The following is a 72089-nucleotide window of genomic DNA, read 5'->3' as shown; positions in this document are numbered from 1 at the left end:
GGGGCTCTGGTGCTCCCTTTTCGCAGCCGCCGCCGACCCGACCTCGTCCCGCGGCCCCACGCAACCGGCTCGACGCTTTCGGCAGGGTGACCCATCGGGGTCCGAGCCCGACCACGCCGCGATCCGCCTCCGGCCTACCTCCTGCACCCGGCCCGAGACGCCCCGAGGACGGCCCCCGGCGAACATCACTTCCGGTCCTGGAAGACCCTCTCTATATCAAGAACTTTTGTTGTCTGGCGTCTCGCGCCAGCGTCTCGCGCCAAAGGAGCGCACCTAAGGGGCTGGCCCCTTAGTGCGCCCCTTTGTGCTCTCCTTTGTGCTCGCAGTGACTTACAACCGTTATATTCATGACTTTGTCTCTCTAATGTTCACATTATTGTCTGCATAGCCTCTCCCTGTGTCCCAATACCGTCTCCCACGTAACACCTGTGCACTCTCTCAGTGTTTGACATTACCTCGAAGCATCCTTCTGTACCCCCCCCCCCCCCCCCCTATCATGGAATCCTACCCCATCCCGCGCATCCATACCTCCCCTAGACCATATGTCCCATCTACACGCATCACCCCGCCCCAGCGCAAATCCCTTATCCCCATTCTGACCTCTCCCCTGACCCAATTCCTAGGCCTGACCACTCTCTCTCTAGTCCTATTCAACTCACAATCCCTCTCAAAGAAGATTCCCATACTCAATGACCTTCTAACTGACTGCAAACCAGATATCTGTGCCATCACAGAGACCTGGTTCAAAGACACAGATATTGTCGATATTAACCAACTCCCCATTTTATCTTATGATATATTCTCAATTCCCAGAAAGAAAAAAAGGGGTGGTGGCCTCCTGTTTGCAGCGAACAAAAATCTCAACCTCAAACAGATCCACATCACTCCCCCAAACAAGTTGGAAATTGGTCTGTTCAGATCACCTGCTCTTCAAATCTGCCTTGTATATGCCCCTCCCACCCTGCTTGAAACTAACCCCTCACCCATCATTGAATTTATCGCCGACTGCATTAATGTCGACACCCCAGCCTTCATCCTAGGAGACTTCAATCTCCATGTTGACTCTGCAGCCTTATCCTCCTCATGTGATACCTTCCTCCATGCACTCAATGCTATTGGATACCAGCAAATTATTACCTCTCCCACCCACAAAGCTGGCCACTCTTTGGACCTGATTTTCATTAACTCCAGTGTCCAGTCCTCTTTCTCCCCATCTTGCACCCCAGTCCCCTGGTCTGACCACTACCTTATTGAAAGCCACTTTACTATCAACGCATCCTCAGTGAAGAAGAACCCCCGGTGCACCACTATAATAGCTAGAAAATCCTGCCCTAGTGATGAACTTGCCTCCGCCCTTTCAGACGCCCTGTCCAACTTAGACTGCTCTGATCCTGCCTCCGCACTTTCGTCCTGGTGCAACATCACTGAAGAGATAGCTAACAAGCTCTGTCCTATCTCTAAACGTGTTATAAACACCGCCTCAAAACACTCCAACCCATGGTATACCACTGAACTAAAAACATTAAAAAACAAACTCAGAAGCAAAGAGAGAATTTGGCGTAAGGAGCCTACCCCTCAGCTTGCAGACAGCTATAAAACGGCCCTGCACCATTACAGGATCTCCACCCTAAAGCATAAACGAGATTTTTATGCTGCCAAGATTCATGACTACAGGTATAATCCCAAAGCTCTCTTTACATTTGTCTCCAACCTCGTTAAGCCCTCCTCACCCAACATCCCCGACTCTGAAGCTGATGCCAAGTGCAACGATCTTGCACATTTCTTTCAGAATAAAATTACGAATCTCCTCTCTAGATTCCCCGACTCTACCTCCCCCCCCCCCTCCTGAGCTCTCCTCCCCCCTCTGCCATCCTCTCTGTCTTTGACTATACTTCCTCTAAGGAAATAGAATCCATACTCAGAAAACTCAAACCTGCCTCACACCCGAGCGACACCATTCCCCCTAAAATGCTCCTCGCCATCCCTAACACTATTTCCAGAGCAATAGCTGACATCATCAACTGTTCGCTATCTACTGGCTCTGTCCCCGACACACTTAAACATGCAGTGGTTAAACCCCTCCTTAAGAAACCCTCCCTAGACCCAAAAGACCCTGCAAATTTCCGCCCCATATCTAACCTTCCTCTCATCGCCAAGATAATGGAAAGAGTAGTCAACTCACAGCTTATGGACTACTTAGAAAACCACAATATCCTTCATGCCGCACAATTCGGTTTCCGTAAGCACCTTAACACCGAATCCCTCCTGCTCACCCTCACTGACCACCTCCTTATAGGAATGGATAAGGGCAACAGCTACCTCCTTGCCCTCCTGGACATATCTGCAGCCTTCGATACCATATGCCACAATCACCTCCTTTCATGCTTAGAAGGCATTGGTATCTCCGGACTGGCCATAGCATGGCTCAAGTCCTATCTATCTAATAGAAAATTCTCAGTCAAAATCGGCAATGCAACCTCCACCTCTCACCCCTTGCAACAAGGTGTCCCACAAGGCTCCTCCCTCTCTTCCACCCTCTTTAACATATACCTCACTCCTTTATGCCACCTCCTAACCGAGCTCAAACTTAAATTCTATCTGTATGCAGACGACATTCAGATCATTATCCCCATCCATAATTCCTTTTCTGATGCTCTGAAGCACTGGGAAACCTGTCTCACCCCTATAAACGCTCTCCTAACGAACCTCCACCTCGCCTTGAACACTAACAAGACTGAACTCCTGCTTGTCTCTCCTCATCCTTTCCCCAAACACCTGTCTTCATCCAACCCTCCTTCCAACCCTTCTTCCAATCCTACTACTAATCAACCCTGTGTAAGAGACCTTGGAATCTACCTAGACAATCATCTAAACATGAAAAAATATGTGAGCTCCATTCTGAAAGACGGTTTTTACAAACTCAACGTGCTAAAAAAACTTAAACCCCTGTTACACCCCCAAGATTTCCGCACTGTTGTACAATCTTCCCTCTTATCTAAACTCGATTATTGCAATTCTCTATTCCTAGGACTCCCTTACGTGACAATCAAACCCCTCCAAATGTTGCAAAATGCAACAGCCAGAATCATTACCAACACCCGGAAAACTGACCACATCACTCCTATCCTGAAAGACCTACATTGGCTCCCCATCCCCTCTCGAATCCTCTATAAAACACTAACCACCATACATAAATCTTTGTTCTCTCACAATTCCCACTGGTTGGACATACCATTCAGCGCTGTCTCACTGAATCGTCCTACGAGAACAGCTCACAAAGGAACCCTGCATGTCCCGTCCTTAAAAACAGCACATCTTACATCAACCAGGGAACGAGCTATCTCTATTGCAGGCCCCACACACTGGAACTCCATGCCCACGATGCTTCGTCTAGAATCCTGCCCAATTAAATTTAAAAAGAAACTAAAAACATGGCTGTTCCAGCAAGCCTTCCCAGACTAAGCCCCTCTCCCCTCCCTACCTCTGCCCCAAATGCTCGCCCCCAGATCGTCCCGGATCCTTTGTAAATACTCCACTGGTGCTGCTTCCCATTCAGTACATCTCTAATTTATAACCTGTTGAATTGTATTACCTAGCTTCTGTTAACCAGTTGCTCAGACCTATATCTTCTTGCCTTCTCTGTTGTTGTTATATTCCCCACCCACCGCCCTGTTATAATGTATTTTCCATTCTTTTGTTGTCATGTGAACCGGCATGATGTCTCCTACTAATGCCGGTATAGAAAAGTTATTAAATAAATAAATAAATAAATAAATAACCTCTTCAAAAACCTGAAGCAGATTTGGGAGGCAAGACTTCCCTTGGGTAAATCCATGCTGATTGTGTTCCATTAAACCATGTCTTTTTATGTGGTCGAGTTGCTGCTGGGGCTATTGCATAAACTTGTTCAAGAGGCCATTCAATTAGGTTTTTTGCTCCTGCATTTCGGTGACTTAGGGCAGCAGTGGCCCGAGACAGAGACACGTTTACCGACCTCATGGCCTTAGCAACCAGTTGCAAACATGAGTGTGAGCCCCTCTTTCCGTGGTGCGACTGACGCAACGTCAGGGGCAGGGCCATAAGTTTTACGCTGATGGCGGTCAAACAAGTCTTTGCGTGGGCCAGACTAGGAGAAAGTCCAGCAATCTGCAATTATGGACAAAGTCAGCTTGGAGCAAGGCTGACACGGAAGACTGTGGCAGCAGCTCAGGTTGGAGGCAAAAGACTATGGCAGAGGCTGAGGGTGAAGGCGAGGATGCGGCCGGAGTTAACTTGGACAACGTTTGCTGAGGCAAAGAACATTGGAGAAGCCTCTTTATAGGGCGAAGAGTTGAGACGTCATCCATGGCTGCCGCGGCCTGTTCCTCCTTTGAGTCCTTTAATTGAACGAATTTTAGCCACACACGTGCATCGAAGGGAAGTCCAGAGACCCCCGAACCTGGCGGCATCGCACTGCAGCAAGGCCCCACCAGTCCTGGGGTGAGTGCAGCCACTTGAAGGGCCATCCTGCAAAGCAGCAAAATGCAATACATTCATCTAGATTGTGCAGACTGTTTAGCATATGCATCCATGTATGCAACATATACTGAGCCCCTCACCCATCTACACTGCACGTTGGGTCCTAGAGGTCTATCCTCCCTCCCTTTTATAGAATCTACCCCAGGGTTGAAAAAAATCTTTCTAGGGACTTAGCCTCGGTCCTGAAAGTGACCCTCCTCCTTCTCAGCTAAGACCCAGAAGAGGTGCTACATATATACAATACCTTGTCTCTTGCACAGAGAGATGCCGCACTCCCATATTAACAGTAAAGTCCAAACACCAGAAGCTCTGTTAAAAGGGTTTATTGACACAGAAGCCACTATTCCAAAAAAATCCCAAAGTGGATAACTTATCGGGCTAAAGTTAACCAGATAAGTTATCAGGGATACTCAGCGGGATAAATGTGGTTCTGCTGAATATCCTCGAAATAAAGTTATCTGGGCACACCTAGCCAGATAATTTTGAAACATGATTATGTTTGAATATATCCGGAAACAACTTTCACCTTAACCAGTTAGATTCAAGTATAGCAAGTTAAGTGGCAACCCGAAATAAAAAAAAAAATATATATTGCGTGCATCTTATTGCGTCAGCTTGTCAGTGGGACTGGAAAAAAAAATGTTATGCATAGTGCCCAATCCTGCCCCAAAATATACCATGAACACAGCAGGCCTAGAGGTCTAAAAAGCCTCCCCTCCCCCTGAGTTTGCAAAATACAATTTGAAAGTATGCCCCCTCCTAAAGCTCTCCAAATCCCTTCCCCCTAGCAGGTTGGTATAATGTGTCCTGTTCCGTTCAGCACGGCCCAGCCTGGGGCCAGCTTCCCAAGTCTGTTTCCCATTCTTGTTTTGGTTCTTGATTCTTGTTTAGGGATGTGAATCGTTTATCTGACGATTGAAATGGACGACTGGCGCCATCTTTAAAAATGGCGCGGGCCATCCATTGCTCCTACCATGTGACAGGGGCCATCCAATGGCACGGATATCCTGTCACATACTAAGGGCAAAGGGCCATCGGCGCCATTTTCTTTGGCAGCCGACGGCCCGAGAGCGGGAGAACTCTCCTGGGACCCCCACTGGATCACCAGGTACTTAAGTTTTTTTTTTGGGGGGGGGGGTTTGGAGGGGTCCGGAGGGTGTGGGGGGATACTAAAGAACTAATTTTAAAGGGTCAGGCTGTGTTTTTGGGTTATCGGCTCGGCACAGCCGATTTAAAAAAAAACCCCAACAAAAAACGATTGGACCGCGTGAAAAATAATTTCCCAATAGTCCACGAATCCGGAACCGATTCCGGTTCCGATTCAAATCACTATTCTTGTTCCTTATTCTCGATTCTGAACCGTGTTCCTGTCTTGCCATGAGTTCTTGTTCATAGATATCTTGCCTTGTGTTTTCGTTCATGACTTGATTGTCCTGTATTGCCTTGCTTTTTGCTATAAGGGATCATTAGGGTCAGTAAACACTGCTTATCCAGCCTTAAGTCTCTGTTTTGCGGGCCTGCCCTCCAGCACCCCCAGGGATCCCTAGTCTGACCATCCACGCCAACTAATTCAGCTTTGCAATCCCTACCAGTCACTGGGAGATGCCCTGGGCTTTTCCCATGCTTTCTTGAATTCAGATAACTGTCTTTGTCTGCACCACCTCCTACGGGGAAGCTGCTCCACGCATCCACCAGCCTTTCTGTAAAGAATTATTTCCTCATTGCTGAGTCTCCCCCTCCCCCTGCTTTCACCCTCATCCCATGACCCCTGGTTGCAGAGTCCCATCTCATTCATGCAGCAGTTTTAATGCCGCTAGCTTGCCTTACTCATCCAGTCCCACTGACAAGCTGATGCAATAAGATGCACACAAAAATACGGGCACCCAGCATGTACGACCGTTTTCCCTAACACGAAGCACAGCCTCGTCCCCTGTGCACCCAATGCAGTTTTTCAAATGAGAATAAAATCAAAGCAGCATCGGAAAGGGCCTCGCAGACAGAGAATGAGCATTCCCGGCACCCAAGAGTTTATTGCATCAGGCAGGTGCATCTAAATTGTTAGTTGGTTACAGAAGTGCACTTTTTTTTTTTTTCAGGTTAAATTCTTGAAAATGCATTTGTGAAAACCATGCAGGTTATATAAAGGCTGCAGGGAGAGCCTTAGCTTACCTCTTCTCTGGTTTCCCTGATCAAGTAAATAATATATCATTTTCTCTCCCTTGAAGATGTAGATTTAGAGTGGTAACAAGGCAAACAAAAAAAAACTTTGGTTGTTGGTTAAATATTTTGCGTTTGAAGATTACCAATTAAATCCCTGACCTTTTCCTCATGCTGTGCATTTCCTTCAGACACATTTTTAAAACTGCACTTATTAAATTAGTTACATGAAATTAAGGGGGAGAAAAAAATATATATATGCTGTAAAATCTATGCAAGACTTAAGAAGGGAAACCAGAGAAGTGGTAAATATAATACTAAGGAGAAAGACATGTTTATCACAACATAGAGGAACAACATTTTGTTTTATGAGCTCCCGACTGTGGGTTAACTTTACCTCCAGCGCTGGAGTTAATTTCCCCACGATGGACACCCAACCTTTGGGTACACTTTTCTGTATGGGACGGTAATAGCCAATGGCTGACAGCCAACGCTTAATTTTAGCAGCGTCGGTTGTCAAACCCGCTGACAGCCACGGGTTTGGAAAACCGACGCCGCCAAAGTTGAGCGTCCGTTTTCCAACCCGCAGGCAGATTTTTTTTTTTTTTTTTTTTAATTCTTGGGGCCTCCGACATAATATTGCTATTAAGACAGAGGGTGTACAGAACAGCGGTTTTTTTCTGCTTTTCTGTACACTTGCCCGGTGCTGTCTAAAATTAACTCCTGCCTTTGGCAGGGGCTTTCTGTATTGCGGGTGACTACCTAATAGGCTCATCAACATGTATTTGCATATGATGAGCGCTATTAGTGTCGGGGGGGGGGGGGGGGCACGTTTTCCACTCGCTATTACCCCTTACTGTCAGGCCAATACAGTAAAACTCGCGGGAGAGCCGGTGTTCCGAGGCGAGCACCTGCTCTCCCGACGCGCGCATAGGCCACTCTCCTGTGTGCGCAATTTAGTATGCAAATGAGGGCCCGCGGTAAAAAGGAGGCACTAGGGACACTAGTGCTTCCCTAGCGCCTCTTTTTGGACAGGAGCGGCAGCTGTCAGCGGGTTTGACGGCTGATGCTCAATTTTGCCGGCATCGGTTCTCAAACCTGCTGACAGCCATGGTTTCGGAAAACAGACGCCGGCATAATTGAGCGTTCGTCTTCCGACCTACGGGCCGATTTTAATTTTTTTTTAATTTTGGGGCCTCCGACTTAATATCGCTATGATATTAAGTCGGAGGGTGTATAGAAAAGCAGTTTTTTCTGCTTTTCTGTACACTTCCCTGGCGCGGGCAGGCGTTCATTTTTGAAAGCAAAATGTGCGGTGTAGAATATCCTGAAGGAAAAAATACCAGAGGCCTCAAAATGAATTAAGGCTCTGAAGAAAGAAGAAGAAGCTATGGTGAACTATGGCCTAGTTCTGCAAAGCAACATATGAACTATGGCCTAGTTTTGCAAAGCAAAACACACATTAGCAGAATCCAGGTGAAACGTCAACAAGTGAAGTCACAGGATGAGCATAAGATAAGAAGATGACAGGTCTGAGAAAGGGTATCTGTGAAGATAACAGATCTGAAAAAGGGTATCTGTGAAGAAAGTTTGTACATATGAAGTAAGATAAGATCAAACAGGAACAAAGAACAGCTGTATTTGCAGCGAGGTTAACTGAAATCTTGTGGTTTGGAGTAAATAGTAGTTATCAATTAGCTTATTGAAAATGTATATAAAAAGAGTTTGCAAAAAGGAAAAATTAAGCAAATGTTCCAGACCATAGATGTGCTATGTACATTGTTGTAAGTATACCTTTGCTTCCTGCGTATACCATTGCTTATACTCAGTATAATAAATATATTATTGTGTGATTTAAGACTTAGTCAGAGTTGTTATTACAAACAATTGGTGGAGAATGCGGGCATTTGTCACATGTTTGCGGAAGCAACTTTGATTATTTCTTGGGAAGAGTAGAAGATTTACGTTCTCCTGGTGTGATCCCCTAGGGCCCAGCTTGATCAACTGGTCCAGGAGTGATCGGTAATTAAAGCCAGGAGTCCTGTGTAAATCGTGGTGATAGTTTTGAGAAAAGGCGCCTGAGGTTTTAACGCTGCAGCAATTGTTGTTTTTCTTGTATTTACTGTGTGGGTTGATATTAGCGTGTATATATTTCGTGTTCTTATTTTGTTTTGGTTACTATATACAGTTATATGTGCGTAGACTAAGTAAACGACAGTTTAAAATGATTAACACACACCCAACCCCTAAAAGGGTCCCAGAAGGACAATTAGGAAAGCCTAACACGGTACGTACATTATATGTTAACAGTGATGATACATGTACGGCTGTCCAGCATGTAATTAATTTATTTCCATTTGAGAAAGACCTTATTAAGAAAACAAATGACAAATGGGGTAAATACTCTGCTAAAGATTCCTTTTCCTGGCCCATGGAAGGATCTTTGAAACTTAGTCATTTATTGCCATTGTTAACATTCCTACAAGATAATAAAAAGAAAAATAGTCTAAAGAAACACCTGCATGTCTGGAATTTATTTTCAGTGACAGGTGACTTATATACAGCTGATAAAGAAATAAAAAAGAAAAATAAGGTTATAGGTGAGATAGGATCAAAATCCCTAAATCCGCCCCCATATGTGACTACATGTCCCCTGCTGGAAGACAGTGATCACGAAATTTTAATGCCTATACCAGCAGGCTATGGTCCGTTGAAAGGTCCTGTACAAAAGCCTAAACCCTTATATCCGGACTTAGAACAAGCAGCTAAATTTGAACGGGAAGCTGCTGAGCTTTTCCCTGGAACAGATAACTTTAAAATTAAGGGATTAGTGCACCTGACACCTGCCGATGGCAAGGACTGTCAGCAATTACGGGTTAATGTGTTATCAGAAACCCCACAGAGTCGGTCAACAGAAACGGCTCAAGGGTCATCCTTGACACCAGAGATGATTAAAGAAAGGATTAAAACGAATGAGGAAGGTTCATATGGGGCTCCATGGTGGACCACTGTTAAGACAGAATTAGGCAATGCAAATATAAACACTCCTTGCCACCCGGAAGGGCCAGTAACTGAAGCACAGCTTTCAGAAATAAGGGAATTAGTCAACAAATATTGCAAGGAGTCAGAAGATTTGGAATTTATCCATAAAGGTCTAGACATATGGTTAAAATGTATACAAGATTTAAACTCGCCACCTTCTAAGGGAGTAAGAAACAAGAAAGATAATGTGGAATTGAAAGAATTTCCTATCTTCTTAAGAGATAATGGGCAACAGCCACCCATTGCAGCTTATAAACCATATACACCAGTAGATATTAGTACGATTATACAAAAATTGCCTAGTATACATAAAGGAGCAAGGCTCTGGCTCGAGGCAATAGATACTAATACGGCCGGAACACATTTAGCCATAGGGGATTTTAAGGCGCTATGTGCAGCTTCCGGCATTAGTTTACCACAACTCTCAGCAGTAAGCGCACGTCCAAGGCTTCTCACCCATATTGCCGACGGAATTCCTTTCCAAGGCCAAGATAGGATAGATTTGGTAAATGCTTTAAATGTCCTGTATCCTACAAGTATAGATTTTACGGCCATCACTGCAACCAAATGGGATGGCTTAACTGATTTTGCAATGCACTTGACAAAATGTATGGACATGTATAAGGCACAAACTGGGCAGGATGCTGATATACAGCCAAACATCCCTGTATTTTTACATTTATTCTATGCTACTTTGCCTGCAAATATGCAGACTAATTTGAATAATGTTGTGGCACTTTCAACAAAAACATGGCCAGAGGTGAGAAACACTTTAATGCATTTCGCCTCAGTGCATTGCAAAATGATAAGAACTTCTAATAAAGAGCAACAGAAAATGGCTAGCAAATTAATGACATTACAGATAGCGGACTTAGAAGAGAAAAAGAATATGAAAACACAAAGAAATCAGGATACAGTAAACCTACAAGGCAGTGATATACAGGATTGTTATGTGATACAGGGTCCTCCGCGTACCCCGTATGAAGGAATATATCAGGGAGCATATCCCTCCTATATCCCCCGAGGTCGAGGGATGAGAAGGGGAAGGGGAGGAAGAGGTTTTGCACAGGGGATAATGAATAGACCGTCCCCTGATAGAAGAGCTCATGTGCAGTGCTGGAATTGCCAGTCATTTGGACACTATGCAACTGAATGCAGGCGATCAGGAGTCCCTGATCACACACAACAAACATTACAGACACCGCCGCCGCTTAACCAAACATTGCAGACACCGCCGTTATCTGCACCAGATCAGTTACAGGCTGGCCAACAGCCCTCACAATTCCCTGTGTGGGACCAAGGTAATTATTGACAGACTGCAGGGAATAGAGGAATGATCCAGGGAGATACTGTATTCTTACATAATTCAGAGCCATTTATTCAATTATTAGTAGGTCCTCAGCAGGTTCCAATGCAATTTTTGATTGATACAGGCGCTACATCATCTGTTATTTGTGTTAAACCAAGCGCTGTAAAAAGATCCATTGAAACAAACACCACTATTGGCTTTGATGGCAAGCCCAGTAAAAAACATTTAACTGAATTAACCCCAGTAGTAATTAACACTACACAAGGTAAAAGAGAAGCTTCAGTTAAATTCTTAATTGCTGAGCATTGCCCTGTAAATTTACTAGGACGAGACTTACTTACTCAATTTGGATTAACTCTCACCTTTAAAATCCCAACAAACTGCTATAGTATGGACGCCAGCACATACTGGACATATGAGCTTTGAGGCACAAGGAAATGACCTAGCAGATAAAGCTGCTACAGAAGTGCTTACCGTGAAACTAATGACTATGCAAACACGGTTTAGCTCAGAATTAATGCATACTCCATATCCCATGCCACTTGACATACTCCATGAACAACCTAGTGGTGAGGAATTACAGAAATGGGTGACAATTGGATGTTATAAAAAAGGGAAAGAATGGCTCCACCCTAATGGAAAAAAATGTTTGACAACATCAGAAGTGTTGCGATACTTCTTGGCATGGCATGCAACCATGCATCTGTCTGCCACTGCACTATTAGCAGGCATACAAAGTAACCATTGGAACCAGAATCTTTATGCTCTAGCTGTACAGATAATTCATAACTGTTTAGTCTGTTCTACTCATATAGCTCGTCGAGGCCCAGCTGTGAGTCCTGGGAACTTGCCTATCCCCCAGGGACCAGGTTTGGAATGGCACATTGATTACACTGATATGATTGAAGCAGTTAAAGGAAAACGGTATGTATTGGTATGGGTGGATAGCTTTTCACATTGGATAGAAGCTTTCCCATGTACAAAAGAAACAGCTCATGTAGTTATTGATACCTTTTTACATAGAATTTTACCAGCCCATGGATGTCCAATCAAAATTGTATCTGATAATGGGACACACTTTAATAATCAAATTATGAATGAATTACAAGAGATCTGTAATATTATCCATCGACGTGTGTCAGTCTATAAGCCAACCTCGAATGGTTTGGTAGAACGATATAACGGAATATTGAAAACCAAATTGAGGGTATTGCTAGCAGCATTAAATAAAAACAAAACAAACAAATTATATACCTGGTTGGATGTATTACCATTGGCCTTAATGAATATACGGAATACGCCAGGTACAATCCATGAGATTACTCCATTTCAATTACAGACAGGACGGATTATGAATCCGGTGAGAATAAGACAAACTGATACTCAAGTAGAGTATTGGAAAAAAGTTCAGCCCCTAGTAGCCATGGCAGCAGATCTAATACAGACTGAATCGAAAAAGGTTCCTAAACAATCTTTTTGCGCTTCCTTTTCAGTAGGTGATCAAGTACTACGAAAGAATTACACCCACAAGACTTGGAAGGATCCGATATACGTTGGACCTTTCACTATCACAGACCTCAGCCATACTGCTGCTAAACTATCTGAACATTCCACTTGGGTACATTTGTCGGATATACGGACATTTAATCCGATACTATAATTGGACTGTTGCATTATCTTTTCTCTCTGAAATAGACTGACGACTGAAGGAAATGAAAATGTTATGTTTACTAACCTGTTTATATGTACTAACGTATACATGGCCACTTGTTACTTCTTTCCCTCTCCAACAGGCCCCTGTCTCAGGTTTAACAAATTTGTGGGTACAGACAATACAAGAATTAGTAAAGACTCTTCCAGCAGATGTTACTGATTGTATCGTCTGTACTCCACATCAAAAAGCCCATTCACATGTCCCAGCCATTTCCTTTCCAGTTCCATTACACCATATTTTAGGATTTAAAGATAATGGACCACACAATATGACCATAGATCCATTAGCAGGACAAACATGGACACAATATTTGGGTAATGCCAAACCTCCCCCACTTACAGCTGATTTACCAAAAAATGGTTTTCTTTGCCTTAGTAATGTTACTTCCCCGAACCCTATTCCTTGCAACTATACTTACTCCACATACAATACAACATGGATTATTCGTAAGGGAACCATCTTACCCAGCACCCCTTTCACTGACATTGTAATAAGCTGTAATTGCACATTTTCACATATTACTGCATCTCCTCCACCAGGTTGCCTCCCATGTATAGCAAATCTGTCCAAGATTGTACATGTAGCCACCGACACCCAATACATACGCACTTTCAATTCTACATACACTGTCTGTCCACGTCTGTGTGACCTCTTCAACATAGCAGACAATAACTGTTCATCTGAAAATGACTTATCTTTGGTTCCTTGTAGTGTATTAGGAAAATATAAATCTCCTTTTGTTTATGGCCCTTATGACAATAGCAATGATACCGTAATACAAAACTTTGCAAATCTTTATGTTGGACATTATTGGTTGTGTGATGGAATAGTCTTCCTCAAACTCCCTACATACTATGAATTTTGTGTGTTAGTTACATTTAACTATTTTTCTCGAATTATTCCATTAAATCACCCTATGCATACCCGCTCCCGAAGGAGTGTTCCCTCAGCTGTCCCTGAAGATCAAGCAATCCAACTCTCATTGGATTATATTAATTCCACCTACCCTTTAACTAAAACTAGATTAGATGCATTAAGCTATACCTCATGGTTACCATTTGCCCAACCTGCAGTTGCAGCTGAATTGGGAATGGCCATTCGGCGACTACAATCTGTCCTCCATGTAGTCACGCATGAATTAGAAATCGCCCTTAAAGCTCTTCAAGACACGGTAGATGAATTAACTACTGTTTCTACATATAATCGACATGGTCTGGACTATATATTGGCTGCCCAAGGAGGATTGTGTACGGTACTTAATAGCTCTGAATGTTGTACAGTAGTGGTTAATCGCTCTCATATAGTTTACAACGCAATGCAAAAGATACAAGAACTGGCTAGACTTCAAGCTAGCGATTTTGAGGGAGGAATCTCAGTAACTTGGTGGGATTCCATAACCTCCTGGTTTTCTAACTTATCTAGTCATTTGAAGGGGATAGTAGGAGTTTTTCTTGGATTACTAGTTTTAGGTATAATGTTATGTTTTTGTATTCCATGTATTTGTTCAGTATTACAATATTGTCGACCAAAGATGCCAACACCAAAACCAGTAACCAATATGATAGCGTATAGCAATATAAACTTGAGAACTACTAGAATGGTCCAAACCACAATCAGTACAGATGATAGCTGGGAAACGGAAAGTGAGAGCAGTTAAAAAAGGGAGGTCCTAGGGAGGTGTCCACAGATACAAAGAAGAAAACCCTAGTCTCTATGCTGTTCCCCTGTGTGAAGAATGAAGACACCTAATGTGAGCCAGAGTCAATCTGGCTCAAGGGAGGATTGTAGAATATCCTGAAGGAAAAAATACCAGAGGCCTCAAAATGAATTAAGGCTCTGAAGAAAGAAGAAGAAGCTATGGTGAACTATGGCCTAGTTCTGCAAAGCAACATATGAACTATGGCCTAGTTTTGCAAAGCAAAACACACATTAGCAGAATCCAGGTGAAACGTCAACAAGTGAAGTCACAGGATGAGCATAAGATAAGAAGATGACAGGTCTGAGAAAGGGTATCTGTGAAGATAACAGATCTGAAAAAGGGTATCTGTGAAGAAAGTTTGTACATATGAAGTAAGATAAGATCAAACAGGAACAAAGAACAGCTGTATTTGCAGCGAGGTTAACTGAAATCTTGTGGTTTGGAGTAAATAGTAGTTATCAATTAGCTTATTGAAAATGTATATAAAAAGAGTTTGCAAAAAGGAAAAATTAAGCAAATGTTCCAGACCATAGATGTGCTATGTACATTGTTGTAAGTATACCTTTGCTTCCTGCGTATACCATTGCTTATACTCAGTATAATAAATATATTATTGTGTGATTTAAGACTTAGTCAGAGTTGTTATTACAAACAGCGGCTTTGCTGCACATTTTGCTTTCTGGATCGCACGGGAATAACTAATAGGACCATCAACGTGCATTTACATGTTGCGGGCGCTATTAGGTTCGGGGGGGTTGGCCGCGCGTTTTCGATGCGCTGTTACCCCCCCTACTGTGTAAGGGATAAAGCTAGCGCGTCGAAAATGCACGGCCAAACCCGGGCTAACAGTGCGCTCCATAGTATAAGGGGTAAAAATAGCGACCGAAAATGCACGGCCAAACAGGGGCTAAGGGTGCGCCTGTATGTTGAGGGAGGGCTAATGTCTGATGCATTTCGTGTCCTCACTGGCTTTGAACCATTGGCTCCGAGCAGCCGCCATGTGAGTGGATGAGGTGCTGCTGTTCTGTGTGTCAGCAGCAGCCCAGCCCCGGCCCGCACGAGAGGGCACTGGCCTCAGCAGCAGTAAAGATGGAAGCGCCTACCGGCCCTGACACAAGTGCGCATCTTTTATTGTAGTAAAATGAAAAGGGGCAGATCTACCACAGGGGTTCCCCGTTGTCCTGTCTAAGGTCGTAACCTATATTAAGAGCGAGAAAGGCGGGCGAGCCCGGCGCGAGCCCGCAGGGAAGGTGACTTTAGGGAGCGACGGCACGGGCCCGGCTGCTTTGCACTGCCTCTTTAAGATATTGCCCCACCCCCGGCTCCTCAGTGACGCCAGCACACGCGCTAACCCCGCCCCTTCCCGTGCCGGCTCCGATTGGGCTGGCGCGCCGTCAGTCAGCGTCGGAGGGGGGCGTGGCTGGTGCGGGCACGTCGGCGCGGCAGTGAGCGGGGCACGGGGCGAGGCCGGGGATGCTGCTCCGGTGGCGCTGGACGGCGATGTAAGTACGGGCCGGGGGAGGGGCTGGGAATGTGTGTGGTGAGAGCGCTGTGCGCCTGCAGTCGTGCTGTGCTCTGTGAATGGGTGAGGCTCCTTGCATGCCTGCTTATGTTCTCTGCGTGTGCGGGGTGTGTATGTGTAGCTTGGGTGCTGCTGTGTAGCTCGGGCTGTGTGTGCCTGTTGTGTTCCCTGTGTGCGCCTGTTGTGTAGCTCGGGCTGTGTGTGCCTGTTGTGTTCCCCTTGTGTGCGGCTGTGGAGCTCGGGCTGTGTGTGCCTGTTGTGTTCTCTCTGTGTGCCTGTTGTGTAGCTCGGGCTGTGTGTGCCTGTTGTGTTCCCTCTGTGTGCCTCTTGTGTTCCCCTTGTGTGCTGCTGTGTAGCTCGGGCTGTGTGTGCCTGTTGTGTTCTCTCTGTGTGCCTGTTGTGTAGCTCGGGCTGTGTGTGCCTCTTGTGTTCCCCTTGTGTGCTGTTGTGTAGCGCGGGCTGTGTGTGCCTGTTGTGTTCCCTCTGTGTGCCTCTTGTGTTCCCCTTGTGTGCTGCTGTGTAGCTCGGGCTGTGTGTGCCTGTTGTGTTCTCTCTGTGTGCCTGTTGTGTAGCTCGGGCTGTGTGTGCCTGTTGTGTTCCCTCTGTGTGCCTCTTGTGTTCCCCTTGTGTGCTGTTGTGTAGCTCGGGCTGTGTGTGCCTGTTGTGTTCCCTCTGTGTGCCTGTTGTGTTCCCCGTGTGTGCTGCTGTGTAGCTCGGGCGGTCTGTGCCTGTTGTGTTCCCCGTGTGTGCTGCTGTGTAGCTCGGGCTGTCTGTGCCTGTTGTATTCCCTGTGTGTGCCTGTTGTGTTCCTCTTGTGTGATGTGTATGTAGGTCGTGCAGTGTGTGAAGCTTGTGCCCTGTGTGCTTCTCTGTTTCCTTCATGTCCAGTGTTTGTATGTTTGAAGTTTGTGCTGTGTGTGTGTTTTGTTCCTCGTGTGCCTTGTGGGCATGTCACATTTCTCTCGCATGTAAATCTCGTGCAGGGTGTATCTGTTCTGGGCCCCTCGTGCTGTGTGAAGCTTATGCCTTGTGTGCTTGTTGTGCTCTTCTCATGCTGTGTATGTGTAACTCCTGCCATATGTGCATGACCATGTTTCCCTTGTGTACTGTGTACATGTCTTGTTACCCTGGTGTGCGTGAAGCTCATGCCATGTGTGCATCTAGTGTTCCACGTTTGTATGTGCAACTTGTGCTGTGTGTGTGAAGCTTGTTCCATGTGTGCATGTCATGTTCCCCTTGTGTGCGAAGCTCGTACCTTGTGTGCGCATGTCGTGTTCCCCCTTGTGTGCTGTGTGTGAAGCTCTTCCCATGAATGTATGTTGTGTTCCCCTTGTGTGAAGCTCGTGCATCTCGTGTTCCCCATGTGTGCAGAGTTTGTATGTTTGAAGCTCGTGCTGTCTTCTTTTCTTTTGTTCCCCTCATTTTACTGTGTGTGTGAAGCTTGTATCGTATGTGCATGTCGTGTTCCCCTTGTGTGCAGTGTTTGTATGTTTTAAGCTCATGCTGTGTTTTTCTTTTGTTCCTCTCATGTACTCTTTGCGTGTGTGTGAAGCTTTTGCTATGTATGCATGTCACATTTCCCTCGTGTGCCGTGATGTGTGTGAAGTTCATGCCATATATATCTTGTCTTGGTCACTTCATATGCTGTGTGCGTGAAGCTCATTCCTTGTGTGCATGTCGTGTTCCCGTTGTGCGTGAAGCTCATTCCTTGTGTGCCTGTCGCGTTCCCCTTGTGTGTTTGTGTGAAGCTCGTGCCATGTATACATATGTTCCCCTTATGTGCAGTGTTTGTATGTTTGATGCTCGAGCTGTGTGCTTCTTTGGTTCCCAAAAGGTAAAATGATTTGGGTGAAATTGCACCTGACTCTCAAACAACAAATGCAATGAAAGAGAGTCAAAAAAATTCTCATTATTCACGATCACATTCATTTATTAATATTACCCTACAATTAAAACCTAACAACCATTCGCTCCACATTCACACAATAAAATAATCATCTGACTCAACAGATCAATTTCAATGATACCTATTAAAAAATTTGGAACTATTTTGTAAATGACAATAATGTTCTGTGAATAATACAAACACGTCTATCACAGCCTAAATACCACATGAGAGACAGGTACCTATATACACACGATTATCAATCAACACAATCTCTTATTTGTATGTACATAGCTTCTTATACATAATATGAACGTATAAATGATTATGTGCTAAATGACGTTAGATACACCGGTAACTTGTTTTCATCTATATTTCACACATTTTAAATACATGCGCATACTCATGATGAAACAATATAAAACAAGATGTAATGTGATGTTTTTCTATTGACGGCACATATTTTCCCAAATTTAGGCCTTCGTGGCACATTCTTATGTGCCTCTTTCCTTAATGTCCTCGTTCACATGTGAGATCACTTTCTCCTTAATTATGTATTTAAATACTGCTTTTCTTAGTGGTAATCACGGGCTCGATTCACCATTCCCTCTACAAGGGACCCTTGTTTCGCCTACAAAAGGCTTCATCAGGAACACCAGTAATTTCTACAAGGAAAAAAATACTTTAAGCTGCCATGCTATCCACAACCAGGCCTCGCAATTTAAGAACCTTTTGTCTTTCAGGTAACTATCACTAACCCGATTCAGCCGTGAAAACAGTCTTCTAATCACCTCCCTTCACATCTGACTCCTTCCGGTGTCGCACATAAAACTCCCGTAAACTGAAAGGAACATATACAACCCCTAACCGTTTACCACCCTTTACATTCCAACAAAACCATCATCCCAGAGAATTTAGAAGCAAACGTACCCCACATCGTGATAATCTTGCATAGGTACCTGTCTCATGTGGTATTTAGGCTGTGATAGACGTGTTTGTATTATTCACAGAACATTATTGGTCTTTAAAAAAATTTGTTGGAACTATTTTGTAATAGGTATCAGTGTAATTGATCTGTTGAGTCAGATTGATGATTTTATTGTGTGAATGTGGAGCGAATGGTTGTTAGGTTTTAATTATATGGTAATAATAAATAAATGTGATTGTGCATAGTGAGAATTTTTTATTTCTTTTGTTCCCCTCGTGTGCGTGTGATGCTTTTGCTATGTATGCATGTCACGCTTCCCTCGTGTGCCGTGTATGTGTGTGAAGCTCTTGCCGTATGTATTTCGTGGTCACTTCATAAGCTGTGTGTGTGAAACTTGTGCCATGTGTACACGTGTTCCCCTTGTGCTGTGTGAAGCTCGTGTCGTGTTCCTCTTGTGTGCATATGTAGCTCATGTCATGTGCGCATGTATTGTTCGCTCGGTGCTGTGTGTTTGTATGAAGCTCATACTATGTGTGCCTGTCGTGTTCACGTTGTGCACTGTGTGTATGTTGTGCTCCCCCTTGTGTGCTGCGAAGCTCGTGCTGCGTGTATGTCATGTTTTTCTCGCGCGCCGTGTGCGCGCATGTCTTGCTCCCGTCGTGTGCCGCACGTGGGTGAGGTTTGTGCTGTGCGTGAAGCTCATCCTGCCTGTTTGTCCACGCAGTCATGTTGTGACTGTAAGGCGCTGTATGATTTTTGTGTGTGTCTGTACATGAGCAGTGCTTCCTGTACGCTGGCAGCATAAGAGACACATCTGCCCTCTCTATGGCCCTTTTCTCCCTAGGCTCTCTGGTTTTTTTTTTTCTTTTCATTAATGAACCCCAGGAGCAGATGGTATCTTGGAACAGTGTTTGGGGGTGCGGGCAGCCCTCTTTGTTGGAAAGCACTCGGGTTGTGCCCTGATGGAGCGGTGGCAGCCACGCGTGTTGTTGGTAGGAAGGCCTTGCCTTGCCGCTTGGCTGGCTTTGCTTCTGCAGGCCTTGGTGGGAGTGTAGCAGCTTTTTGTTGTGGTTGGATTAGAGGAGCAGCTGCTGGGCTGTGTGTGTGGCTGGCACAGACGGGCTTCTTCGTAGCTGGGCCCTGCTTTATTTTTACACGTGTGCAATTGTATTCCCGGGGCTGGGAGCAGGGCTGAAGGTGGGAAGAGTAAGCAAGAAGGGTAGAGGGAGGTTCATGTGAATGGTGCATGTATTTCTGTCCGTGGTTCCTAGATTAGAGGTTGGCATGTTTACTACAGACTTCATCTGATAGCAGTATTTATGAAATGAAATACAAATACATTTGGAAAACTTAAGTGGCACTTGGAACTGCATAGGAACCAGGGATGTTGTTTTACTTCATTTTTCCCCCTTTTTTGCTCTGTTTTTTTTTTGTTCTCGCTATTTTAGTTTGTTTGGAACATTTTCTTATTTTGTTCTTTTTAAAGCTTTTTTTTTTTCTTTTCCTATAGTTTTTTCTTTTCTTCTTCTGAATTTTAGGCGCCAGGGTGACCTGGCTTCGGGGATTTTTCCAGTCCTGAATGTGGCCCCTTTACAATTGCAGAATTTGTGTACAAGTAAGGGTCAACGCACAAAAGCTGTAAGAGATTCTTTATTGGACTAACTCTCTATGCGTTTGTGGCGAGCTTTCAATCGGTGTGTGAGAGCCCGGAGTCCTGGGGTACTTCAGAGTTTCAGCTTAACCCTATTCGCTTGGCATTTCATTTGACCTACATCTTTATTTTTCTCTAAGCAGTTTATTTAATTAATTTTTTTAGTAAAACATGACCACTTTTTATTTTATGTTAGAATTATCAGGATATTTTTATATATCTAGCTTTCTGCTTTGTTTCTCAGTCACTTATATTATCCATCGTCATACCTTGGGTTCAGTTTACTGCTTTCCCCCCCCCCCCCCAATCATATAATGGGAAAAAAAGCTTTGGTAAATCAGATCCTTTATTATTATTAGATAGGCAGAATTATGTGCAAGGGGCTAGAGATACTGAGGCATGGTGGATAGTAGTTGTTTTCTGAAAACCAGGGAGCTGATCTCTTTTGTTACCTTAAATGCTTGGCTAAATAAAATTGATCTTGGAAAATGTTAGACCAAATTCTTCCTGGGAACTATGTAGACAAGTGAAAGGTGTTTGACTTGAGGATAATACTGTTTAATTCCTGTAAATTAAAAATAAGCACTCTTTTTATAAAGCTAAACCCATTTAAAAAAAACAAAACTTTGTCTAATGATAAGTTTAATTATCAAGCATGGATTGTAGCAGAGAGACTGAAAGCAGACAGAATAAGTAAAAGTAGTTTGCTTTCTATTTCTATTTAGCATTTTGTCTACCCTGTTGTAGATTTGACCTTATAAACGCATCCACATTAAGCAATGATTATATCTGCAGGGTACGAAGCTTTGAAAGCTTTGCCAGGCATTTAAAAAGCAGGTATCCCTGATGTGGGTGCTCATAGGCCTCAACATCCCTTTTCAGAATAAAAAAAAACAACCTTAGTTGGATTGAAAGTTAGTTTGCAGTTATCTTACAATAGAGTTTGGGTTTTTACAGTTTTTTAAACATTATCCTAGGAGCAAACCATCCTAGGAGCACAGTCCAGATGTATTCCACACGTTAAGAAAGGTGGAAGGAAGGCAAAATGATTACCGGCATGGTTAAAGGGTGAAGTAAAAGAGGCTATTTTAGCCAAAAGATCTTCATTTAAAACATTGGAAGAAGGATCCAAAAGAAAAAAATAGGATAAAGCATAAGTGTTGGCAAGTGAAATGTAAGACATTGATAAGACAGGCTAAGAGAGAATATGAAAAGAAGTTGGCCGTAGAGGCAAAAACTCTCAGTAAAAACTTTTAAAAATATATCCGAAGCAGAAAGCCTGTGAGGGAGTCAGTTGGACTGTTAGATGATCGAGGGGTTAAAGGGGCACTTGGAGAAGATTAGGCCATCGTGGAAAGATTAAATGATTTCTTTGCTTCGGTGTTTACTGAAGAGGATGTTGGGGAGATGCCCGTTCTGGAGAAGGTTTTCATGGGTAACGATTCAAATGGATTCAACCAAATCACTGTGAACCTAGAAGATGTGGTAGGCTTGATTGACAAACTGAAGAATAGTAAATCACCTGGACTGGATGGTATACACCCCAGGGTTCTGAAGGAACTAAAAAATAAAATTTCAAATCTTTTAGTTAAAATTTGTAACCCGTCATTAAAATCATCCATTGTACCTGAAGACTGGAGGGTGGCCAATGTAACCCCAATATTTAAAAAGGGCTCCAGGGGCGATCCGGGAAACTACAGACCGGTTATCCTGACTTCAGTGCCAGGAAAAATAGTGGAAAATGTTCTAAATAACAAAATCACAGAATATATAGAAAGACATGGTTTAATGGAACAGTCAGCATGGCTGTACCCAAGGCAAGTCTTGCCTCACAAATCTGCTTCACTTTGAAGGGGTTACTAAATATGTAGATAAAGGTGAACCAGTAGATGTAGTGTATTTGGATTTTCAGAAGGCATTTGACAAAGTTCCTCATGAGAGGCTTCTAGGAAAAGTACAAAGTCTTGGGATAGGTACAATGTCCTTTTGTGGATTACAAACTGGTTAAAAGACTGGAAACAGAGTAGGATTAAATGGACAGTTTTCTCAGTGGAGGGGAGTGGGCAGTGGAGTGCCTCGAGGATCTGTACTGGGACCCATGCTTTTCAATATATTTATAAATGATCTGGAAAGGAATATGACGAGTGAGGTAATCAGATTTGCAGATTAGTTGAATTACAAGCAGAGTGTGATAAATTGCAGGAAGACCTTGTGAGACTGGAAAATTGAGCATGCAAATGGCAGATGAAATTTAATGTGGATAAGTGCAAGGTGATGCATATAGGGAAAAATAACCCATGCTATAGTTACACGATGTTAGATTCCATATTAGGAGCTACCTCCCAGGAAAGAGATGTAGGCGTCATAGTGGATAATATATTGAAATCGTCGGTTCAGTGTGTTGCAGAAAAAAAGCAAACCAAATGTTGGGAATTATTAGAAAAGGAATGGTGAATAAAATGTAAAATGTTATAATGCCTCTATATCGCTCCATGGTGGGACCGCACCTTGAATACTGTGTACAATTCTGGTCATTGCATCTCAAAAAAGATATAGTTGCGATGGAGAAGGTACAGAGAAGGGCATCCAAAATGATAAAAGGGATGGAACAGCTCCCCTATGAGGATAGACTAAAGAAGTTAGGACTGTTCAGCTTGGAGAAGAGACGGCTGAGGGGGGTGGATATGATAGAGGTGTTTAAAATCTTGAGACGTCTAGAATGGGTAAAAATGAATCGCTTATTTACCCTTTTGGATAATAGAAGGACTAGGGTGCAGTCCATGAAGTTAGCTTGTAGCACATTTAAAACTCATCAGAGAAAAGTTCTTTTTCACTCAACGTACAATTAAACTCTGTAATTTGTTGCCAGGGGATGTGGTTAGTGCAATTAGTGTAGCTGGATTTAAAAAAGGTTTGGATAAGTTCTTGAAGGAGAAGTCCATTACCTGCTATTAATTAAGTTGACTTAGAAAATAGCCACTGCTATTACTAGCATCGGTAGCATGGGATTGACTTAGTTTTTGGGTACTTGCCAGGTTCTTATGGCCTAGATTGGCCACTTTTGGAAACAGGATGCTGGGCTTGATGGACCCTTGGTCTGACCCAGTATGGCAATTTGTTATGTTCTTATACCATTAATAGATCGAGCAATTCAGAAGTACATCGCAGAAGAAACAGATCTCATCTTCATAGCTCCAGCTTGGCTCAGGCAATAGTGGTATGCCTATTTCAATTTTCTGTTCATCCAATCTCTCTGGGCAACGGTACATGCATTCCTTCCTATATATGACCACTTGGAGATTGAGAGGGTGGTATTAAGCACTTGGTGTGTGGGGCATGCTTTGGATCCATTCACATGTCCCCTTCCAAACTGTTGGACCACATGTGGCACCTTTCCGAATCTGGGCTTCAAACAAGCTCAGTCAGAGTCCATCTTAGCACTGAGATGGGTGTGCCATCGGGGTGTCGCTGGCACACCCATCTTGGTGCAGCCTTTAGTAGGTTGCTTTATGAGGAGTCTGCTCCAGCTGAATCCCTCTCTTCGGCCTCCTGTTGCGTCCTGGGACCTCAACATTGTACTGGTGCAGCTCATGCGTTCTCCCTTTGAGCCATTGTGCTCGTGCGACCTGAATTTCCTCACCTGGAAAGTTATGGTCCTAGTGGCGATTACTTCGGCTCGCAGAGTCAGTGAGCTTCAGACCTTGGTTACATACCTGCCCTACACAAGGTTTCTCATGATCGTGTAGTCTTGCACATGCACCCCAAGTTCCTGCCTAAGGTTGTGACTATTTTACCTGCCTTCTTTCCCAGGCCTCATTCCCACTCAGGGGAATGGGCTCTTCATACTTTGGACTGCAAGAGGGCCCTGGCTCTCTGTTTAGAACGCACAGCCGGTCATAGGCAGTCCACCCAGCTCTTTGTGTCCTTCGATACCAATAGGCTGGTGGTAGTGGTGGGTAAACAGACTCTTTCCAACTGGCTAACGGATTGCATTGCCTTTTGCTATGCGCAAGCGGGCCTTCAGCTGACAGACCGAGTCAAAGCTCACTCTGTGTGGGCTATGGCAATGTTGATGGCTCATCTGCGAGCGGTTCCATTTGTCGAAATTTGTCGCACAGCAGTGTGGAGTTCTCTTCACACATTTGCGGCCCCATTACTGCTTGGACAAAGATGGTTGACAGGACAGTGCTTTCGGCCAGTCTGTTCTTCGCAATCTCTTCCAAGCCTGAACCCAACTCTTTCAGCCTAACACCCCTGCTTGGAACCAGGCAGTCCCCAGTCGACCACCGGCACTTTGTTGATCTCATCTGCTGCTGAGGGACAGCCTGGAGTTTGGTATTCACCCACATGTGAGGACCACCATCCTGCATGTCCTAGGAGAGTTGCTTACCTGTAACAGATGTTCTCCTTGGACAGCAGAGTTGGGTTCTCCCTCCAGTTTGTTCTATTTTTTCACTCGTCTTTTCATCTGTTACGAAATTGAAGGGGGACCTCGCGTGGACGCGTGGGTAGCGGCATGCTCGGCGTGCTCAATGTCCTGGTCAGAGCTTCTAGAAACTTTGACAGAAAAGTTTTCCGTGCCGGGCTTCATCAAATGATGTCACCCACATGTGAGGACTAATATCCTGCTGTCCTGTTACAGGTAAGCAACTGCTCTTTATTTTGATGAAGGTACTTGGTTAGCCCTAAAGGACATTTTTTTGCAAAATACATTCTGTGTCGTATGGCTTTGGAGTTGAAGTCATGAAGTGTCTGTATTTGGGGCAAAGTTTCAATACGACTTTGGGGATATATTTGTTCTTTTTACTCGCTTTAGTTCTAGAGGGAGTTTTGAATATGAATAAATGCTTTCATATGCAATAAAAAAAAATCAATATTTTTTGAGAGAGATGATAAAACCACTTAGGTGTTTGGATGTTGCCAGTATCCCCAGTTATGTATTTATTTAAAACATTTTATATACCACGTCTCAAAGTTTTCCTAAGTGGTTTATAATAAAAGATTCATAATAAAGAGATTTCTGATGGCCCCTCTTTCTCTTGCTATGGTTGATACGCAGGGATATTACTGTTGATTTGAGTTTTGACCTAGTGTGATGTCGAAAGGTAAAAAAAAAAAAGGTGGGGGAGACCTATACACCTGCCTATAGAATAAGTAAGTGAAGCCATGTGACAGAAGAATAGCAATTGCCAAAAATCATTTTGGCCTGTTTTATGAGAGCTCTGTAGACTTTATTTTGAAGTGCAAGCTGCTTACTGCCGGAAACTCTTTGCCTCCTATGGCTCACACTTAGGAAATGTCGCACGTTTTTTCATAACTGGTTTTAATTAAAGGTTGTAACACTTGTGCCTGACAGACACAGTATCTCCCACCTTTCTGTACTTTGCTTGTGTTTTGTGTCATTAAATACGTCTTAGGCAGGGAATGGTATCTGATTTATTTTATTTATTTATTTATGGATTTTATATACCGACATTCATCACAGGGATATCACATCGGTTTACAGAAAACGTAACTTATGCAAAGGATGCAAGGCTTTTTTTTTTTTTCTGCTTGAAAGACGTTGGGTTTTTTTTTTAATATTTGGTTTTTCAAGTAGAGAAGTAGAGGAACACGACTCTAATTTAAAGTTTTGTTACAAGACAAGTGTGCGCTGAAAATGTGTAATAATTCATATCATAGATAATGACAATTGTCCATTAGTTTGGCTCAAATACTACTTCGGATTTTGCTGTCAGTACGTTCTCTATAAAGCTAAAAATGCAGGATTTGCTACGTATTGAAGGGTAATTAGTGACGGGTCACATGCTGGCTTTGTCTTTTGCTGTTGGTGGAGTGTATAAAGCATCTATCGAGTCGATCTACTTGCGTAAACAAACGGGGAGGTTCTGCATTCAGTCACGCATGCCCGCGCACTCTTCAGCCTGATTTTGAAGAGAAGAGCAAATTTTAAAACGGGCAGAAAAAAAAATAATGTAAGTGGAGGAAAACTTGCTCCTCCTACTCATTTCTTAACAAGGGAAAAGGATGATGGAAAAAAATGAGTAATTCTTTCTTTCAGAAAGTAAAGGCAGACGGAGGAGCAAAAAAACGTTTTGTAATGGAAAGTACATGTCTACCTTAAACACAGAAAGCCCTTTTGGTATAAACGCATGACTCTCGCTCGCATTACTTTTCCATGGATGCTGTTTGATCTGTACGCTAGCAATGGACACACCCGTTAATATTTTCTTTTTCTTTTTGCTGATTTCCACCTGTAAAATATCTGAAACTGACTAGCAAAGGCTGTTTGGTACCACAGGAAGAGAAAGATGCTATGGCATTTACAGCATGAATTTGGATATTCCTCCTATGAAAGGAACGTTTCTTGATATAAGTACTGAGTGTCCAGAAGAATATTAGTTGATGATGGATAGTCTGGTTGGGAAATGGTTATGTGGCTAACCTTTCTGGTGTATTGTGGTTTGACATTGCATCCATTTGTCTACGCTTGAAGGTCCAACATATTATGGTGGTTGGATCGCTAGGTGACAAGTGCCAAAGTGGTGATGAAATATAAAAAAAAGTTTGTGATTTTTCTCACCTTAGAAAATTAGGACGTGCTCTTGTATATCACAGAGCCTTGGCAGTAAGACATGGGAGGAGGGGCCTGGATGTAGGTTGAAAAATGGGACTGTAAGAACCAGGATTTGTCCCCTGGCCGAGAGAGGATTCTGGGCCTGATGGACCTGTGGTCAGCTCCAGTGTAGCATTCGTAACATCCTTATAACAAGGCGTGGAGGTGTAACAGAATTTAAATACGCTTGGAACAGGGATGAGAGGGGAGAGAGGAACTGGCATTTGTTTAAATATGGGAATTTTTACATGCTCATTTAAGCAAAAGTGGTAAATTGTATTACTCTGCTGCCAGCTTGGATCCATGTTAATCAGTTTAATGAAGGAATAGCATTAGCAGGTTCCTGTGTTTCAGCTGACGACTATATCAAACAGTGTGGTGTAGACTTCTGGTGCTGTAGCAGCATCTTGAAGGTTAATAGATAGACAAAAAATATATCTGTGCATTCGAGACAGAAGGGCCTGCTCAGTGTTATGCAGTAGAACATTCTGTAAAATGGGGCGTCTTCCACTCTAGAGCATCATCTCATTTACGCGTATCTCCTTTCGATATATTTCATTTTTTGTCTTGCTTTAGTTGCAGGTCGCAGTGTGTGTGCCCTGCTGAGCTGGAGTACTTCTTGGTCTGTGAACTGCCGCTTCTCTGATAGGCAGGGTGCACAGTGCAGTGAACATGTTCAGAGCAGTCGTCGGAGTGTACTTTGCTGTCAGGTCTGCTTTGATTCAAAGAGGATTAGGCAATTGTATTTTAATGAAAAATTTATTTTCCTATCACATAGACAGATGGGTTCAGGACTAGTGGGTTATGCACCTCTACCAGAAGATGGAGACAGATCAAACGGACATCACAGTATTTATACTCTTGCAGTGACATCAGCCTACCAATATTCTCAGTCTCCAGGAGATGGTGGACGTGCATTTCCTACTGGGGATTGCTTTAGGTTTTGGAAGATGAAATAGAAGAAATATTTTTCGCCCCACTCTCCTGCTGTGATACCAAATGGTCCCTCCCCCAGGTGAGAATTCCTGAGGTGATTTCTGTGGTTCCTCAGATGAGTGCCTTGGTCCGGTAACTAGTTTTTCAGCTGGCATGGCCTTAGCTGCTTGGACAGCTGAAAGGCAGCAGGGTGCAGGACGCCAAGTTCAGCGATGACAGCATATGCCCTCTCCCTCTGCAGCCGGAAACAGTCTCTGTACTCAGCCGGGAAAGGTTGAGCTCAAGTAAAATAAATAAAATTAATAACATTAATAAAGTAAGATAGATCTCTCTCTCTCTATCTATATATTTTTTATTTATTTAATATAAATACAGGACCCATAAGGAGGATTTTTGTGTAGGGCTTCCTCCTTACTCTGGTTCCATGCTCGGTGCGCTGTTACGATGTTCATCCTGATCCGAGGGAGGTTTGAGGGACTTGGGCAGCCTTTATCGGCTAAGCCCTACTCTGAGGCTTTTCTTCTGTGCACTGCCAGGTAGGCTGCGGCGGTTTGCCTGTGCATTTGGTTGCCCTCTTTAGGAGCGTCTGTTCAGGCAGAATGTCTGTTTCCAGGTTGTGCCTCCAGTTTTTGGATGCTTAGGTAGGCGTCGGTGTGGACATCCAGGTCGAGTGGCGTCCACGCTAGACGTGTGCTTAAGCCGTGCGCTGAGCTTGGGCGTGTTGCCTGGGCGCTTATCTTTCGGATGCCTAGGTTTTGGACACCTAAATTTTTAAATGCTTAATTTTTGGACACAAAAAAAAAAAAAAGTGGTGCCTATAGCTAAGAAATCTAAGCGCCTTTCCCTATGCACTGCTTGTCATATTTGGGCATCTCAGCCTGGCGTGCCCTCTAACTTGTGCCAGCGCTGTTTGGAGGCTCAGGGAGATTTATCTTACTTTGATTTTACTAAACCTAATTCTTCCCAGCCTGATGAGGGCCAGGGTAAAGACATGTTAGGAGGAACGCCTGATCTTGGAACTCCCTTAACTGGTTCGTCGGCAGGGGGAGATAAGCTCAGTGGGCACAGCACAGGTGCCTCCTGCCTTTCCTTGGGTATTTCTTGGGTTGCAGTTCCTTTCTTCAGGCCCAGTCCTCAGCCCAGCTCAATCTTGCCAGAGCAGAGCCGCAGCCTGTTACTGCTGTTAAGCGCCAGAATACACCTAGATCAGCAGTAGGACATCCAGATGCCACGGAGGACGAGGCTGATCCTGACTCCCTGGAGGATGGGGAAATTCCTCCGGGACTGGAACCGTATAGGAGTATGTTGCGGTTCTTTCATAGAGATGAGCTGCCGGTTCTGATTTCCCAGACTTTGAAAATGCTGGGAGTGCCTGTGACGGATTCCAATTCTGAGCCAAAGAAAAATCCCAATTTGGTCTCCTTGTGTAAAGCCTCTTGTTTTTTCCCTGTCATGGAGGCCATGCAAGAATTGATTGATCGTGAGTGAAACGCCCCGGAGGCTAATTTCAAAGGGGGCCGGGTTTTGGAAGGCCTACACCTCTTGGATCCAGTGGTGAGAGAGCGTTTACGTTTTCCGAAGGTGGATGCACTTGTTTTGTGCAGTCTCCAAATGAACGAGTTTTGCGACCGTCTGTCTTTGACGGCTTCGCCCCGCCTATCTCTCACTACTTGCGGCTCCTCCCGCTCACCTAGGACTACTGGCTGCTGCGTCTGTTTATCGTCCTCTCCGGCGTCCCCAGACTGGCTCTGGTGCTGCCTCCTGCCATGCTCCTCCAAGGTACCTTAGGGCGTGCGCATGCACGGCGCCCTCATCTTTATTTCCTCATTGGCGCGAACCTCAGGGGCATCCCCCTGATATGAGGTCACACTGCCTGGATATTTAAGCCTACAGTATTTGCTAGCTCATCGAGTTAGCAACGGTAACTCTACGGATGGGATTCGCTCTCGTACCGAAGCTGCTCTGCCACTCCAGCGCTATCTGGAACTCTTACTACCCTTCGGGGTTGTTAACGGGGTACCCGCTCCTCGGGGGCCTCTTCTACTTCTTTCAGGTGCTATCAGGAAACCGGTACTCGCTCCTCGAGGGCCCATGTTCCCTGAGTCGCTGCCTGCATCTTCAAACCCTTCTACTTGGAAGACTTCACTAACAGTTTCCATCTGTGAGTACAACTACCATCTATTCCACAGTACTGCTTCCCTGGAACTAGGTACTCGCTCCTCGAGGGCCTGCCCTCTGTTCCGGTGCCAGACCTCTCGTCTAGTGGAATATCTGTTACTGCTACATGAGTACAATACAACTGAGTCTCTCTGCTCTAGGGATCAGGTACTCGCTCCTCGAGGACCTACTCTCCCTGTCTCGGAGCTTCTCCTACTTCTACCTGGGACTCTGAATGCTTCTTATCGAGTACTCATAACTCTGTCTCTTTCCACTACAGCACAGCCTAGCAGAGGATTCGCTGTTCCAGCATTCTGTGGGAGACCTGCCCAGCCAGGCTCAACATCTGCTACTCACTACTGCCACCTCTGGTGGTTTCCAAAACTGTTTAATAAAAGATTCAAATCTGTGTTTGTCTGTCCGGAGTTTAGCCTGACTCTGTGGTCCCTCATGGGACTGCCCCCCGTGGGAGTGGTCAGCTGCCACAGTGTCCAAGGATCCACCCAAACATCAATAACCATAACAACGAGGGAGAAGCAGCCTTGAAGGATGTTCATGATAGGACTGAGATCATTCTTAAACAGGCATTTGAAGCAGTGGCAATGACATTGCAGATAGCTTCTTCTTGTTCCCTGCTGGCTCACTCTTATTTACTTTTCTTTCAGGAGGTTGATGACTCTGGAGTGAATTCCAGGGCAGTTATGGAGCCAGCAGCGGCCTGCAATTTGGTCCACACTTTGGCCAGATGGATGGCTTTGATAATAGCAGCCCAGTGTCAGTTATGGCTGAGAAATTGGTCGGCCAATGCGACCTCGACTAACCTTATGAAATTGCACTTTGAAGGCTCGCTTTTATTTGGAAGCGAGTTGGAGAAAATGTCCAGTAAGTGGGGTGGTTCCCCAATTGCCGGAGGATAAGAAGCAGACGCCACTCTCCTTTACCATGAGAAGTCATACTTGGGGATCCAGGTGTTCTCTACCCTACAGAGAAGTGATCTTCCAGAGGTCTCATCCTTTGGTAGGTCTTGGTCCTTTCATCCCAGACAGCCCAGATGGGGCATGGGCTTAGGTGGTGGAACCTCCCAAGCCTCCCTATGGTTTGCCAACCCACCCCTGGGAACAGGAGATAGGGGACGCCTTTCTCTCTTTTTTCAGAGATGCGTCGAGATCACATTGGATCAGCAGGTCCTGGAGGTGATATGAGAATATGTGCTGAAGTTTTGCATTGTTCCTCTGGACATATTCATGATGTCTTCCTGCAAAAGAAGCAGATAATGGAGTCTACTTTAAGGCTTCTCAGGGCTGTGGTTCCAGAACCCATGGTTCAAGAAAATAGGGGGCAATATTCCATTTCGATGTGCCCAAGAAGGAGGACTCCTTTCATTCCATCCTGGATCTCAAAGGGGTCAGCTGTCATTTGTGGGTGACTCATTTTTGCATGGAAACTTTGTGCTCAGTGATGGCCATGCAGTTGGGGGAATTTCTGACCTCCTTAGATCTGTCCAAGGCGTATCTCCATATTCCCATTTGATTGAAGCACCAACATTTTCTGCATTTTTACGGTATTGGGAGCCATTATCAGTTTCAGGCATTGCCTTTTGATTTGACCACCACATCCAGAACTTTTTCCAAGGTTGTGGTGATGGAGACGACAAAGTTGAGAGAAGATGAGATTCTGGTTCATCTGTATTTGGACAATTGGCTGAGTGGGGCCAAGTCTATGGAAGAGAGCCTAACTGGTGACCCTCAAGTTCATCTCCCTGTTGAAGAGCTCAGTTGGGTGGTGAACCTAGCCAAGAGCAGTCTTAAGCCATCTTAATCATTGTAATATCTGGGTGTTCACTTCAACATGATGCAGGACAAAGTTATCTTTCCAGAAGCTCTTATTCAAAAGTTGATGCAGGTACATCTGTTGATGAATACTATATGCCCAACAGTGTGGGCCTATCTACAGGTACTCTGGCAGAAACCCTAGAATTGGTGCCGTGGGTGAGGGCACACATACTTCCTCTTCAGCGTGCTCTGCTGTCTTGTTGGAACCCGCAGTTTTAGGACTATTTGGTTTGGATCCACCTGCCGATGGCAGTCTGCTGTCACCTCCAGTGGTGGTTGCAAGCAGATCATCTGAGAAAGGGAGTTTCCCTGACATCCCTGGACTGGTTGGTACTCTCAACAGATGCGAGCCTCCAGGGTTGGGGAGCCCACTGTCAGGAACTATCGGCTCAAGTGCGCTGGAATTCAGAAGAGTCTCTGTGAAACATCAATCGGCTGGAAGTCCGGGTGGTCCGGTTGGCGTGTCTGAAGTTCAGCAGCAGGCTGCAGAGAGATCTCGCTTATTGAAGTGTGGATATTCTACTGCAGTGATTGCCACCCTGCTACAAGCATGAAAATTTTCCACTTGCTGTGGCATATGTACGGGTTTGACGAGTGTTGGGAGTTTGGTGTGTGGATCGAGGAGTTTTCTCGTTCAGTTAGGATCCTGCTCATTTTTGGAATTTTTGCAGGATGGGTTGAATAAAGGGTTGGCCCTTAATTCCTTGAAAGTACAGGTAGCATTCTTGCCTGTTTCCGAGGTAAGGTGAATGGTGAATCCTTATTGTCTTATCCTGATGTGGCCCGTTTCATGAGGCGTGTGAAACATCGTCCTCCTCTCTTGTGGTTATCGGTAGCCTTATGGAGTCTTAATCTAATTTTGGACTTTTTGGCGGGTCCTACGTTTCGACCGATGTGCTCCCTTTCCTTGTGCTTACTGACCTTGAAAACAGTGGTTTTGGTGGCGATATGTTCTGCGAGTTGAATTTCTGAGCTGCAGGCCTTGTCTTGTTGGGAGCTGTTCCTTCGGGTCCCCAGTGTCTGTTCCAGGAGTAAGTCAACTGCACACTGTGCCTTCTTTCTTGCTGAAAGTGGTCTCAGATTTTTACTTGAATCAGTCCATTTACTTGCCGTCTCAGGATAAGGAAAGAAATGCAGAGGAATATCATTTATTGCATCTCTTAGAAGTCAAGAGACATGTCTTGAGGTATCTGGAGGTTTCTAAGCCTTTCCAAAAGATGGATCACCTGTTTGTCCTTCATGGTGGAGGTAAACGGACTGAGCCGGCTTCGTGGACTATAATAGCTCGCTGGATTAAGGAGGTAGTCACGGCCGCATATGTGGCCGCTGAAAAGCCGTTGCCTACTCAGCTTGGGGCTCAGGCAGTGTCATGGGTGGAGGTTAGATTGTTTTCTGCCATCGACATTTGCCGAGCTATGACATGATCCTCCTTCCACACCTTTTACAGATATTATCGTCTGGATGTGCAGGCCCGGGAGGACGCAGCCTTTACATGGGCGGTTTTGACTGGACCGCGGGCAGCCTCCCACCCTATTCAGGAGTAGCTTTGGTACATCCCACTGGTCCTGAACTCATCTGTCTATGTGCTAGGAAATGAGTAATTACTACTTACCTGATAATTTCCTTTTTCTTAATATAGACAGATGGGTTCATCTTCCCGCCCTTGGTTGCCATATGTTTGTGTTATAGTCTTCCTGGGTGATTGTGTTTCAGGGGTTACTGGTAAGTGTAATGCCAGCGCCTTAGACTATTAATGTATTTCTTGTCTGAGCTCAGTGTTTCATGTTGGCTGAGTATTGAAATACTTCTGTTTTTAATCAAGTTTTTGCCAGTCTGTCCACACTTGGTTATGAAGAGAATACTGGCAGGCTGATGTTGCTGCGGGAGTATATATATACTGTGATGTTACTTTGCGCCGTCTCTGTGTATTGGTAGAGGTGCATAACCCACTGGTCCTGAACCCATCCGTTACATTAAGGAAAAGGAAATTACCAGGTAAGTAGTTCTCATTTGAGAAACCTTTGTGTGGGTACTTTTCAGTTGCAGGCTTTCATAAATTTATACGTCATACATGCACACGCCTCTGGAGTAAACTCTCAAATGATCATAGCACCAAGACTTTGCACAACAGGACACCCCATAAAGCAGAAAGAGAAAAAACAGTCTTAGTAATTTCAGGTGAGACTAAGTCAAGGTTGCATGGCTAGTCAGCAGAGTTGTAATTTGGATCCGGGTGTACTTATTGATTTGGGGTAAAAATTAAAAACTACAGTGCTTAATTGCTGAAGGTTTTCTGTTCTCGGCCTTCCATGCTGCACTTGGGCGTGTAGTAATCTTTGAAGATAGGGTAATACTGGTATAGACATGCAGAGTAGGTGAAGTACTAGTACCTTTCCTCCTTGTTTATATCTGCTATTCTGGCAGCTGACTTGCTAAACTGCACATTGCGATATCTAGAAGCCAGTCTATATATATGTTTGTAGGCATGTGTTTCCTGTATTAAGGGACAGTATGCAGCGGAGAGACCAAATTGGATCTTTCCCAGTTCATATTTCCTCTGTCTGGAGCTGCACCGGTGCAGCCGGCAGGGCTGGCTTTTGGGTTTTGCAATCTGTGCAGCCAGACAGGGTGGTATGCTGTTAAACACCTCCCCCCCCCCCCCCCCCCCCAATGCTTCCATAAGATGTCTGTGGGCAGAAGACTCAAACACTGTGTAGGAAGGAGGAGGGTTCTATGTGTTGTAGTAGGTGAAGAGTCAGCCTGGAAGGGGGGGGGGGGGGGGAGGGATGCCGAGGAGAGGGGGGGGGGAAATGCTTGGGGGTGGGCACAGGGGAAGAGAGGGAATGCTGTGCACTGTGGGCAGGGGGAAATGGAGCAGGACAGAATGGATACAGATATTGGCCAGAGAGTTTGTGTGTGGGGGGGGGGGGGGGGGGAGGGAGAGGGTGGGGTCGGATGCGCTATATTGCACTAGAATCACTGCTGCTTTCAAAGGAAGGAGAGATGCTGCCAAAGGGGGGCACCAATTTCACACAGGGTGCCAGTCAAGCCTAGAGCCAGCCCCGGTAGCTAGGGTGTTAATTGAACTCCAGAATCTAAAGTTATAACTCCTGCTCTGGTGTCGTATTAGTATTTAATATATTTCATTAGCAGAGAGATGTTTTTTTAACTTTTTATTGAGGCACAGCCCAGATTTCCATTGCACTTGGTGAGAGATTTTGCTTTGAGTAATTTAACAGAGGTCTCCAGGTCGTCCCTTCAAACCCTTTGTTTGGTGTCTTACTGACAAACTGATGCAATGCAGTAAGGAGTTTTACATGCACAAAATATGCGGGTAAAACTGTACAGTCTGGGTAGCATCCTCGCATGGAAATCCCATGCAGATGAGATCATTAAGCAGTACTCCCTGATGCAGAGCGGTGTGCTGGCCTAATGTGTTGTGTTGGTCTGGCATATAATGCCAGATCAACACAACTACATCTAAAGCTACACCACTTTTATCAGAAAAGCACTTCCCAATGGAAACGTTTACTTCTGACTTTGGAATGAAATCCCACTCAGAGTGCGCTGGAGTAGAAATTTCACAAATGTCTTAGAGCAGCATCATTCTCTGAGGACAAGCAGGGTTGAAGTCCTCACACTTGGGTGACATCGGATGGAGCCTGGCATGGAAAACTTATGTAAAGTTTCTAGAACTTTGAGCTTCATTGACCATGCTCTCGATGCAATGTACCACACAGGGGTCCCCTCAGTCTCTTCTTTTCCACATCTTGCAGTTGGGTGAACCTCAACGTTTTTACAAGGATTTGCACAAATTTTAAAGTACTTTTACAGCAATTCCTTTTTCACATTCCTCACACGGTCGATTCAGGGTCCCCCAGGTTCTTCTGTTAGTGTCCTAGATAGGTTTCTCAACGTTTTGGTAAGTTTATTTTCATTATTAATCCAGCAGTGTGCTCAGTGCCTGCTTGCCATCAACAACTGCCGCCGTCGACTTTGATCTCGCATCCCTTTAAATTAGTGGCAACATATCCACTTCTGGTTTTAAGCGATGCCCCTAGGTGTACAAGGACCATGTCTGTCATGGATCCCCATGATAGATGTGTCCTCTGCCTTGGGGCATTGCACGACGACTGGATTTGCAGAAGGTGTGCCAAGATGGCACTGAAGAGATGTAAAATATGGCTTGACAAGATAGGAATGCCTCATCGGGCTGGAGGAGACTGATCTATCGACATTGGAGGCATCGGCATTGAATCCTTGTATGCGCTTATCAGCGTGTTGGTGACCCGGTCCCCGATGTCTGTTCCTGGGGCAGCTTAGATGCCCTGCGGGGCACCAGCACAAACCAATCCAGTTGTCATCCTCACTTTCTCAAAGGAGGAAGCCCCCCATTAATGCAGGCAGCACTGGGATACAGGCCAAAACGGCCAGTCAAACTGGTGCTTTCACCACTGGCTCGGGGCCAAGCCTAGACACCAGTTGATGACAGCAGAGACAAGTGCACCTATGTCCCTGGGGGAATGACTCCCCCCCCCCCCCCCCCCCCCCCCAAGACTTCCAATGATGCTTCGGATGGTCTCCCCTCAGAACCATCTCTTCCAGACGATTGAAGTAAGGGTCCGCCAGAAGACCTCTCCTTCGCAGGCTTTGATCGAGTGGTGGCGTAGGCCATCCTTTTCAGTTTATGACTGAAGAGGATTCCAGGCACAAAATGCTAGATATTCTCCAGTATGTGGAGCCTTCCAAGGAGAATCGTGGCAGTCCCAGTGAATGAGATCCTGTGGAGTTGCAAATGAGGATGTGGGAACACCCCATAAGAACAAAAGATGTGCCATACTGGGTCAGAGCAAGGGTCCATCAAGCCCAGCATTCTGTTTCCAGTAGTGGCCAATCCAAGTCACAAGTACCTAGTAAGTACCCAAACATGAACTAGATCTCAAGCTGCTATTGCTTATTAATAGCAGTTTATGGATTTATCCTCTAGGAACTTATCCAAACCTTTTTTAAACCCAGTTACATTAATTGCCATAACCACATCCTCTGGCAGTGAATTCTAGAGCTTTATTATATGCTGAGTGAAAAAGAAGTTTCTTCAATTTGTTTTAAATGAGCTACTTGCTAACTTCATGGATTGCCTCCTAGTCCTTCTATTATCTGACAGGCCAATACAGTACAGTGTGCGCCAGAGCGCACTGTTAACCCGTGATTGGACGTGCGTTGTCGACGCGCTAGCTTTACCCCTTATTCAGTAAGGGGTAATAACGCGTCAAAAATGCGCGTCCAACCCCCCCGAACCTAATAGCGCCCGCAACATGCAAATGTAGGTTGATGGCCCTATTAGGTATTCCTGTGCGATTCAGTAAGTAAAATGTGCAGCCAAGCCGCACATTTTACTTTAAGAAATTAGCGCCTACCCAAAGGTAGGCGTTAATTTCTACCGGTGCTGGGGAATATCATGGTGATATTAAGTCGGAGGTCCCGAAAGTAAAAAAAAAAAAAAAAAAGTAAAAAAAATTGAAATTGGCCCGCGGCTCATGGTTTGAAAACCGGACGCTCAATTTTGCCGACGTCCGGTTTCCGAACCTGTGGCTGTCAGCGTCGGCTGTCAAACCCGCTGACAGCCGCCACTCCTGTCTGAAAAGAGGCGCTAGGGATGCACTAGTGTCCCTAGCGCCTCTTTTTACCACCAGCCCTAATTTAAATAAATTAAATTACTGTATCGCGCGCACAGGAGAGCGAGCACTTGCCTGCTCTCCCGTGATTTTTACTGTATCGGCCCGTGAGAGAGTAAATAACCGATTTACATTAACCTGTTCAAGTCCTTGCATGATTTTGTCATCTCTTCTACAAACTGAACAGCCGTAACTTCTTTAGCCTTTCCTCATAGGGGAGCCATTTCCATGCCTCTTATCATTTTGGTCGCCCTTCTCTGTACCTTCTCCATCGCAATTATATCTTTTTTTGAGATGCGGCGACCAGAATTGTACACAGTATTCAAGGTGCGGTCTCACCATGGAGCGATAAAGCGGTGGATGTCATAATGCCTCAATTTGCCATGCCCTTCCTAATATTCCTAACATTGTTTTTTTGACTGCCACAGCACACTGAGCTGACTATTTCAATGTATTATCCACTATGACGCCTAGATCTCTTTCCTGGTGGTAATTCGTTAGATAGAACCTAACATTGTGTAACTACGCAAGGGTTATTTTTCCCTATATGCATCACCTTGCTCTTGTCTATGTTAAACTTTATCTGCCATTTGGAAGCCCAATCTTCCAGTCTCATAAGGTCCTCCTGCAATTTATCATAATCCACTTGATATTTAACTATTCTGCATAATTTTGTGTCATCCACAAATTTGATCACCTTAGTCGATGTACCCCTTTCCAGATCATTTATAAATATATTAAAAAGTGCCGATTCAAGTACAGATCCCTGAGGCACTTCACTGTTGACTTTTTTCCACTGTGAAAACAGAGACCATTTTATCCTACTCTGTTTCTTGTCTTTTAAACATTTGCAATCCACAAAAAGACATCGCCTCCTATCCCATGACTTTTTAGTTTTCTTAGAAGCCTCTCATGCGGGACTTTGTAGAACACCTTCTGAAAATCCAAATATACCACATCTATTGGTTCACCTTTATCCACATGTTTATTCACCCCTTCAAAAAAAAAAATGTAGGAGATTTGTGAGACAAGAATTCCCTTGGGTAAATCCATCCTGGCTGTGTCCCATTAAACCGTCTATCCAAATGTTTTGTGATTTTATTGTTTATAACAGTTTTCACGATTTTTCCCATCACCGAAGTCAGGCTCACTGGTCTACAGTTTCCCAGATCATCCCCGGAGCCCTTTTTAAGTATTGGGGTTACATTGGCCACCTTCCAGTCTTCAGGTACAACAGATGATTTTAATGATAGGTTACAAATTAATTGAAATGGCTGAAACTTCATTTTTTAGTTCTTTCAGAACCCTGGTTTGTATACCATCCGGTCCAGGTGATTTACTGCTCTTCAGTTTATCAATCTGATCTACGATATCTTCCAAGTTGACCATGATTTGGTTCAATTCATCAGAATCGTCACCCTTGAAAACCGTCTCCAGAACGGGTATCCCCTCAACATCATTTTCAGTAAACACCGAAGCAAAGAATTTATTTAGTGTTTCTGTGATGGCCTTATCTTCCCTAAATGTAACCCCTCGATTATCGAATGGCCTACCCAATTCACTCGCAGGCTTTCTGCTTTGGATATATTTTTTTTAAGTTTTTATTATGAGTTTTTGCCTCTACAGCCAACTTTTTTTCAAATTCTCTCTTAGCCTGTCTTATCAGTGACTTTCGTTTAACTTTCCAGTGCTTATGCTTTATCTTATTTATTTATTTATGAGCTTTTATATACCGCATTCGTAGGACACATCATGTCAGTTTACAAGTAACTTAGAAGAAGGAAATTACAATGAACGATGATAGGGGGGAGGGGGGCAGGCTGTTAAAAGGGCAAAAGAGAGCAGGGGGCGGGTAACCCAGCTAAGAGAAAGAGGAGGGAGCTAGAATAAGAAGAGAGGGTGAAGGATAACCAAAATATATTACTAAAATCACAATACATGCAATGTGCACGTAATAACTGGATTAACAGTATACACATATGTACAAAAAATAAAGGCGAGTTCTAAGGGGCTGGGGTGGGAGGGTAGTACTAAGGGGAAAATGGTGGGAGGCTAGGGAGCCAGGGCGGTTCGAGAAGAGCACTGTCTAGGTTTGATTAGTGTCCGGATAGGCCAGCTTGAAGAGCCATGTCATGATTCCTTTTTTGAATTGGTGTAAGGATGGTTCTAAATGGAGATTGGCAGGAAGGGAGTTACAAAGGGTGGGGCCAGCATTGGAGAAGGCCCTTTCTCTAGTGATGGTGAGTTGTGCAGTTTTGAGGGATGGGGTGTGAAGGGTGCCTGCAAGGGAGGTTCTGGTAGGGCGGTTAGAGGAACGGAGGCGTGGCTTTTCCTTGAGCCAGGAGAGGTTGTTTTTGCAGCATGTGTTGTGTAGGGTAGTAAGTGTTTTGTATTGAGTATGGAAAGAAATGGGAAGCCAGTGCAGATCTTTTAATATGGGAGTGATGTGGTCCCTTTTACGGGTATTGGTTATAACTCTCGCCATGGCGTTCTGCAGGATTTGTAGGGGTTTGATGGTGGAAGCAGGGAGGCCTAGGAGAAGGGAGTTACAGTAGTCCAGTTTAGATAGAATGGTCGTCTGCAGAATTGTGCGGAAATCTTGGGCATGAAGGAGGGGTTTAAGTTTTTTAAGGATGTGGAGTTTGTAGAAACCCCCCTATAGAAGAGACTTAATGTAGGGTTTGAAACTTAGGTGTTGATCTAGGGAGACACCTAGGTCTCTTACAGAGTGCAGTGGTGTATGAGATAGTGTAGTGTTATGGGAGGTGGGTTGGAATGTATGGTCCGGTTGGTTAGAAATGATGAGGATTTCTGTTTTTGATGCATTTAAGCACAAGGTGGAGGTTGGATAAAAGGAAGTTGATAGACGCAAGGCAGGATTCCCAGAATTGCGTGGTTTCCTTGAGGAATTTCTGAATGGGGATAAGTATTTGCACATCATCAGCATACAAGAAAAACTTCAGGCCTAGGCTAGAAAGTAGATGGCAGAGTGGCAATAGATAAATATTGAAGAGGATAGAGGATAGGGAGGATCCTTGGGGGACGCCTTGTGTGGGGGAAATATGATAGGATTCAGAGTTATCAATTTTTACTAAGTACTCTCTATGGGTGAGGTAGGAGGAGAACCATGATAGTGCAGTGTCGGAGATACCTATTTCTGCCAATCGGGAGATTAGAATTTGGTGGTTGACAGTATCGAAGGCTGCTGAAAAGCTAGGAGTGCAAGTAAATATGATTGGCCGTGGTCCATGCCTTTGAGAACTGTATCTAATTGCAAGTAAGAGCTTTTCAGTATTATGATCTTTACGAAAACCATATTGTGAGGGCTGTAGGATATTGTGGTCTTCGAGGAAGTCGGTGAGTTGCGTATTAACTACCTTTTCAAGAATTTTGGAGATGAAAGGCAGGTTGGAGATAGGCTGATAGTTTGCAGGGTCGGTGTGGTCGAGAGTGGGTTGTTTTTTTTTTTAGAAGTGGCTTGACAGCAAGTTTAAGAGGGTCTGGGACCCTCTACTGATGGATCCTTCTTTCAATTTTTGAATGAAGGTCTTTTGGCTAAAATAGCCTCTTTCACCTCACTTTTTAGCCATGCCGGCAGTCATTTGATGTTTCTTAATGCATGGAATACATCTGGACTGCGCTTCTAAGATGGTATTTTTTAACAGTGTCCATGCCTTTTGCACATTCTTAACCTTTGTAGCTGCATCTTTGTGGTGTTTTTTTTTTTTTTTTGGGGGGGGGGAGGTTTAAACTATGGCAAACCAGCATTAGATGCCTTTGCCCATCATTGGGGAGTGGGTTTCCTGTATTGTATCCTCCAGCTCCACTGGTAACAAAGATTCTTTTGAAGCTTCACAAGGACAAAGGGACTATGATCCTCATTGCCCCCCACTAACTGAGACAGATCTGGTTTTCACTCCTCCGGGAGATGTCTATCTGGAAACCAATCAGATTGGGGACTTCCCCAGATCTTATCATCCAGGATTGAGGCCGGTTGCACTATCCCAGCCTCCAGGTCCTGTCACTCAATCTGTCGGAAAATATGTCTCGGGTCCTGGTGGTTCCAGAAAGCCTTCCACTATAAAGTCCTATAGGTTAAAGTGGAGAAGGTTTTCCGTCTGGTGTGAACAGAAGGCCCTAGATCTTTTCTCCTGCTCCCCACAAAAATTGCTTGACTACCTTCCTCACCTATTGGAAGCTGATTTGAAGACCAACTTTTAGAGTTCATGTGTGCGATTGGCACATATCACCATGGTGTAGATGGTATGCCTATCTCTGAACAGCCTATAGTTGTATGTTTCATGCATGGCCTGCTTCAGCTGAAGCCTCCTCTAAGATCTCTCGCTTTGCCTTGGGACCTCAGCTTGGTGTTGATGAAAACTTCCTTTGAGCCGCTGCTCTCCTGTGACCTGAAATACCTAACCTGGATGGTCATATTTTTGGTGGCAGTCACTTCAGCATGCAGAGTCTGCGAGCTCCAGCCCTTATTAACTTATCCACCTTACACTGTTTTTTTTTTTCATGACAGGATAGTCTTATATATGCACCCTAAGTTCCTGCCTAAGGTGATATTGGACTTCCATTGTCTTGCAAACATTCTTTCCCAGGCCCATTCTCGCACCAAGGCAAACAAGCCCTGCTCAGTTTGGACTGCAAAAGAGCCTTAATCTTCTATCTAGAACGGACAGAATCCCATAGACAGTCCACCCAACTTTTTGCTTCTTTTGACAGGAATAAGTTTGGGATCACCGTTGCCAAGCAGATGCTTTCTAATTGGCTAGCAGACTGTATTTCTTTGTTATGCCCAGGTAGGATTGCATCTTGGGGGCCATGTCAAGACACACTGTTCAAGCAATGGCAGCATCAGTAGCCCACTTGCAAGCAGTACCCATGGAAGAGAGCTGCAGAACTGCAATGTGGAATTCCCTCTGCACATTCACATCACATTATAGTTTCGATAGGTTTGACAGACATGATTGGAGCTTGTTTGAGATGTAGGACCAACTCTGTTCCCATCTAGGGCCTATTTTTGTTCAGGCTGCCCCCCTCCACCCCCCCGTTACCAATAAAACGAGCCTATTGCTGCGCCCATTGGATTCATCCATATGTGAAGACTGCTTGTCCTTGGAGAAAGCAGAGTTGCTTACCCATAACAGGTGTTCTCCGAGGACAGAAGGGTGTCAGTCCTCACGAAACTCTGCGGATTTGGGTTTCCAACATGTGGATTTTTTTCTTTATTTTATTATTATTCTAAATTCTATGATATAAGACCGAGGAGACGCCATAAGGATGTGTGGTATCTTGCATGTGTGAGCATGCTTAGAGAAGCTTAGTCAAAGTTCTAGAAACTTTGACATGTTTTCCTTGCCAGGCTTCATCAGATGTCGCCCATGTGTGACGACTGTCCTCTGGAGAACACTTGTAATAGGCAAGAAACCCTGCCTTCCAAACATGAATATTTTAAATTGGTGAACTTGTCATCTTCTCGTATTTTCTCATTTATCCGACTCTGGTGGAGCGATGTTTTCCCCACTCACCTGAGTTAAAATGTGCAGTCTGCCTGTGCCGAAGGCACATTTTAACTCCTGATGTTTTAGCCGAGCATTAGCTTTTACTGCATTGAGAATTTAGGAAGCAAAGTAGCTTGTATGTTAGGAAACCGAGTGCTGAATTTCAGCACATGCTTTTCAATGTACAGCTTTCTGAATCGACCTGCAAAGGATGTGCTGCAGTACATTTTCAATGTTGCAAAAGGATTTGGAGAATCCAGGCTACCTGGTTAGTCTAGTAGATTTGGGCAGTCTGATACTAACTTTACCCATCTCATGCACAGGCACTTGCACACAAGATGTGCAACAGCCAAAACCCAGAGAGGTGTCCATCAATTAAAAGGAAACCCTTTACAGTTAGACAAGTGGAGATGTAGGAGGGTGCTGGTAATGAGATTACATGGTCTCCTGAGCTGGGGTTGGGGTGAGCGAGGCAATTCAGGATACAATTCCACAATTTCCCACCTCTCATATCATCATAATCTTTGCCGCCTGCAGTAGGGACATGCACTAATTACAAGTGTGTTACAGTATTGCATGAGAGGGTTACTAGATTTTAACAAAGCTTGATGCAACTGGGCAGGATTTAGTCTTGCATGGCATGATATGCTTAGAAAAGCATATATTTTGTTTTCTGCAGTATTTCTTTGTACCTCACTTAACCAAATATTTTTGTCCAGAATTATCTTACAACAGAAAGTATTTTATTCATATAACCATTCATTTGTATTTATTTCAAATAACTTGTGGCAATTTTGACAGAATAAAATTTGTATTTGATGCTTTTCAACTGTTGGAACCTTGGATCGAAAACAGATTAATAACCTTCATCTGCTTTACATTTAAAATGAACTCTTTTTTTGAAAGTGAAACTGTAAATTGAAACAACATATGGGTTAAGTATTTGACTTTAAGTATAGAATATAGCAGCTTCTATTTTGAATTTGCTTGAGTTTGAAGTAAATACTCTTGTAACTGTTTAGCCACTCCAAGAACAAACAGATTTAACTTTTTTTTCTTTTTTTTCTTCGCTCTCATTCCTTTAGATCAATGATGCTGCTTCCATTTGCACATACTAAAGAAAAATCAGCTACTGCTGCTTTCTGTGCTTCCAGCTAAGCACACCTGGACCTTCAGTGGTTGCCATGGAAGCCGGCAGCCAGGACAAGACGGACAAACCAAAGCTTTCACCCATTGCTTGCAAGGAGTTGGATAGGAAGAGGGAAGCAGCAGAGAGGCCACCCGAGCAGCATATTTCCGTTGCCATAACGGAACAGCAGCAGCCTGGGAAACTGAAGAAAACCCCATTTAAGTTTTTTGGAGGAAGGAGAAGCATTTGCACGCTGCCAAGCTTCTTCATTGGAAGAAGTAAAAGCCAGGGGAAGGGACCCTCAAAGAAGGGCGTCAGTAAGAGCAAGACCTACGATAGCATCATTGATGTCGCATGTGAGAGTAGGAAAGGTGGGGCCGAATCGATCATTGGCGACACAGGTTTTCCTGGGCAGGAAACCGATGGAGCAAAAGTTCTGCCAAACTCAAAGAGTGCTCACTTGGTCGTTGATACTGGTAGCAAATTTGATTTCAGCAGCCACGAGACCTTGCCTTTGGGGAGCTCAGAAGTCTTTGATAGGAAAATTAACGAAGACAAAGCATTATCCTTCCCTAGACCAAAGAAAGGGCTGAAGGGACTGTTGAGCAGCATTCGACGTCACAAAAAAAATAAAAACCTTGATTTGGAGAAAGTGGAGCCATGTGAGCACACTGTAAGTGCTGTGAGTACTGAGCAAGTGATCAAAACATCTGGGGCAGTGTCTGAAATTCCAGAAGATGCCATTGAAAGGAATCAAGTGAATGCCCATGCAACTATACCATATACAGATAGCTCAAATGGAAAAGACGACATTTTAGCAAGTGATGCTGGAAAATTGTCAAATTCCCAAGTACTTAATGAAATGCATAGGGAAGCAGCTGAAAGTGAAATTGGAAGCCCAGATGTAAACACTGCTGGAGAACTTACTTGTACAGATTCTGAACACAATGTCATTGCTGATGTTGGAAACACAAATGATGTGGACAACAACCTGCCCTCCATCCCCTCTGCAGATCAAATTAGTCTGGTATTTAGTGATGTGACATCCCTTAAAAGTTTTGATTCCTTCACTGGGTGTGGTGACATCATTGCCGATCAGGATATTGACAGCATTGCAGAGAGCACAAGTTCCATTGAGAGAAGTAGAGAAGCTACCAAAAGGAGCTCCTGTCTCGTAACTTACCAGGGTGGGGGAGAAGAAATGGCAACACCTGATGAGATTGAAGAAGAATATCTTCAGCAGTTATGGGAGAGTGTGACAGAAACAGATGTAAGCTATGAAAGGGAACCTTTACAAGCAATGAATGATCTTGGTGAAGTTCAGGCTGTTTCTACCCAGCATGTGCCTCCTGGTTTGCATAAGGATGTTATGCACTCCTCTGTTGAAGGAACTGTTATGGTCACTGCCGACCTGACACCACAAAGTGATCAGCAAGAATCAGTACCTAATAGTGATGAAGGCTATTATGACTCCATTACCCCAGGACCAGAAGATGAATCAGGCGATGGCCATGATATTAAGAAGGAGCGTCTTCCAAGAGACAGTTACAGTGGTGACGCACTTTATGAATTCTATGAGCCAGATGATAGTCTGAGCCCTCTTCCTGTCGGGGAAGTGTTTTTTGAAAGCAAAGCACCTTGTACTGAGATTTTTGAACACTATTTAGACTTCAGACTTTCTGTTGATAAGAATCCAAGCCAGATTACCAGACAGAAATTAGGAGTAATGGAGACAGAAGAAGAAAGATTGGCAGAAATTCAAAACCAGCTCTTGTATTGGGAGCTGAAACGAGAACCTCTTTTAGCAAGATTGGAACATCCAACTCCAGAATGTCCCAAAGAGAAACAAAATGTTGAATGTAAGAGGGGATCAGCTGATGCAGTTGTAAAACAGATTTATGTTGACAAGGAACAAGTTGCCTCGCAAAATTCATGCAGAACTGTTGGAAACAATGGGGTTTCAGCTTCTGATCCTGAAAATCCAAACAGGCGAGACTTCCAGTCAGTGCACTGTTTGGAAAAATGTTGTGGAGAAAACTGTGGCCAAAAAGCACAAGGAAAATGCCTTAATCAGCAAACAAAAAACTCTGCTTTCTATTCTAGTTTGGATGGAAAAGGGCTAGTAACACAGGGACACAGTGGCCTTGGGCAAACAGATCCTGGGACGTATTCAGCCTATAGACATGCAGATGACCATAATTGTAGGAAAAGTGAATACGCAGATGTAGCAGGAAATGGAAAAGCTAACAATCGGGGAAATGGTATGGAAAGTGAATGTGAGCGGGTGGTTAGCTTCTCTCAAGCACTGGTGGATTTTACCAGTAATGGAACTCTTTTCTCCAGTCTCTCTGAAAGCCTCGGCAGTTCTCATTCAGGCTCTTCCTTCACACAGAATCTCCAGGCTCTTCCAGCCATGGTCACTTTTGATGTCGTTGATGTTGAAAACGAAGGCGAATGTGACCAGCAGATGGACATGAACACAGATGAGATTGCTACATCCTTTGAGACCTTTGACAATAGCTATGTGCAAAAGGAGTCCTTTGCTGAATGTGATGATCGAGTATGTCACATGGGCACCCAGAGTTCTTTCCACAGCTGCAGCTGGGGTGTTGCTAGTCTTCCCCGTCACCTAAGCCTTTATCAGTTGAGTCCTTCTATGCCATCACCGTTGTCTCTTAATCGAAGAAGCAGATCACTTGACACGGAAAGCTTGGAGCTTGAATTTACCAGCATGCGTTTGTCAAAGAGTAGACTTAAATCCTGTGAACTTTCAGCTAAACAGGAGGGCAAAGATTCTGTAGGGTATGGGATCAATAGTCGGATAGGCGCTTACCACTACAGTGTAGACCATCCCTCAGGAAGTCTGAAGGGTTGGGGAGGGATTGTTTCAAACGTTGGAGCGGTTGCTTTGGAAAAGGACGTACACAGATCTGTGCAGTCTGAAATAGATACGTCGTTCATGTCTTTAGCACCCAAGTATGGAAGGCAGGATTTTGACTGGAGTCTTCAGGACATAAGAGCTAGTAATCCCATACCTCTGAGCCCTAGGCAGGTTGTAAGACCATCTCATTTACCTCTCCACACCAATGGTAGACAACACCATGAGGTCTCAGACTCCCATAGGTATCATAGAGAAAGCGTAACTAAAAAGTTTGCTCTTGTCTTACCTTTGGATGAAAGGAAAGCAGTCGATTTACCTCACGGACTTTGCTTTTCTCAGTCACCTGAAATCCCAGTGAAGTGTAAGCCCGGAGGTGCTACTCAGAGAATGCCCCACTGCAGTGCAAGCAGTGCAGAAACCTTAACGCATTCAGCAAATTATGCTGAGCGGTTTGAAAGCTCTCACAAAACGACACCGAAAGGGAGAATTGAACATGGGAACGCATTATTGGGAAAATGGGTCAACAGCTATGGTGAATGTAACAGTAACTCTTTGGTTGCTTTAAGCTGTGGCGAGGAGGGGTGCAGCTAAAGGAGAAGTGGCGAGCAAAAAAAATTGTTTGAAAATTATTTGTAGGTGAAGCATTTAGGCATGAATGGGTCCTGCTCACAAGATCTGAGACTGAATTAAATAATCAATCGGTGGCAGATTTCAATACTTTTCTTCTTTCGTGTCCAGTCTAACTTGCAATATGTTTTAGGGAATGCCCTGAGACATTATCCCTTTTTCATTTAAGAAAAAATATGCTTAGCTGTCAATAGCCTTGAGCTAACTTTCCCCATGTACTTTTGTTATAAAATTGCACTTTTAGCTATTCCCCCCCGAGTTGATGAGGAATGTAAATAAATGTGGAAGAGTTGATAAATCTGCTGGAAATAGGTTTATGGCACAGAAACATGCAGGCTTTCTCTAAACCCATGTTGATGCTCCTTCCAGCTATAGCGTAGCCTGGGTGCTCTTTCTTCCGGTAATGGAGAATGTCCCTAAAACTGTAATCTGTACAGTTCATCGGTTATGATTTACTAAACGAGAAATGCTGCTAGGATTTGAACTAATGGTGGGAGCGTCCAGGTGGGTATTTCATGTAGGGTAGAAGTACTCCAGCACTACTTCGTGGCCCAGAAGCTGAATGATTTCCTTCACTTTCGCTGGTCCCCCAAAATGGAACTTGACTGATTCAGGGCTTGCTCCTACAGTGAACTTTTCAGTTTCAGACATGGATAGTAAATCGGATTGTCCCCAGTGGGGGGCGATCCTACACCCCCCCCCCCTCGCCATCTCTTACCTGCTGCTGCTTCAGTCTGATCCCTGAGCATGCGGGACCCGTGCGTTCAGGCCACAGATGGAAGCCGGCGGAGGAGGCAGCAGTAGGGAAGACGGGGCTGGCTGCTCTCCTTTTGCCTGTGGGTGGAAAAGGGGGGGGGGGGCGATCATGTGGTGAAGGTGGAGGGGGGGGGGCAGATGGGAAAGAATCGAAAGGCAAAGGGGTGGGGAGGCAGGAAGTAGAGTGGCATATGCATCGCATATTAAGGGGGTCCACACGTCAACAGATTCAGCCCTGCCCCAATTTTGATATATTTCAGTAGGATCTAATGAAAACAAGTTAGCCACATAACTTTAGGAGCCAGGGATGGTTACAATGAGATTTTACTCTTTCAGTTCATTGTAAGACACCATTTTGCAGGTTAGGATGACCTTGTAGGGGCTGTGAAAACATTTATGCCAGTGCCACTTTTATAACTTTTTTATATTTGTCTCTTTGTGAGAAATGGGACGTCTGCCGTGTAATATCTTTTACTAGTCTTCTGTAGAAAAATGGGTAAGCAAAATGAAGCGCAGTGTTCATCCCTTTTATACTCTTGAATTCCCTCTGAATAAGGCACTGTGATGCATGGGATTTGAGTTAAGTAAAAATGAAAAGGCTATTTTGACTTATAGCTATCGCTGTTTAGGTGCCAATGGAGTTCCTTTTTCTTTGAAAGGAAGTTTCATAGTAAGATGCGCAGTGTATTCTTTTATTTTGAATACAAAATGTAAAGCAGCCTAAATTAGGCCTTGCATGATTTTTATTTTATTTTTTTTTCTCTCTAGCCAAGAGGAAAGCATGAAGAAAAAAAAAACCGTATCCATAACACAACGCTAAATTAAATTCACTCGGCACAAAACGACTCACGTTTTAAAATGTTCTTGTTTTGAACATTTTGTGTGATTGCACCTGCTCGCCAAAGATGGTCCTCCTCCAGCTTTATTTGCAGTGTTTGATTTTGGCCGTTGTGTAAAACACAAGTGTTTGACGGTGCCAGGAAGAAGGTATGGTTGAAAGAACTGGTTGATGCCCTACCGTAGCACCTACCTTGGGGGCCCTTAACAGCCCATGGCTTGATCGTCTGACACGATGTCTGTCGCGAGTATTTTTCTAGTTCCAAAATGTTAAGTTTCAGTTTTGACCTTAAGGGATTGCAATAGATGTGCAGCAATAATGTTTTTATGCCCTAGCTGGGTTGACGTCTTCTCTTTAAGATGTGGGTGGGGGAGTATAGATTTAGTACAGTGATAATGAATTACTCATGCCTGGGTTACTGGTTGGAAGTGCTGTATGGACCAAAATTAATTAGCCTGGGACATTTGGTCATTTTCTATAAAGTGATTTGGGCTTTCAGCTCAGCTGAAAGTGGGTGAAAAAACGTCTTCCCTGTCGAGTCTCGTGTGACGTTCGGTATTAGTGGAGCTGATATGCATGCCCTCTTCTTTCCTCCAGGAACAATTGGGAAAGATTTCATTACCACATCTATGTAGAAGCTTATTTCTACAGAGGTGTTTGGTGCATTTGAATTATCTTTGTAGTGTGAGATTTTTATCTGCATGAGGCATACTAGTATTTTACCACATGGAGAAGATATGAGGGGGGTGGGGCCTTTAGTAGTCCCGCCTCTTCACACTGCCGTGGCTATCCATTTCATCCACGCGCAGCCACCCAGCATAAATGTGGTGGTGGTGGGGGAGATTGATTTTCGGTGCATTGGCAGATGATGGTGAAGATAACGTATCGGAGAGCACTAAAGCTTTATTGCTTCATTCATCTGTTTTTTGGAATTTGGCTGCCTCTTGGCTAGTGGGGCACATGGTTCACGCTAATTCTCTTGGATGGGGTAAGTAATAGAGTGGGTTCTTAGTCTGAGCTCGACCGATTTGCAGGTGTAAGAGGTGGATTTCTTAGTATCGTCTTTACAAGATGAAAAACGAGGTGGCATGACTTTTTTTTTTGGACACGCTGATATTTAAAGAAAAAAGAGAACTTGGGTTCAAGAATGCTTCAGGGCTATTTTTAACAGACAAAGATTGCATTGTGTAGCATCCAGGACTGTAATTTCTAATGTAATGCAATGTTCCTTGGAATTTGTCTTCATTTTCTTATGTTAAAACTGTTAAGGGGATAAGCATAATGCTGGTCTGCTCTTCAAACAGAAATGATTTTAAGCGATGTTAACGGAATATCTTAACTGCTATAAAAGTTGTATTTGGGTCCTATTGTCAACTGCTTTTGCATTTGAAGTATATTTCCACAAACTAAAAAGTCAGTTTATTTTTATATGGTTTACGTTTTCTATTCGTGAAATGTGCATATGGTTCTTGTGTATTTTATTTTTTTCAATGGTGCTGTTCTGTTTTACGCAAAGATGCTCTCGCTGCCGCCCTCTACAGTGTGTGAGCTGTCGTTCTCTTACCCCCACCTCTCTCCCCCCGTCCTGCCTTGTCCTGAGGAATGATTGAAGACTGATAAAGTGCATAAAAAATGAAATTAACAAACTTGATGTTTACACACAGGGGGATTTTAACCACAAGTTCCCAGTTACTAATTTTAAAGTTAAAATTCAGCGAATGCCTTTCTTAGAGAGAGCTCTTTCGAACATTGGATCAGTCTGGGCTGTTGGATGGTTGCTTTACATGGGGAGCTGGGCACTCTGTTTCCGTGGCTTGGACTCGTGAGTTTGACCACAAGCAAGCTTGTCCTGTTCACGTTCAAGAAACCACGCTGGGTCTGAAAAAAAATCCAGTAAAGTGTATCGATAAACTCATGTTGGGTGATATTCTTCATAGGAGCTGATTAATATCTTTTTTTTTTTTTCCCTCCCCTCAGATTCGTTTGTTGGAAAAAAAAAAATGTAAAAATTAAATTATTTTGATATGATACACCAGTGTCGCTGTACATGGGACCTTAATACTAGACCTTTATTAGTTCATTAAGTGACTTATATGCCCTGTATATTTTGCTTTTTAATATTTGTATTTTTTGTAAGTGGTTTGTCTATGTATTTCCTTTTTCATATTATTGCTGACTTTCTTATTTAAAATGAGGGGACCGTTTTTTGATTTTTATATACTGTTTATTTTCTGTAATGGTGATGTTATTTATTAGAAATTAGAATGCTGTTCCGATGGTCTTTCTTCTTATATTAAAACAAAGTTTCTCTCGCTGAGGTTGTGTCTGCATTATAGCCTGAGAAGAAATCCGTATAGGAAGAGCGTGTGATGATGATTATTGGGGAGTTTCACAACTTTTCTAAAAAAAAAATAAAAAATACATTTTGAGACCGGACAGGGCAGCTGCTGATTTCTTATGTACCTTCTGAGATCACCTTTCATGCCCAGTTCAATTTCAGTTTATAAAAACGAACTGATTTTCATTCCTGGTTTAAAGAAAAAACTACACAAACAATTTTGTACAATTTTTTTCAGAGCAAATGTTGGAGCATTGGTGGGATGAGCATCGTTCTGTACTGTTGAAAAGGTGATGGAGAGTAAAACTCTGCTGCTAGTTGCATGTCTGTCTTTCTTCTGACATTTGGATAGAAGACCCCTCAGTGAAATCCTGAGCCACTTCGCTCCGACTCGTTTAAGGTTTAGAATATGTTACTTTTGGCTTGCAGGTGGCAGTGGCCCCCAAAATCTCTTCTAACTTCAGCCTCGGAATAAAGATAGTGGGCCTAGAAAAAGGTGCAGAGAAGGGTGACCAAAATGATAAAGGGGGTGGAACGGCTCCCCTGTGCTGAGAGGCTGCACAGGCTTTAATTGCTTGTCATATTTGTGTGTTTACTGTATCCCACCCCAATCATAGGAGGCTATAAATTATTTTTTAAATAGCCAGATAAGTCTTAAATAGCGCAACTTAGACAGATAAGTAGCATTTTTATTTATTTATTTATTTATTTAACAGTTTTATATACCGCAGTTCAGGTAACAATGTTACTAATCACTTCGGTTCACATTTCAACAATTACAATGACAATATAAAGAGTAATTTATAATGTCTTACATAGAACAGGGAGAGTGAAGCTTGGATAATAACTTACAATGAACAGGGAGAGAACAAATTATATACAAATAGCTTATAAGAACAAAAGCTTATAAGAGCAGAATGTGAAGTCAATGGAGTTGTCTTGGAAAGACCTAAAGTCACTGTCGTGAAATTCGTTCGGAGAAGCAAGTGCGCATGGGAGATTATTGATGGAAGGATATTGAGGAGGTGTCAAGGGGAGGAATTCTTCAGTTGTGGTCTGTGAGAGGATAAATGGGTTATGAAAATGCTTGGTTGAATAGCCAGGTCTTAAGTCTTTTTTTGAAGGTGGGTGTCGATTGTTCGAGCCTGAGGTCTGGAGGGAGTGAATTCCAATGTAATGGGCCTGCGGTGGAAAGGGCTCTTCTACTTAGTGTTGTTTTGATGGGATGTGCCATAATTTTTAGACTTTTCTAAGTGCCAGCTTTGCCACCACTTAGCCGGAAAGATCTAAACTTTGCATTCAATAAGCCAGGTAAGTTTTGATTTATCCAGCTATGCTGAAAATACATGCTGTGTATCTTTTAGATGCACAAACATGTTATTGGGAAAATTTGTGTATTTTATATACTGTGCATGCATTTACACGCACAATATAACATACATGTGTGCGCGAGTGTGCGTCCGTAAAGCTGCGTATATGGATGCACGCATGCTTGTTTTAAAATTATCTTCCCTTTCTATTCGGTTAATAGTTTAAGGACTGCTCTAGGAAGCCATTTTAAACCCAGCTGGGCTAACTTCCTTAACCACATCCTCCAGCAATGAATTCCAGAGCTTAAATATGCGTTGAGTGAGAGAGAATTTTCTCCAATTTGTTTTGAATGTTCTGCTTACTAACTTCATGGAGTGTCCCTTAGTCTTTGTATTTTTTGAAAAAGTAAATATAATGGATTTACATTTACTTGTTCTATTCCAGAAAATTAAAAAAGAGAAGTAGGTGAACTAGAAAATAGGAAAACAAGAGTGGTTAACAAAAAGGTAATAAATGGATAATAAATTATATTAATAATCAAAACATAAGATAAAATATTACAAATATCAGTAAAAGCATAAATACAATAAAAAAAAATCAAATGGAAAATTAACACAGTGATGGATCCAATACACCTGACATGGCCATGTTTCAACAGTGTCTGCATCAGGGCGATCTATATAAATATCCGTATTTCCTATAAAGAAATCTTAAATATCTATGATTAAACTAGTAAATAATTGTAAACAGACTATTAAAAACATAATAAACCAATAGTACTACAACATTGAAAATATATTTGAGAATATATTTAAAATAAATATAAATTGATAAAACATAACAGAAGTAAATGAGAGAAAAAATAACACAACATAAAATGGTAAGAAAACAAAATACGTGTGGAGGAATAGCCTGGGGTTTAAATCCCTTCTGCTCCTTGTGACCTTGGGCAAGTCACTTCACCCTCTATTGCCTCAGCTACAAAACAACTTAGACTGTGAAGTGCTTGAAAAGCGGAATATAAATAAGTGCAAAAAAAAAAAGAAGCGAAGCATACCTCCTAGCTAAAAGGAGGGAAGAGACTGCTGGGCTTGATGGACCCTTGGTCTGACCCAGTATGGCAATTTCTTATGTCCTTATGTGCTTTATAGGAGTATCATAAATAAACAGCAGGCTGGGAGTGGACTGAATTAGAATTTAGTTGAGTGATAGACAACAAAGGGTTGGAGGTAAATGGAATTCACTCTGAGGAAAGAGTACGTTGGAGATCTGTCCTGGCATCTGTTCTGTTCAATATCTTTGTTATTGTGAAGGGGTTAGAACATAAGAAATTGCCATGCTGGGTCAGACCAAGGGTCCATCAAGCCCAGCATCCTGTTTCCAACAGAGGCCAAACCAGGCCACAAGAACCTGGCAATTACCCAAACACCAAGAAGATCCCATTCTAGTGATGCAATTAATGGACTTCTCTTCCAGGAACTTATCCAAACCTTTTGTGAACCCAACTGCACAAACCACATTCTCTGGCAACAAATTCCAGAGCTTAATTGTGCGTTGAGTGGAAAAGAATTTTCTCCAATTAGTCTTAAATGTGCTTCTTTCTAACTTCATGGAATGCCCCCTAGTCCTTCTATTATCTGAAAGTGAAAATAACCGATTTACACTTCAAGGCTTCTCATGATTTACACTTTCAAGACCTCTCATGATTTATTTATTTATTTAGCATTTTTCTATACCGACCTTCAAGGTTAAATACCTTATCAGGTCGGTTTACATCGAACAGGGACATAAAAACAGTAAACATAAACAACTTATTATAATCAGGAGAAACAAAGTTACATTTAACAAGGACTGCAAAACTTGGAAGCTTAAACAGCTGGAAAGAAAGGCTTAAGAGGGTAGTAAATTAAAAAACTAAGAACTATGATCTTAAAGACCTCTATCATATCCCCCCTCAGCCGTCTCTTCTCCAAGCTGAACAGCCCTAACCTCTTCAGCCTTTCCTCATAGAGGAGCTGTTCCATCCCCTTATCATTTTGGTCGCCCCTCTCTGTACCTTCTCCATCGCAACTATATCTTTTTTTAGATGTGGCGACCAGAATTGTACACAGCATTCAAGGTGCGGTCTCACCATGCAGCGATACAGAGGCATTATGACATTTTCCGTTTTATTAACCATTCTCGTCCTCATAATTCCGAACATTCTGTTTGCTTTTTTGACTGCTGCAGCACACTGAGCTGACTATTTCAAAGTATTATCCACTATGATGCCTAGATATTTTTCCTGGGTGGTAGTTCCTAATATGGAACCTAACACTGTGTAACTACATCAAGGGCATATTTTTCCCTATATGCATCACCTTGCACTTGTTGACATTAATTTTCATCTGCCATTTGGATGCCTAATCTTCCGGTCTCACAAGGTCCTCCTATAATGTATCACAATCCACTTGTGATTTAACTACTCTGAATAATTTTGTATCATCCGCAAATTTGATAACCTCATTCGTCGTATTCATTTCCAGATCTTTTATAAATATATTGAAAAGCACCGGTCCAAGTACAGATCCTTGAGGCACTCCACTGTTTACCCTTTTCCACTGAGAAAATTGTAATCCATGAAAGGACATCTCCTCCTATCCCATGACTTTTTACTTTTCTTAGAAGCCTCTCATGAGGGACTTTATCAAACGCCTTCTGAAAATCCAAATACACTACATCTACCGGTTCACCTTTATCCACATGTTTATTAACCCCTTCAAAAAAATGAAGCAGATTTGTTAGGCAAGACTTCCCTTTGGTAAATCCATGTTGACTGTGTTACATTAAACAATGTCTTTCTATATGCTGTACGATTTTGATCTTTAGAATAGTTTCCACTATTTTTCCAGGCACTGAAGTCAGGCTTGCTAGTCTATAGTTTCCTATATCGCCCCTGGAGCCCTTTTTAAATATTGGGGTTACATTGGCCATCCTCTAGTCTTCAGGTACAATGGATGATTTTAATGATAGGTTATACATTTTAACTAATAGATCAGAAATTTCATTTTTTAGTTCCTTCAGTACCCTAGGATGCATACCATCCAGGCCAGGTGATTTGCTGCTCTTTAGTTTGTCAGTCTGGCCTACTGCATCTTCCAGGTTCACAGTGATTTGGTTCAGTTCGTCTGACTCATCACTCTTGAAAACCATCTCCGGAACTGGTATCTCCTCAACATCCTCATTAGTAAACACGGAAGCAAAAAATTCATTTAGTCTTTCTGCAGTGGCCTTATCTTCCCTAAGAACCCCTTCAACCCCTCGATCATCTAATGGCCCAACCGACTCCCTCACAGGTTTCTTGCTTTGGATATATTTAAAAAGGTTTTTATTATGAGTTTTTGCCTCTATGGCCAACTTCATTTCAAATTCTCTCTTCGCATGTCTTATCAGTATGTTCACTTAACTTGACAATGCTTATGCCATTTTACAGATGACACCAAGATCTTCAACAAAGTGGCCACCCTTGACGGAGTAGATGGAATGAGAAGAAACCCTAAAGATTTGAAGTGTTTGAGTGCTTGGCAGTTAAGATTCAATGGGAAAAAAAATACAGAGCCATGTGCTCGGGTTGCAGAAATCAAAGGAACAGTGCATGATAGAGGAACAGATATTGATGTGCACTGAGCAGGAAAGAGACCTTGAGGTGTTTTCAAGATAGTGTGATAAGGTGGGTGCCAGAGCCAGAAGGATGCTAGGGTGCACATGAAGAAATATAACCATTTTTGATTGGTCCCGGTGGTCTATGATTTGATATGCAGGCATTCACTGTAATGCTAGGGTGCACTGAGAGACACTTAACCAGTACAGAAAAGGTGGTGATAATGCTTATGTACAGGTCATTGGCGAGAGCTCACCTAGAATATTGTGTCCACTTCTGGATGTCGTTCTTCCCTAAGGATTTAGACAGGCTGGAGGCAGGCCAGAGAAAAGCTATTCAAATAGTGCAGGAGCTACATCTAAAGCTTTACAAAATGTCACTTAAGGGCCTAATTATGTTTACTGCTGAGGAGAGAACAAATTATGTATATGGTGAAGATATTCAAATGCCTCAAAGATATAAATCACATGCAAATAACACATCTTTTTCAGGAGGAATTATACAGAAGAACAATAGGTCATGCTATGAAGGTCTAGGGTAGTAAACTTAGGTCTAACATCAGGAAATAATTTTTCACAGAAAGGGGTAGATGAATGTAATATTTTATTTATTTATAAAAATGGTATTTACCGTTGTTTAGAGAGGTTCCATCACAACGGTTTACAGTATCATAAAATAAACATAAAACAATACCATAAAAGTCAAGAAAACTTAAAAGAACAATTCTTAACTATGAGTTTTGTATTCTATGCAATGTAGCGAGATCAAAACTGGTGTAATATATTTTTTTTTTTGTGTTAGTAGACGAGCTGCTGTGTTTTGAAGAACTTATAGGGGTCTAGTTGTGCTTTTTGGTAATCCTAAGAATAGAGAATTACAGTAATCAATGCTGGAGAACAGTAAAACTTGGACTGTTCTGAAATTATTTTGGTCCAGTAAGGGTTTAAGAGTTTGTAACTTAAGATAGCCTCCTTTAAATTTCAAGTTGATGTGTTTATTTAGACTGAGTTCAGAGTCAATTATCTCCCCTAAATTCCAGAGGAGGTTGTGGAGACAAATACAGTAATAAAATTAAAAAAAATAAAATAAAATAAAATTGGGGTAAGCATTGAAGATCTCTGACAAGAGGATTGTAAAGAAGCACTAGGATAATCTGCATGGAGCAGTAGTTGCAACCCAAAAGAGCAGTAAATTAGACATCCAAGAAGGGCCATGGTTAAACCCCAAACATCAATGATCATGGGGAGACTGGATTTTCTTGGGCAACAACCTCGTTAGTGTTGGTGGCTGTGGGGACTTTTACAGAACCTGGTACTAGGCATGGAACGTGGCATGGGTTTTGGGTTTAAGTACTGGACTTATAGGAATGAAAGATCTGATATGGCCCTACCAAACGGCGATGGTAAAGCCAGGCACCTCTAACCTAGCATGTTTGGGGTCCGATATGGTGGTAGAGAGTCTGGATAAAAAAACATGGGTGGAAGAAGTAGGAGGGGTTGCAGTTGGGTTGCATTTGGGAATGGAAATGCTCCATTTATCCAAAGTTGGTGAGCCAGTTGTGTCTGTATCAGTCATCTTATCTACTATGTTGGTATCTATGTTACAAAAACCACACAGCATCTTCGCAAGGGTCTGGCATCTATTCACCGACATAGACTGTGTTTGGCATTGAGTCTGCATCAAAGTGGAAAAATCTAGGGTTTTACAGCACACAGAAAAAATTTGTAAGCATTCATGCTTCCACAATCTGAAATGTAAAGCTTGAGAAGGAAGAGGCACGCCATGGAGCATTTTATATGAACCTAACAAATGTAGGGAAATAATGTAAAAAAAAAATACATTTTTTTTCACCTACAAGTTTTTGCATTCAGCATGAACATTTTGCACCCAGCCTCATAACTGTATGCAAAAACGAGATAAGGCAAGTGGGGTTTCTGGAGCTGTCTTATGGAAAAACCCGCAGTAGCATTAAAAGTCCTGAACGCAGCTTCATTTGGGCTTCTGATAGAGAGTGCCACATTTTTGCTGTATTTGTGTGAAACATAACACAAAACCATGACATTCTGGGAAAAACAAAAAGAGTTGATGGTATAGTTAGATTCCAAAATACACTCTGAAGTGATGACCGCTCTCCTTCAAGTATCAAAAGGCCTTGAACACTCAGCACACAGAAAGTTACCAGCACTCTTGCTCTGTGGAAGATGTGCCCCTGACTTTCCTATGTTAAATCAATACTTCTGAATTCTCCAGGAAGGGAATTAAAAGAAATGAGCCAGCCCAAGCACATTCCTCCCCTGGACTGCAGTTCAGGCACTCTTTTGACAGCTTGTCATACATCACAGGATAATTAGACTGCTTAAAAGTTTCAACGTGTCCCCTGCGTACGGGCATGGCCTTTATTCCAATCCTAATGCAGTTGGGGTAATGATGGAATAGTAAAAAAAAAAAAAATAAATAAAAAGTGGACATTGGTAGACAGGGTCAAGGGGTGGGCAGCTCCGCTGTTTGAAATGCTGGTCTTAATAACAGTTTAAATTACATAGCAGACGGAGTGGTCTGACTTGATAGCCATGACCTGCATCTTGGAATTTGAGCAAATACGAAGTTCTCATTGCCCCCTTTTTAACTCCTAGAAGCTCCTTGGTCCTGGATATCATTAGTCTTACTTTAACCACTGTGGTTATCCTGTATTTGTATCTTCTCAGCGACTTTTTCTCTCCCCTTTCAGGTTTCTGAAGGCAAAACCTTGAACCTTCCTAACGAGCTGCGTCTGTCCATCTGTCTTGTTTACTGGTGCCTCATCTGAGTAATCAGGCCTTGGGAATCTGGATACTGAGAAGGGATGTAGGGACCCCCCCCTTCCCAAGTGCTTCGGGTCACTTCAGCCAGTTTGTGGGGGAAGGGGGCTCAGTCTACCGCTATGCGTACCCCCGGCACACTCTGCGTGTTTGACCGTTAATCTGTGGTGGCCTTTCCCCAAAGCAGATGTGTTTCTAGAGGAGTTGGGTGTTGATGCTCCAACCACAGTTGTCTCAAACATGGATGTGAGGTGCATGTCTTGCGGAGTGGATTTTGTAAATACGTCTGTAAAGAACAAGTAAGGGAAGCATGCGGAGGCCTAGCTTCAGGAATGCTTTCCAACATAGGTTTGTGTGTGGGTTGTGGCTGTGGTGGGGAGGAGGGCACAGAGGGTGTGAGTGTATGAAGAGGTATAGATGTGATGGTGGGTGGGTGGGTGAGGACAGTAGGGGTCTGCATTTAGCGATGTGGGGGATGTAGAGCTTTGTCTAGTGTGTGTGTGTGGGAGGGGGGGGTGCTTTGGAGAGGTGGGGATTATGGGAAGGGTGTGTTTTTTTGGGGGGTGTATAGCTGTTTAAGTAGCATCCAGTCTTCCCAGCAATTTCTTGTGGTAGTAGCTGCCACTCCATGCAGGTTACCCCCATGTTTAAGGGTAGTAACTGCCAGTTACCCCCAAACCTTATGTTAAGGATAATAACATTTACAATGAAAACCAAGCAACTGTCAAACCCATAACAAAATTACTGCTGGTAATATTTTTTTTTTTACAGCCTTATTGATAATTCAGACAATGCTGCTTGAATGTACTTTGCTTTTGGACTTGGCCATGAAAGCAGTCCTGTGCTTTTTTTTCCCTTCTGTTTGTGTATCGGTATCCTGGACTGTAAAGGTCAGGGCCCAGCGCTGGTTGTCTGAATCCCAATTCCACTCCCTCCTTAGCCATTGAAGAGGGAGAGCAATGTTTCGGTTGCGTCAAAAAGAATCAAGACTAATTGGTTAAGAATGGTAATCCCCATGCCCTCTGCAGTGGTACTGGTTTCTGGTTGTCTCTGGGACACTGCAGTCATACAGGTGAAACCTTGAAATATACATGTGTACAAAGTGCCCCGTGTATAATATCACTACAAGATTTATTAGTTCAGGCTGTGCAAAGGTAGAACTATAGGGGACCTGCAGTTCAAGGGCTAACCCAGCAGCAATAATCAGACACCACAAAGCTACCGCAGAAGTAGGCATCAAACATTTTGCAGTGCACTGGTTAATTGATAATTAGCAGAGCACGGTTATCTCGGAGCTTGGTAACAATACAGCTCAATGTCCTGCGGGGCTACAGAGTGATCCTCCTGTATTAAGGAGAGTGGCCCAAATGGTTTGCCTCTGGCCATATTTGTGCAGCCGAGGCTTAGTTGGTTAAAGCAGTGGCCCAGTAAACAGGGGGGACCCTGTGTTCATATTCTACCAGTGCCTTCCCTTACACAACATAGGAAAATGCATGAGCTCACAGAGCTCAGGGCCAGTGCTGACTTCTTTGCTGCCCTATGCGAACAATTACTGTGCCCATATTGCACCAGGTTTAGAACACCAATACACCTCTTATTAGGAAAACAGATCAAGCCAGGCTGCTATAGATCGCTACACAGAAATTACATGTCTCATGTCTGTCACATATACAGGACACAGATAGATCCTGATCAAATTCAGAATAAAGAGACCAGAAAGTATAAATAGAAACATGCTAAGAAGACCTGAACTGGAACCCACAACAAGCCAGCCTCTAAATGCAGAGGAAAAATAGAAACATTACCATTCTTCATAAAACATTAAATAATAAAATCAAGAAATATAAAACATAAATCATAATAGTACAATCATATTCATAAAATAAATATTTCAAACCAATTAATCTTTATTTGGATTTCTTAATCATCCATATCCTGGATGATGTACATAGAAACAATCTCAATATTTCCGTGAGACACGCTAAACAAAATTTACAGTGACATTAAAACTGAATGCATGGGGAACTTCTGCGGACTTAATAAAATACTTATCTGACTAGGCATGTTTTTAACAGAGTCTTAAAGGACTTAGTGCTGCTACCATTTGGAGAGTTTTGGGAAAGGAATTCCGGATAACAGGGGTGGCCACAGAGAAGACACAATCTCTGGAAACACCAAGCCTGGCATGCAATGGTGAGGGCACATCTAGCAGTCCCTGTTGTGCAGAACGGAGCTGATGAGACGGACAATAGAGCTGTAGTAATGCATTGCTCCAGGGTGAAGTGTCGAAGGAAATCCAATTAAAGGTGATGGTTGCAATCTTATATTTAATGTGTTCTGTAACCAGAAGCCAGTGTAACTTGAAGAGCACTGGTGTGATGAGCTTGCGCTTGCTCGTGCCGGTGATAAGTCACGCCGCGGCATTCAACAGAAGTTGGAGGGGTCTAAACGTTACTGCCGGAAGCCCAAGAAGCGTAGAATTACAATAGTCTACTAAGGGTAGAATGGAAGCTTGCACCACTGTTCGAAAATCTGCTTTCTCTAGCAAGTGTTTAATGCCACATAGCACTCCAAGTTTGAAAAATCCTGCATTGATTCTATTTATCCTTTATTTGAGTGAATAAAGGATAAAGCGCGGTCAATTAAGACACCCAAATTACAAATAGATGACTTCATGTGAAATAGAAATGTGGTAGATCACAATAGAATTGGGAAAGATCTTAGACAAAGGATTCTGGATCAACAGACATTGCGTTTTAGATAGATTTAGCGATAGCTTGTTGAAGAATAGCCATCGTTTAATGGTTGCTACACATAAGTTCACTAAATCAACTGTTTCTGTCCATGAAGGATGCACTCAAACAAAGAATTGAATGTCATCCACATACAGTTTATAACCTTCGCATAACTTGGCTAACACTTTGCACAAAGGTGTGAGGTACATGTTAAAAAGATAGCTGAAAGTGCCGAATCTTGAGGCAGTCTGGTTGTAACTTTGGTCCATTGAGAAGACTTATTATTAAACTCGACACGCTGATATCACCGAGACACAAAGGAAGAAAACCACTGTATAACCGTTCCAGAAATGCCACAGGCGTTGTAGTAGGATTGCACGATCAACAGTATCAAATGCAGCTATGATATCTAACGACACCATGAGTGGCATGAGTCGAGACCTCTTCTAAATGAGTCAAAGATAGAATTAGCAATCCGGAGTTTACGGATTTTCTGACTCCAAACTGATGGGGATCCAGAATTTGCTTAGACTCAAGAAATCTGTCAATTGGATAAGGACACTAGTTTTAATGAGTTTACTCAGAAAAGGAAGTAAGGAGATGAGAGGTTTGACCACTGTTTTCTTAAGTGGTTCGGGAAGTGAACCCTCTGAAAAAGATAGACTAGTGTACATAGAGATGGTAGTAAAGTGTTTTTAATCCTCTTAGATATTGCATATTGCAAAGATTCAAGGAGCATCAAGCAGGATTTAATTTGGAGGTGATCTGCCCTAGTTCTAGAGAGGAAACGGATTCAAAGTCATTCCATCAGGTTTGGGAAGTATCGAATCTGATGGGAGCCAATCTGGGACAGAGGAAAATGAGGCCGAAAGAGTGGAGATTTTGCCTATGAAGTGATTAAAAAAAATCAGTACAATTAAAGCTGCATGTAGGAATTGAAAACGCACAGAGCGAGCCTGGGGAAGGATTAGTCAGAGTTTTAGCTACCCTAAACAATTCTTTGGTGTTGTAGCCGATGTGAATACATTTGGAGTAGAAAGCACGCTTGTAATCCTGGATGGCGATATGGTATGAATTTAATAGAGAGCAATAAGCCGATAATGAAGCAGGAGAGTGTACTTAATGAGCGTTAATGAACAGAATATCCAAAATTTCCCAAACATCGATAAAATATTTCAAAACATCTGATGAATAAAAAAAATCCAATAATTAAAAAATTGTTGTAATATTTCCCCCAAAAACAATAAAATATTTCAAAACAGCAGAAACATCAAATTACACCCAATAATTAAAACTAATAAGGATTTTAAAAAACCTCCTGCTCTCCATATCTGGGATCTTTTGATTTCCAGGCACCCTCAGATTGTCGTGGATTGTGGGAGGTAGAGCCACACAAACATTTTCTTCTCTCTCTCTCTCACACACTAACACATTACCTCTCATATACATGCCTGTGCTCTCACATACACAATCCCTCTCTCCTAGACACTTTGTGTGTATGTGCGTGCCTGTGAGAGCCTATATGTGACACACTGGCTCTCACAGGTGTGCGCACACACACACACACTCAGGTATTCATAGCCACCGGCTCTCACACAGTCACAAGCTTTCACACAGACAGGCTCTTTCTCTCGCACACACACGACCTCCTCTTTGGGCCATGGTGGGATGAACACCGCAGGCCGCCTCCTGACTTCGGGCCGTGGTGAGATGAGCTCCATCACGGCCCTGCGGGCCTCCTGTTCTCTTTAGGCTGTGGTAGGATGAGCTCCATCACAACCCCGCCGGCCGCCTGTTCTCTTCGGACCACGGTGGGATGAGCTCCACCATGGCCCGCCGGCCTTTCTGTGTTGGTAAGGGGGGGGGGGGGGGGCCGCACACAGATTGGCGAGAACCTTGTGGCTTCTTATTTTCAGCTGCCAGTGGCCCATAGTCTCTCCTCCTCCTTAAAGCCGCCAGTGGGATGGAGTCTGGTAGCGGCCCCTCCTCCTCCTGCTGCTGGCCCCCCCCCCCCCCCCCCAGGTCTGCCGCCCCGTGCAAATACATAGTATGCATACCTGGTCATGCTGGGCCTGAGTGAAATACAAATAACTCCACGCTGATATATGAGGTAACAGGATGGACACTGTTTCAGACTTAACCTGAAGAGGATGGTCTTGGGGGGAACCCAGATCAGAACTTAGCCAGCTTACCTCAGTTGTTAACTTACTTACATTATCTCTCAGCTGCAAGGCAGGGCTGAGAGCTGATCCGCTGTAGAAAACACTGCAGACGGGCTGCCTGCCACACCCGTGGTGGAGGCTGACAGGCTCAGTACTAACAGTCCTTACAGACGGACAGGCCGATACAATACGGCGCACGCGGCTGAGCACGCCGTGTAGCAAGCATTTGGCCGCGCATTTTACTCTCAGAAATTAACCTCTGCCCGAGGGCAGGCATTGAATTCTGAGCAACCCGGAAAAAGGTACAGAAAAGCAGAAAATACTGCTTTTCTGTACACCCTCCGACTTTAATATCCGTTGGTTGTCTGAGCCCGCTGACAATCACTCAATATTCAAAAGGGTTGGCATCATATTTCAAAAGTAGGTTTTTATGACTGAACATTTAGTTAGCCCTTCTGGTATCTCAAGTCTTTTCCTCCTATTAATAAAAATAATTCAAAAATAATTCAAAAATATACAGTTTAATGAAAAATTTTATAAATATTTTTTATCATCAATGGTGTACTTTTTAAATAGATATGTAGGTGTGGGTTTACATATTTTGAGCCCGCTAACAGCCACTGCCACGTTAATAAGGAGGCGCTAGGGACATGCTATTATCCCCAGCGCCTCCTTATTAACGCCAACCCCTCATTAAAATAAAGAATCGTGCGCCCAGGAGAGAGGGGGCTACAATGGAGGTCTATAAAATCATGAAATGACTTGAATGAGTAAATGTGAATTGGTTATTTACTCTTTTAGACAAAACAAGGGTTAGGGGGCACTCCATGAAGTTGGGAAGTAGCACATTTAAAACAAATTGGAGAAAAATCTTTTTCACTCAATGCACAATTACACTCTTTAATCCGTTGTCAGAGGATGTGGTTAGGGCAGTTAGTGTAGCTGGGTTTAAAAATGGTTTTGATCGGTTCTAGAGGAGAAGTCCCTAAACTGCTATTAATCAAATTGACTTAGGGAATAGCCACTGCTTATTATCAGCATTAGCAGCATGGGATCTATTTAATGTTTGGGAACATGGCCACAGTTGGAATCAGGAATGCTGGGCTTGATGGACCCTCGGTCTGACCCAGTATGGCATCACCTTATGTTCTAGGCTTCTTCTGTATCTTCATGATGTAGAAACTCGTGATGCAGATTCATAAGCCTGGCGGCTGTCCTTTGCTCCAGACAGTAAATCCATCTCTAAGATGGATAAGGGAATCCCTCTTATAAACCAACAATATAGGATGTACTCCCCTTCACTAAAAACAACCTCTTCATCCTTTCAGTGGACTCCTCCTGGACGCCGAGCTGCCCATCTCCTCGAGGGCTTCGAATTCACCTTCCCTGGAGGAGAGCTAGGGAAAAAAAAGGAGAATCTTCTGGGCTCCTCTGCTATATTAAAATGACTTCCTGTCTTTAAGACCATGCCCAGGGGGCAATGTCTACCCTTTAACACACAACTCTCAGACTCCAGTTTTTGGAACACCCTTCTGTATGCTCTTACTGCTCTTCTGAACATTGTTTGCTTGGACTGCCACTGCTTTTCTGCTCCTTGTGTTCATGGGTTGGTAAGGGGGGGTCATGATGAAAGCAGAGGAGTAGAACGGTGAGCTCCAGGACCTTCACTAATAGGAGTCTGTCATTTCCTCTCTGTATAACAAAATAAAATTATTTGATTGGCCTTACTGCATCAGTTGACAGCTTGGCATATAGAAAGACTCGGTAGACTGCTGAAGCCATGACCCCACTGCACTCCTTAGTAGGAGTGTAGTTTAGAACTTCAAATTAGCAGATGCATGCATGTTTAAAAAATACTGCCCTAGGGAAGGTGGGATACCTTAGGGGAATGTTCTTATTTTAAAGTAATACCGTTTTAACAAGAAATGGATTCTGATAACTCGAAACGATTGTATTCTACATCACATATAATGATCAAACAGTCAAAAAAAAAAAAGAAAGAAATGTAATCCAGCTACTTCCAGCAGGCAAGTAAAGGAATTTAGATTTCTATTGCATCTTTTATTATAAACTGTAAACTGGAAGGAAATGGTTATGAACTCTTTTGGATAATACAAGAACTAGGGAGCACTCCATGAAGTTAGCAAGTAGCACATTTAAAACAAATCAGAGAAAAAAAATTTTTCACTTAATGCACAATTAAGCTCTGAAATTCATTGCCAGAGGATGTGTTTAAAAAAGGTTTGTATAAGTTCCTGCAGGAAAAGTCCATAAACTGCTATTACTCAGTAGGGAATAGCCACTGCTTGTTGCCAGCATCAATTTATTTATTTATTTAAAAGTTTTTCTATACCGTCATTAAGTTCTTTACCATCATAATGGTTTACAATAGGGCACGAATATTTTAAAAAATAGCTAAAACTTTACAAAGAAGGTGCCATTAATAATCGGTGACAATTGAATCGTTCTGAACTATTTGATTTCTGACGTAAGATATCCATTGGTACCTGTCTCTTGGATGGGTACATTCGGTTTATTGTTATTTACGTTTAGAGTGTGACAAAGATAATTTCCAGGTCGGCACCTGGAGATTATGTGCTCGGTGCTTTGTGCCGGCTCTTCCTTATCTGTTTTCATCGTTCTCTTTGTAAAAGGCCTGTTTGAAAAGCCATGTTTTCAGGTTTGTTTTGAACATTTTGAAATCTCTCTGTAGTCTTAGTTCTAGGAGCATGGAGCTCCATAGGGTGGGACCCGCCAGTGATAGCGCTCGCTCCCTCACCTGAGTTAGTCTTGCTCTTTTCACAGATGGAATGGTTAAGAGAGCTTTGTTTGCTGATATTAAATTTCTATGTGGGACGTGTACTCGCAGCGCTGTGTTCAGCCATTCTGCTTTTTTCGTCATGGATCAGTTTGTGTATTGTGCAAAGTGCTTTGAATTGAACTCTTTGTTTGATAGGTAGCCAGTGTAGTTCTGCTAGTGTATCTGTGATGTGATCTCGTTTTCTTTTGCCTGTGAGGATTCTCGCCGCAGAGTTTTGTAATATTTGCAGTGGTCTTATCGATGTGTACGGTAAGCCCAGCAGTAACGCATTGCAATAATCGGTGCTCGCAAATATTAGTGCTTGGACGCACTGTGCGAAAGTTTGTTAATGTCGGTAGTTGTTTTAGTTTCCTTAGTACCATACGTTTGGCATACCCTTCTTTAACTTTTAGTGATATGTGCTGTTTGAGGTTTAGCTCTGTGTCTATTATGACACCAAGGTTGCACACCTTCTCGGCTAAATCGATTTTTTGATTGCTTTTGAGTATTATTGGAGTTTGAATTATGTTTATGTTCTTTCTTTCTAAATGTAGGAATTCGGTTTTCTCAATATTAATTACCAATTCCATTTGGTTTAAGAGCTGTTTGATCATTTCGAGATAATAATCGCATAGGATCTGTTAATGTTTGGGTACTTGCCAGATACTTGTAGCCTGGATTGGCCACTGTTGGATACAGGATGCTGGGCCTGATGGACCCTTGGTCTGACCCAGTATGGCATGTTCTTATGTTCGTGCCGGCTGTCAAATCTGATCTGTATTTAAAGGTGCAGTTTTTCTGTGTTCTAGCAAATTTATAATATAAAAGAACTGGTCAGGGGAAGAAAGATTAAAGAAAGCATTGATTGAATCTGGAACTGTGACCAAACATATTAAAGTGGTCACCCAGCCACACTATACAAGGGTAAATAACTGAGTACCAGGTGTGAGCTGGGGTCAGCTGGCAGGGCTTTAACCTTTCCTCCTACAGGTCCAAGAAGGGGTCAATCCTCGGCCTAAAAGCAGCTCTGTTATTAAATGGTTGGAGATGGTAACCCGAGGAGTCCTCTGGGGAATAAGCCCATTCTTCAGAGCGCGGGAGACAGCAGGGTCGGAGCGCTTGCCTCCTGGGGACAGGGGACCTCTGTCAGCATTAAGTGATTGGTGTCGAATCAAATTAAGAGAAATTAAATTAGAGAAATGCAGAAACTACAATGCAAAGGCTGAGAAGAGAGTGGCCCAGCGGAGAACGGGGCGGGCGATGGATGGCCAGGCGTTTATTAAAGAAAAGGAAGGTAGAGATTTCAAAGCCAGTTTGGAGGCACTGCTCGATTAGTGAAAGTGCTGGAGGTCAGTGGCTTTATTATTTCACCATTGCCCTTCTCGTGTGTTGGTAGGCGGGGCACGAACCTTGCCTTTCACTAAATGGTGACAGGATATTAGTTTCAGAAGGGATCCTTGTGACGTGGTCACGCCAGTAAAATGACTTTGGAAAATATGGTAAACTATGTATAATTATACTGAAGAGTGTTTTTTTTCTGAGGTAAAGTTAATAAAATCCCCTACTGCAATCTAAGCTCCCCAATGCGATCTTCAGTTTCTCGACACCAGGTTTGCCTTAAACAGAAGAAAGGGAGCCCTCCTGTCTCTCCGGCCGATGCACTAAAGTTGAGCGCCTGGTTTGACCCGCACTTAAATGAAACGTTTTGGGCAGGTAAACGATGCTCCCGGCGCAGGAAAGGAGTCTTACCCGTGGAAAAAATGTGCGCTCGGCTCGGCGCCCTCGCATGCACCTTCCATGCCAACGAGGACGTTAAGCAGAGAGGCGCGCTGGCTGAGCACGCGAAGTTTCCTTAACGCTAGAAACTTCGCTCCGGTTTAGAGGTGGAGTCAGACTCCTAATAGGGATGGGCAAAGCCCAAACCTTATGGTTCCCACAGTTTGGGTCTTTTTGTAATTCGGGGGGATCCCGAAGTCCGGGTTAGCGTGCGCTAACTCCCGTTAGCGCGCGCCAACATTTTAACGTTAGCGCACACTGATTCCCGTTAAGTGCGTGCCTAATCCAAAACCAGATTTTTCCCGAAATCTCGGTAAAAATTCGTTTGAGTTTCAGGGGTCCCCGAACCAGGATGACTTAGGCTCTGGGCGGGCATTACTTTTGGCGAGTAAAAATGTGCGCATCGGGGGGGAATAGATAACAGCCTCCCTGACACGCATTTACATGTGACGAGCACTGTTTTACCTACGTGCGCGACTGGGCGCGCGTTTTGGATGCGCTAACCCTGGTTTTGCATCGGGGGGGGGGGGGGGTGGGAGGGTTACGGGCCGCGCGTGGAGCTGTGCGCTGCGGCCGGCAAATGGTACTGCGACCTGCTTGTCTGTGCTTCCAAGTGCAACATTACCCGGCAGAACAGGGCAGAAGGCAGGGAAACCTGAATGGCCGATCAGTCTCCGAAGCCATGAGCTCTCCGGCAGTTTCAGCCGGTGGGCATCAAAGGGGGAGGGCAGGCAGGTAGAGTCCTTGCATAGGCTTAGTGTCATGGGTTTGAAGTAGATATAGAAGGCCTTCATTTTTAACCTTCCAGTTTGCCTGTCCTGCTCTTCCCTCTCTCCCCCCCCCCCCCACCCTATCCTTGTTCTGTCACCAGGACCCCCAGCTCCTCAGCCCCAGGTGCCACGGTGCAAGCTCTGTCTGCAATGCTGGCTGGTTTCCTTGCAAAGCATTGGATTCCTACAGGGAGGTGTCGGATCAAAGCAGAAGTGGAAACGTAGAAAGAGGATGGGCCCTGTTTTCTCCAAAACTTCATAGGGTCCTTGCCAATGGCCTAACAGCTTGCTTTCTGAGGATGGGAAGAGGAGAAGGATGCGGTCCCCCAGCTGGTATATTCATTGGACCATGGGACAATCTCGGGGTTGGAAACTCTGAATTTTTTCCAGAAATAGGTGGGCTGCCTCCCCAGACTTTTTTAGGCAATCTTGCATTCAGAGCCAATGAGGTTCGGCCCAAGGTTCGCTTCATCCTCCCAAGTCCTACGTGATATGTCCAAGATTCCATGCGGTCTCCTCCCACGTAGAAACTCAAAAGGGGAAAATCTCATTGAGCTCTGAAGTACTTTGTAGACTGCAAACAGCAAGTAGCATAGTAATACATTCCAGTTTTTGCTGTCTTCATCCACAAATCTCCTCAACATTTGTTTGAGCATCTGATTGAAGCGCTCAACCAGGCCATTGGTCTGTGGGTGATAGATCAAGGCATGCAGAATTTTTACTTTGAGCAAGATGCACTGTTGTGTCGTTATCTTGGAGACGAAAGGGGTACCCTGATCTGTCAGGATCTCCTTGGGCAGTTGAAGTTGTGAAAAACCTCCATTAGGGTAGTCACCACCGTTTGGGTCTTCATATTCCATAGTGGTCTTCCTCCGGAGATCTTGTGGCATAGTCCAGTATGTTGAGAATGTACTTGTTTCCTTCAGTCGATCTCTCTAGGGGCTCCACAAGCTCCATTCCTACCCTTTCAAAAGGGGTCTTGATTATGGGCACTGGTATGAGAGGTGCTACCTGTACATTGGCAAGTAAGGTAGAAGCAGCAATACAACTAGAATTATGTAGGTCCAGCCAATAGAATTGTGCCACTATCTTTTCCTGGGTCTTTTCCTCCCCCAGGTGCCCCCTTTAGAAGGTGGATGTTTGCTAGTTGCATGATCTTCTGATGATTTAGTTTGGGAACTACGAGTTCTATCACTTCACCCGCCACACTTCTCTTTGTGACTCGGTAAAGCAAATCCCCTTTCATCACAAAATAGGGGAGGAACAGGGTCTGTAAACTGCATTCCAGGAACTACCTTTCCATCCACCCTTTGTAAATGCTCCTGGGCCCACTTAAAGGACTCATCCTCCCTCTGGGCCTGCCTAAAGATCCTCTGGTTGCCCTTATTTTCCATTCAAAGAGGCGCCGGGTAAGACATTCTGGGTGAGTGCTTGTTGTTCCCCTGACTCTGAACCCTCCTCCCTGGCTGCCTCTAAATTAGTAGAATGGGTGTATTTGTCCTGTTGGCATTGCCTTTGGGACATAGGAGTCTTAGTCTTTAAGAAAGAGATCAGGGTCCACCAAGGGAAAGCGTTCTGTTTGTGGCTGGATGAATCCATTGTAAGATGATTTTAGAGACCCTTGAAGTTTGGACAGTCCCATCCTATGATCATGGGATAGGGTAGCCAAGGAAGAACCACATCAATTTTGTCTTGACTGGCCGGGTTCTTGTACCGGTTCATGGGATACTGTTGATGGTGCCCGTGGGTACATGCCAGGGTTACTACTCGATTGTAGCCAATTTGGATTTGCTTCACCAACTGTCTTTGCATGAGTGTTTTTACACTCCTAGAGTCCACTAATGTTTGGGTTGGAATGCCATCTAGCTGCACCGAAATCCCAAAAGAAGAAACTCCCTGGCTGAAGACATCCCACAAAATTACACAAATGTGGGATCACAGCATTAATGTCCATTGGCTCATCTCCCTTGTGGGGGCAATCTCTGGAGAAATGGCTCCTTTCCCCACAGCTGAAGCATGGCAGTCTGACTAGGGTTTGCAGGTGAGGTGAAACGTCTGGCTGGGCCTGCGTCACTGATGGTCGAAACCTCTGATTCTTAGGGCTCTGGAATCATGGCGATTTGGGCATTGTCTGGGCCTGATAAGGAGCCTCCGCTACTTCCACGCTGGTTTTCCCTTCTGGTTGCAACCACTTCCAGGCAATATCTTTAAGCCTGTGGAATAGGTTCCTGGGATTTTCTCCAGCCTGCAGAACTCCCTGCTGAAACTGATGTCAGTAGGCTTCTGGGGTGGGTCCCGTTCTCTCAAGAATGGCAGCCTTTACTTCCTAGTAGGTTGACCCTCCCTTCCAAATTAGCTGTTTGGAAGGCATCTTGAC

General features: G+C 43.6%; 1 protein-coding gene across 1 annotated transcript; it reads left to right on the top strand.

Annotated features, from left to right (window-relative positions):
• Positions 1 to 15836: 15836 nt before the first annotated feature.
• LOC115094542 (APC membrane recruitment protein 1-like) lies at positions 15837 to 48652 on the top strand. The gene is made up of 2 exons (XM_029607697.1): positions 15837 to 15941; positions 44237 to 48652. The coding sequence occupies exon 2, from the start codon at positions 44336 to 44338 to the stop codon at positions 47750 to 47752; it is 3417 nt and encodes a 1138-aa protein (XP_029463557.1). The 5' UTR covers positions 15837 to 15941; positions 44237 to 44335; the 3' UTR covers positions 47753 to 48652.
• Positions 48653 to 72089: the final 23437 nt, after the last annotated feature.

Source organism: Rhinatrema bivittatum, chromosome 6 (genome assembly GCF_901001135.1).
Source record: "Rhinatrema bivittatum chromosome 6, aRhiBiv1.1, whole genome shotgun sequence".
Lineage (NCBI taxonomy): Eukaryota > Metazoa > Chordata > Amphibia > Gymnophiona > Rhinatrematidae > Rhinatrema > Rhinatrema bivittatum.
Note: the sequence above shows the minus strand (reverse complement) of the source record. Positions and strands in the feature narration are given on the sequence as shown.

Bases quoted from the DNA above. Each gene is read 5' to 3' on its own strand.
- LOC115094542 (XM_029607697.1), top strand. From the start codon at position 44,336: ATGGAAGCCGGCAGCCAGGACAAGACGGACAAACCAAAGCTTTCACCC.